General features: G+C 41.9%; 1 protein-coding gene across 4 annotated transcripts; it reads left to right on the top strand.

Annotated features, from left to right (window-relative positions):
- Nucleotides 1-42,560: 42,560 nt before the first annotated feature.
- LOC147452743 (vesicle-associated protein 4-1-like) lies at nt 42,561-55,894 on the top strand. Of its 4 annotated transcripts, none has more exons than XM_086518338.1 (9): nt 42,562-42,783; nt 42,913-42,990; nt 43,080-43,473; nt 53,196-53,266; nt 53,721-53,802; nt 54,254-54,363; nt 54,451-54,528; nt 54,692-54,811; nt 55,576-55,894. In XM_086518338.1, the coding sequence occupies exons 3-9, from the start codon at nt 43,173-43,175 to the stop codon at nt 55,621-55,623; spliced, it is 810 nt and encodes a 269-aa protein (XP_086374464.1). In that variant the 5' UTR covers nt 42,562-42,783; nt 42,913-42,990; nt 43,080-43,172; the 3' UTR covers nt 55,624-55,894. The 4 variants fall into 4 exon arrangements, with proteins under 4 accessions (XP_086374466.1, XP_086374464.1, XP_086374465.1 ...); XM_086518339.1 differs by having other exon boundaries at nt 42,891-42,990; XM_086518340.1 differs by having other exon boundaries at nt 42,561-42,783; nt 42,913-43,473; nt 54,257-54,363.
- The last annotated feature ends 16,195 nt before the right edge of the window (nt 55,895-72,089 follow it).

The following is a 72,089-nucleotide window of genomic DNA, read 5'->3' as shown; positions in this document are numbered from 1 at the left end:
AACTTCAAACTGGGAGATGAGTTTTCTAGTCAACAAGCAACAGCTCTAGCCACCATGATCGCCAAAATGGAATTGGAGCTGATCTCATTAGATAGCTGATTCCAGTGTTAGAAGTTTACAGGTACGGGTGATGTATTATTTCAAGCAGTAGACTGGAAAAGGAAATAGAAACTGAACTGGAATACATCTACTAGAATGAGAAACAGATGAAGTACTGAGAATGATGTTCAGATTCAGACTCAGAGAGAATGAGTACAAAGTATGTATGACTGGAGTATACTGGACTACTGTATTTAGGATTACAGACGAAAGATTACAGATAAGGATGATGTATCTCAAGTACATCTCGGGAACTAAGGATTATGAACCAAAAGTACAACCGACAAATGCCAACCCAAATGCCGACCCGATTACAATGTAATGGGTCCTATTTATATGCCTTGGGAATTATTGTGGTAACTGCCGTGGTAATTACTGACTGATCCACTATTCGTCTCACAAGAGCCGGTTCCCACCCAGTGAGACTATCTCAGTCATCTACATCCTTCCCTCCTTTCTTGAATTTTGGCAAGATTCCAAAATTTCTAAGAAAAAATCCACTGTCTGATTCTTATGGAATTTTGCTCGTCGAGTGCTTGACACCCCTATAGTTGTAGTTCCATGGGCATCTAGCCAAGTCGGACTAAAAAAAAATCCACCGTCTGATTCTTCTAGAATTTTGCTCGTTGAGTGCTTGACGCCCTTATAATTGTAATTCCAAGGGCCGTCAGCCAAGTGACACCAACCCCTGAGTGGAAAAATCAAGCGTCTCCTATGAAAACTGGTGGAAAAATCCACCGTCTGATTCGAAGACTAGCGGAAAAATCCTTGATCAAATTCTGAGATGGGACTACCTAGTATCCTTCCACTGAACCCGCTTCCGTTTACGCTTTGGCCTGGATGGCGTCTGAGAAGTCCCAATGTCAGCATTCTCCTTCTGAATGAGCCTGTAAATGGCCTCTTGCTCAAGTTGATCCCACCTTTCTGTGGTCATCTCAATTTCATAAGGCGTGAGAGGATGATAAGTTTTGGTGTTGGGATCATAGAGCGTGCGTCTGCTTTTGGTGAGCCGAGTTCTGGCTAGTTTGTGGCAATGCGAGGCTGTATGGATCCATCCTTCTGGAAGAGGTTGATTGGTTTTGGTCCAGGCTTCAAAAAGAATCCAGCCATCTCTTTCTACTGTGGTCCTCGGCCTGGTTTAGTCGTAATGTGCTTTTCAGGCAGTTTAGAGGACTCAACATTGAGTTGTAGTAGTTGGTTGGTGATCTTAGTGAGGCCTCTGATCTGAATTTTCCACTGGCCCATACACAGTTTCATCCTCTGCACCTCATCTTTCAGCTCCTGGAGATCATTCAGTTGGAGAGCGTCGTTGAACAGTGTTAGCCAGGTTTTCCATTCCACAGTTGATCGCTCATACCAATCCTGAAGATCATCAATAATCTTGAAATATGTAAGCCGATCGACTGGTTCTAGATGTTGACGGTAAAGTGTTGAAATTCTTGGCAGTTCTGCCTCTCTTGCTGGTAAAGCATACAAGAGAACTGGGCTATTAGGCACAAATTCCAAGAAGTTAAGGACCACCTGGTTCTCTTGCTGCATCATCTTTTTGGTTACTCTAACTAGCTGAAATAGTCGTCGGAGAGCAGTTGCCTGTTCTCCCACTGACATTCGAGTTTGAGGTCCCTTGCTGGTGGCAGTCTGGTCTTTAAGAATGGTCCGCACCCGTTGATCCATAACTCCCCTAGCAATCTGCATTTGCACTAAGACCTCTTTCAATTGATTCCTGACATCCTTCATGCATTTATATGTCGGCTTGTTCCCCAGTAGAAGCTCTAATTCCATGGCCAGAGAGAAAAAATTTGCAATAGACTGCCATTGCCAATGTGGATTGGTTACTCTCTCTTCAGCAGTTAGTATCCATTCAGGCACCCTTTCTAACAGTTGTATTGTACTGGGATGCGCAGGTAATTGGTAGGCCTCTTGATCATGGAAAGCAACTGATTTCCAATGTTCAACCATTTCCCTGGCGCCAACATACAGTGGCTAAAAGCGCTCCAGATCAGGGATAATATCATCATCCTCCAGATACCGCCTGGTTATAAGAGCCTGTTGATGTCTCAATCTCTTGTTTAGCGTGATGAGTTGTAATGAATGTTGCTCATCACCTGCTGGTCCCTCAGTCACAGCTTTGCCTTTCCCTTTAGCATCCCTGTTGTGTTGTGACTGGTGTACTGGTGGATTCCCAGTGTTACTGGGTTGTTGCTCTCCTAGCTGCTGATTACTAGACCACTGTCCTTCATGCTGGTCTGGTTGGTCTATCTGTGACTGATTTCCTCCCGTTGACCTTGTACCACCAGTACCAGGTTCTAGAGATGGAGGTGAAGATGGAGGAGAGGCATCATCATCATCATCATTATGCCCTTCGTCTGGTTCATCCTCCTTCTCTCCTTCTTCTTCCTCCTTATCCTCATCTTCTTCAATGGTAGTCTGTTGTTCAATGTAATCAAGGATAGCTTGATTTGTCCGAGCACTGTTATATTCAGTAACTTTATCCTGCAAATCACTCTGCATTGTCTCCATAAGAGATTTTAAGTTATCCATGTTGAAAACAGCATTGCCCGCTGGATTCAAGATCTCGGTCAGATTATTATAGATATATCTTTCTGTTAATGTGGCCTTCAGAGCATTGTGGTGGATCAGTAAAGAGTTAAAATCAACTCGCTTCATTCTTAGCATGGTTTCAAATTGATCAACAGCTCGTTCAGCTTCTGCCTTTTCTTCTCGTATTGTCTGCATCTCATACTCTACCTTGGCTAGCTTACTTTGTAACTGCTGAATAGTCATATCTGAGTGAGTCTCAAGGATAGTGTGGCACAGAATCTGGGTTGCTCTCCCTTGCTCCAACTTTTCATCTGCTCCTCAGCCTCCCTTAATTCATTCTTCACCTTTATTAGTTCATCTTCTGACCCTGCAGCATCCATCATTTGTCCCATGCAGTTGACAATAGTATTCCATGATGATTGAATGAGTACTGAACAACTATCATTAACTGTTGTTGGGTCAGAATCAGTTGCCTCATAGACTGTGACAGGAGCCAGATAAGGTAATGCAGCATAATCAGATTTCTGCAATACGAGATATCCCTTGAGCGGATGAGTTTGCAGCTATTGTAACCTGTCTTTCTTTGTCATGTGCAGGGATTCTTCACTATATGGGATGGAGACTCGGCCAAGTGGATTTGGAGAGTCTGGGCCTTTGCCCTTTTCAATCTGGTCTGCTGACAGCTCAGGACTGGCCCTTTCTGACTGATCTTGGCCAGTACTGGTGGTTACTAAAATGTGGCCTGCTGACTGGTTGATTCCACCAGTGGTCTAGTCAATACGTTGTTCAATCTGGCTAACTGGACCCCTTTCAGTAGACAAAGTTTTGATTTGACTTTGCAACTGCTTCAAGAGAGTAGTGCTTTTAGTTAGTGTCATCCTCGGCTTCTTTGAACTGCCAACTTCATCTTGTTTAGCCTTCCTTTTCTGTCCAGTGGGGGTTGACTGACTTTCATCCGATGACAAATCTATATTTCTGGATAGTGGAAACGGCTTCTGACTCCAAGCCATTCTCACTTGATCATGGGTGTCTGGAGCAATTGCCTAGTACAGAAAGTGCCAAACATACTAAGCCTTGAATACACTTTGAGATTTCAGCTTGGCAGTCTGCTAAAGCATATTATGTGACAATATCTGGCAGAGGTTGATAGAGACTTTGGAATCCAGTCTTTTTTCTAAAAGCATAGCAAAAAGTTTCTCTGACACATATGTTGGGTTTTTCTTCAGGCTCACAGTTTCAGCCACAAATCGGTGGGCAGCGGGACCTTCCAGTCCTCCGATTGTAATCCCTTGCGCACTCGCTTTCCTTTTCCTCTTAGCAGCATCATCCTCCTTCAGAGCTGCGTTGATGTGTTCTGCAGTTGCCACAAATGGCTTGGGCCCGTTTGGCATACGGAATGAAAAAGCAACACTTTTTGGTGTGATAGACACCTTCTGGCCATAAATCACAACACTGCCATCTTCAGCATTAAAAGAGTCAAGGACTTGCCTTATGATGGCTGTGTCAAACTCAATCCTCATGGCTTGCAAAACCACATGCAAGTCCCACAGTTGGAGTAGAGCCTTAGCTTGGTCAGTAAACACATAGCACTAAATTTTGATGTGCAGGATGAGTGGAAGAGTTGCCTTTGTAGCAGTAATAAGGGCTTGGGTTTTGTCGATAGTCTCCTGCATCTTTTCAAACAGCTCCCTCCTACCCATGCACTGTGAAGATGATGAAGCAGGTGAAGAAGAAGATGACTTAATTGCTTCTTTGAAACCGTATGTAGGTGTGGCTGGCAAAGTGAGACGAAAATCCACAGTCTCCTCAAAGGACGAGGTTTGCGGCTGCAGTGAAGAAACTTCAGAGCTCAGCGATGGTGAGTGGACAACAAAAGGTAGGCATCATGCACGAGATATGTAAGGAAAAATGCCTACTCGCCTTACTGTTGTACGCGTTCGCACCATAAAATCTCCACCACTTACCGTTCCTAGACTTCTGTGCACCACAACTGACGTGGCAAACATGCATTGGACGAGAATTTCACCCATCATTGAAATGATTACCACTGATATTCCATCTGACCGTTGGTCCCCTAAAAACTGATAACTTTGTCTCCACTTTTTTGGTCCTGGTATAAGCCTGGCTTGGTCGTGCTAGTACTGGTCTGAAACTGGTTTTGGAACTGGAACTGGAACTGGTTGCACATGAAAAAGTCCCAAGATAGCTGATTCTAGAATTTTTTGGTCTTCAACGCCCAGATCCTCAATACCCTATTCCTGGCAAGGCTCTCTGGCTTCTAAGTAGTAGAGCTTGATTTTAGCTCCATTATACACCCCTAACAGCAATAATCCAGATAGGTCTTTCAGTCTTATCGTACCGTTGGAGAAAACCCAGTCCACTTCGAATGGTCCTACCCAGGGTATATTTAGATTCAGCTTCTTAGGACCCAATTTGGACTAATATAGGAGTACTAGATCCCCTTTCTGAAACTCCCGGACCTTAATCCTTCGGTCATGCCAGTGTTTCCTTCTTTGCTGAACAATCTCTTGTTCCAGCATAGCCCGTTGTCTCAGTTCATCTAACTGGGTAAGCTCCTCCAGTCACTTCTTAAGATTGTGATTAAAATCTAACCCATATTCTATAGCCATTCTGAGACTTGGAATAACAAACTCCATAAGGATAACAACTTCAATGCAATATACCATTATGAGTGGTGTTAACCTTGTAGTGACATTATAAGTTGTTATGTATGCCCATAAAGCATTCTGAAGCTTCAAATCCCACTGGTTTGGCTTTTTCTGCACCATCTTATTGAGAATAGTCTTAATGGTCTTGTTACTGCTTTCGGCATGTCCATTGCATCTAGGATAATAAGGTGTGGATTTTTTATGCTTGACTTAAAGCATATCCATAAGGATCTCCATAGTGTCATTGATGAAGTGTGTCCCTTGGTCTGACACAATCTCCACAGGACATCCATAGCGACAAACAATATTCTCAAATAAAAATCTTGTAGTGGATTTGGTTGTGTTGTCAGGAAGAGCCTTAGCTTCTGCCCACTTGGTTACATAGCAGGTAGCCATCACTATATACCTATTCTTCCTGGGAGTAACCTTCTTGAAAGGTCCCATAAAATCCAAACCCCATTTCATGAAAACACCTAGTGGTTGTACTGGTGTTAAGGGAGTCATGTCTGCAGCTGTGGCTCTACCCATTTTTTCACATATGTCACAAGTTTTTCAAAAACTTGTGACATCGGATATCAATGTTTTCCACAATAAAATAGCCTGCAAAATCGTTTTGTAACTAACATCAGTAGAAAAGTGTCCACCAGATTCTCCATTATGCGCCTCTGAGATAACTTGCATTCTCCCCTCCATAGGCACACATCGGTGAAGAATACCATCGACACCTAATCTGTAGAGTGAGCCCCCAATGATGGTAAACTTTAAGCTTTTGATAGCTAGAGACTTCTTCTGGTTTTGCTTCCAGTCATCTAGGAAACTACCCTAGGAAAGAAATTGATATACTTCATATAATTCAGGATCAACTGATTCTTTCGCTTCCAGCTGAATGAATACATCATCCACTGGTTCGTCTCTTAAAGACACTTCAGAATTTCCCTCCGTACTCCTAGAGAGGAAATCAGCACCACAGTGGTTCTTGCCAGGTTTATGGAATAATGACTTTATTAATCAAGAATAATAGGGCCTGATGTTCCACATAGAAATGAAACAATTTTCCTACCAAATAATGCCAGAATTTTGTAGCACTGAAAACCATCCCTAGAGCCTCTCATTCAGTGGTTGTATAACCTTGTTCAGCCTGGCTAAATCTACGACTGGCAAAGTAGACAGGATAGTCAGTCCTTCCCTCTGGCTGGGCTAGTATCGCCCCCATCGCCAGCCTCGAAGCATCCACATGTACATGGAAGATAACATCCCAATTTGGTTGCCGAAGGATTGGTTTACTGATAATGGCACTTTTTAAGTTCTGGAAACTTTCCTCACACTCAGCAGTCCAAATGAACTTGCTGGTTTTCTTTGTGAGCTCATACAATGGTAAAGCTTGGGAGGCAAATTTATGCACAAATCTTCTGTAAAAGTTAATATATCCCAAGAAAGAACTTAGCTCAGATGCATTCCTGGGCGCCTTAGCCTGCTGAACGCACTGGATCTTGTCGTTGGCCATTTCTATTCCATTGCAGATTTAGGGGCATCAGCCAATGACCCTAAAGCCTATTGCTAAGGAGCCAAAGATCTGAGATGACTTTAGTAGATCTCACCAAGTCCATTCAAGAGTGTCTTAGAGACAATCGTGCTCCACAAAAAAATCATATGTATTCAGGAAGGGAGCAGCAATGATGCTCAATTTGCTATGGTCCGCATAGTACCAGTGAACGCCCTACTTTTAGAGTAAAATTTGATGGGAATTACAATACCTATGGGAGGTATGGTCATCAAGTTAAGGATTGCATAATATTTAAGCGAGCGATGGCCAATAGACCAACCTTAGCATGGACAAACACACCTCGAGTGCCTACATCGATGACGACCCCACCTCTTGAACAAATGTCACAACACAGGGTCCCTAGGGCCCAAAATGTTATTCAAACAACACACTTACCACCTCTAGTGCTAGGACTGCAACCGCCACATCTGAGAATCACTTTTGTGAATTAAGTGGGTTGTGAGTCTTCTATTGTTAGTTTGGAAGGTTGTGAGGAAGTTATAGACCCTAATAGTGCCTATGGATTGATGCACTTGAAGAAATTCCACAATACTACATGGAGAACTACTGGGGACAAGTCAAACCTGTCTATCAAGTAGTTGCTCTTGTAGCAAGAGGCCAAAATATCAATTACACTGCCAAGAGACCACCTCTTCAATGCTAAGAGTGTGGAGGTCCACATCGTGTAGCCGAGTGTCCTATTAGGCTACAAAAGAATGCTACAATAATGCAAACCAATCAAGCGAGCACGTATACAATGCCAATACTCATTTGTAATCGATGTGGCATAGATCATTTGATTGCCCAATGTCCAAATAATCCAAATGTGTTGAAGATCACGCCCTTAAACTTGATTGAGGTTACCAAGGAGCCATCACAAAGTACACCAGTGGTACTAGTAAATGTACTCACACAATCAATGCTCCAAAAACAAAACTATATTCTTGAAGAAAGAGACACTGCATCAATTGCCCAATCTTAGAAGAAGAAGAAAATACGAAGGAAGAGATCGCAAAAAGTAGCTAAGTCAGACCCCAGTTCAAAGACCAACCTAGGGACTGGTAATGACCCTGTATATATGAACGACACTGAAGAGGATTCTGATTCAGGTGAAACCATGGAGACCAAAACCACCACTAGGAAAAAAACCAACAAGGAAGATTGTCATGAGCCACAATGGCCAGGACCCAAGAAGAAGATAGGAACCTACCCAAACCCTACAGAGGAGATTGAGCAAGTCAAGCAATTAAGAATTTTGGTAGAATAGACCCAAAGGGATCTAGAGCCAGCACCTATGCAGATCCAGATTACAGGCACAGTGTTCCCTAGTAACAACAACCTCACAAAGTCCATAGACCCCTAGCCATACCTAGTGTCATCCAAGAAGAAAGTGACTTAAAGTCATGGGAAATTGGGCGTTCTCACTTCTTGTTGGAAAGAATGTTTGCAGAGGAACTACCTGACCCTATCGAAGAAATGAAGATCCCACTATATTCTTGAAGAAAGAGACACGGCATCAATTGCCCAATCTTAGAAGAAGAATAAAACACAAAGGAAGAGATTGCAAAAAGCAGCGAAGTCAGACCCCAGTTCAAAGACCAACATAGGGACTGGTGACGACCCCATATATATGAACGATGCTGAAGAGGATGTTGATTAGGGTGAAACCATGGAGACCAAAATGGCCACTAGGAAAGAAACCAACAAGGAAGATCGTCATGAGCCACAATGGCCAGGACCCAAGAAGAAGAAAGGAACTTACCCAAACCCTACAGAGGAGATCGAGCGAGTCAAGCAATTAAGGAGTTTGATAGAAGAGACCCAAAGGGATCTATAGCCAGCATCTAGGCAGATCCAGATTACAGACATTGTGTTCCCTATGCAACGACAACCTCACAAAGTCCATAGACCCCTAGCCATACCTAGTGTCATCCAAGAAGAAAGTGACTTAAAGTCATGGGAAATTGGGCGTTCTCACTTCTTGTTGGAAAGAATGTTTACAGAGGGACTAGCTGACCCTATCAAAGAAATGGAGATCCCATCTTCCATACGTCAAGGAATTGAAGCCCAAAATGTACATTAAATATTGCCTGATGGATTTCATGGCTTCAAAAGTTAGAACCACCATCATGTCCAAACTATATGGAGACCCCGAGCTATCCTAGCTCTTCGAGCTTTCCTCAATGGTGAACTGAAAGTCGGGCTACCGCAATTTGCACAGATGGACGGAGCTAGGGAGATGCCAATAGAGGAGGAACACTTAGATCCACAATCCAACCTAGATGAGAACTCTATTGTTGAAGTACCTATTAACAAATTGGGACAATACGTTGAAGGCAATGAATTCAATGCGACCATACCAATCACTACCAAGGGATTAATTGTGAACGGGATCCTTGATGGTGGCATTGGGGTTAGCATTGTGATTAAAAATTGATAGGAAACTATGGGAAGACCTCACCTTGGGACCACAAAAAAATAGTGGTAAAGATGGCAAATGGGACTATTGTTAAGCCTATTGGGATATTAGAAGATCTCAAGATCAAGGTCCTTGGACACAAAATAAGGCGTACCTTCATTGCTATGGATTTCTCCAAGCACACTATGTCATCTGAGATGATCTTAGGACGTCCTTTCATGAGGGAAAACAAATGGTGCATGACTGGTCTAAAAACCATGTCTACTTGCGCAATGAATCCAATGCGACCATACCAATCACTAGCAAGGGATTAACTATGAAGGGGATCCTTGATGGTGGCATTGGGATTAGCATTGTGATTAAACATTGATGGGAAACTACGGGAAGACCTCACCTTGGGACCACAAAAAAATAGTGGTAAAGATGGCAAATGGGACTATTGTTAAGCCTATTGGGATACTAGAGGATCTCAAGATCAAGGTCTTTGGCCACAACATAAGGTGTACCTTCATTGTTATGGATTTCTCCAAGCACACTATGTCATCTGCGATGATCTTAGGACGTCCTTTCATGAGGGAAGAAAAAATGGTGCATGACTGATCTAAAAACCATGTCTACTTGCAGTTTCAAGACTCTGTCATTCAAGTTGATCTTGTAACTGGTTGAGAACACCCTCTAGGAAATAGATTTATAATTGATCATAGATCTGACACCACAATTCACTCCTCCCCATTATAGTATTGTTAGATGTGTAAAATGGACATTGATGTTGGGAGAGATTCTCCTTATATGGATGTTCTATTTGGGATGACTGAGTCTGAAAATGTGGACTGGGTCCACCTAGCAGCAACCATAGATACTTGGGGAAATAGGGAGATGACATGGGTAACACCTGAGGTGGATGACACACAAGACCCATCGCAATATAACAAGGTATACATACAAGTGGGTCCCTAAAGATTCTTTACTGACCATGGTTGGATGCTAAAAAATAGGAGCCTTGTAAGAAACACCCCATTCACTCCTAGAAATGTAAGAAAGTGCTGCATTGGATTCCTAAACGGATGTTGGAAGCCAAAGGCTACTATCAAGGAAATGATCAAATATGGGTGCCAAAACGTAAATTGTGTTCTTACCTGTCACTTGACCCATGTCAGTCAAATCCTGTGACAACGAAGCCGATGGAAGATCGTGGGAAAGGAAAAATCAAAGAACACTATACACCAAATCCAGAGCTAGTATGGGTTCCCATGCAAGAAAGGCTTGTTTTGCTTAGCTCAACCATAGAAAAAAAATGAAGGTTCTTGCTCTTCATGTAGTTCATATACAAAAATAGAATCTTTGACGCAACCTCCACCTACTGTTGTACATATCCATACAAACAAGAAAGAGTTTTCACCTCCCGTTGTAAGTTCACCACCTACGACAACATTCCAAATGAAATCATGGAAGAGTACCTTACCACCCTTGCAACTAGATAAAATGCCTAGGGTGCTCAAAAACTATAGGTCAAAGTCTTCACCCATGACAACTTGGAACAATTGGTTTCAAAAGGTGACAACATCATTCCAAAAGGTATGATCTACCAAAGGAAGGGGGCAAGTGTTTGCTGACATTCATCATTCACTCACTCCCCTCTTAACCTTCCTCCCTGACCTCTCAATCTCCCAATCTTAGGGAATGCACATATAAAGCCTTATACTCACAAGAATAAGATAAAAAAGTAAAAGAGCAAGAGCCACCAAACAGTAATCTGGAATCTTACAAGTTCTATATATGACACAAAATCATAAAAACACATTATGCTTAAGGACACCACCTTTTGACACGACCCTTATAATATTTTCACTCTAACCATCATTTATCTGTGTGTACAGATAGGGCTAGTATGCTAGAGTCATCCACTCCTACCTTGGGTGAGAGGTACCCTCTTTACTTTTCACAAGTGTTTCACATAGTCTTTCTAATGCTTGCCTGTGAATGGGATTTGGTAGGTATGCTAGCATGTGAGAGGAATTTCGAGGAGTTAGAATGGCTGATATGTCTCTTGACCACAACTGATCCATACTTAGTAGAGAGCATCTCTCCCATTGCACAAGCCTACCCTTTTGACCAAGATGACTATAGACATCTAGTGACTTTCTTAGTAAACATTGGTGCCTCTAATGATGAAGAAGGTTTACATGATTACACGGATGGCACGTATGGTCTCACGGATGATGACTTTGTTTTTCTCGATGATGATGAAGATAGGGGTTTAGTCTTAGGGTTACCTCCCCTTCTCTACAATGTCATGTTCCCTTGACTCTCTAGGGGGAGTGCAAATAATTAGGTTAGGGTTCCTTATGTTGTTTGATTGTGTTCAATAAAGGTTGATGCCTCTTTCCACTAATGTTCCTCTTAGAGGTATTCTTTGTGTTTTCTCGTGTGTACAAGAACGTGTTGTTATTGTTAACATTTGGAACTTCATGGAATCTTTCTCTTGTTCACTCTTCAAATCAAACGCAATCATCAACACAAATAGGTGTTTCTTGACCATTAGCATTGCCCCTTGTCTTTGTTTTTGCATCCATGTTTGTCTGCTTTAAATGTGATTGGTAGCACAATATTCTGGACATTTGCTTAGATTAAACATTGAATTCTATATAATTTTCTATCATAATCCCTTGTCTAGGTTTCAGAATCAAGCACTCTGACTAAGCTAGTTTGACCAAGTTAGGAGTTAGAGATCTTCTCTTAATACCGTGGGGAATGCCTTCCTAATAATCAATGGTTACTTTAGGTTCTTAATCTGATTTAGGGAGCATTGTGTGCAATGTACTAGGGCTTTCTAGTGGGCTTAGTCTCTATTGACCTTTAGTTTAAGTATTATAAAGAGAGTTACTAGTTTGATGAGCCTGGGGAGGGTAACAATGCTATATGACCCCCCAAAGTTACAAAATTACCTATGGTACTTCACTCACATGTATTGCCTATGGTACTAGAGCCCTAGAGGTTCCTAGTGCGGGCGCTTTTACCTGAAAAGCAAAAAACCCAAGGCATACAAAATAAGCACACACATCAAAATTGAATCAATGTGAAAAGACTTTGGGGGTCAAAGAAAAGGAAACAAGTGAGGTGATGATTTCATGAGCAATTCCTTTTATCGTAGCTTAACTACAAGGTCTTCTAGGTATAGCCTCTAGTCAGCTCTCGGACATGAAATACTTGGCTCTTGCGATTAAACAACTTATTTCACCAGAGAAAATTGAGAAGCTTTCCCATGGTATTAATAGTCGACCTCTAGTGCCTTTCAAAATGTTAAATTAGCGACCCTAGACTTGTTTAGTTTTTTACCTTTACACTTGTCTATGCGTTTGATTATGTTATAGTTTAATGTCTACTGCTGACAAATTGTTTAATATTCTGTTACCAATCAATTTGTGTGCGTACAACTGCATATGCTTTTTAATTGTATGTGAGAAGGCAGTTATTGTGCCAATTTTGGTTGATTTTGCAGTGATTGAAGAAGGCTAAGGACATTCAATCTCGGATGCTCTTCCACCTCGACGAACGGACTTCATCTCAATAGCTTCCGAGGACGGAATCTACATCAAGAAGTGGGGCATGTTGAGCCTCACGGACACCCTATCACCTTCGACGGATGCATATTATCTATTTGATTGAGTCATGGACCGGGCTTGTCGGTCCAATAGGTGTGTAGGTGATCGCCGATGAGAAGCGTACCACTTATCTTACTTTTACGGTAGTTTTGCAACAACCGTCCACTGTGGCGTCCATGTGTGAACGGTCCATTTGACCTAAAAATCCTTATTCTTGGAGGTGTAAGCTAAGAAGTGCTCTTGCTCCATGTCTATCTCCTTCTCCTTCGTGTGCTCACAAATGTGTGTGTGTGTGTGTGTATGCTTGAGAGAGAGAGAGAGAGAGAGAGAGAGAGAGAGAGAGAGAGAGATTGAGCATTGCACAGCATCAACGATGGTGAGGCGGTTGAGCGCGACATCAATGGTGGCTCCTTCTTCTTCGTAGCACATGATCCTTCATGATGGAAACATTAAGCGGTGAGTGACACACCCCTGCCCCTTTGAGCTTGCTAGGATCTTCTAGTTGCGAGTTGTGTGTTTTTAGCCTTTTGAGGCTCACACATAGTGCACAGGCAAGTTCCCAGCTTTGACACGTACGAAAAAGTGTACATTGAGCAAGAAGCAACCTACTGTGGCCACTTCTAGTTGTGAGGCTAAGTATAGGACAATCTTCACAGCTACGCTTGAGTGTGTATGGTTCAGACACCTTATGGCTGATTTGGGTGTTGGATAAAACATTGCCAACACTATCTACTCTGACAATCAAAGTGCATTGGCAATTGCAAGGAATCTGGTTTTGCATGCTTGCACAAAGCACATTGAGGTGCATAACCACTATATCAGGGAGAGGCTCTCAACAATAGAGATCAGCTTGGCTTGTGTGCCAACATAGGACAACCTTGCAGATCTTTTCACAAAGGCATTGTCTCGTGAGAAGTTTAAAGCTTTGCACAAAGCTCTGGGCTTACTCCCCTTTGTGGACTGATCATGTCCTCAGGGCATGGCACTTCCCTGTACTCTATGTGCCAGCTCTCGTGCACCGTATCACTCCCAAGGGGGATTTGTTACCATATACATGTGGTTATGTGTGCTAAGATACTTAGGACCATCAGGGCATTTTTTTCCCTCACTAGAAGGTTCTTTTTCCCATGCATTGTATATATGCCCATCACTCTAGTTCTATCTTATCTTTCCATTGCATTCTAAGTAATATACTCTCTGTTGTGTGCCTCGAGCTTGCTTTGTCTTCTCCAAGATATGTGTGTTTTCTTGCAACCCTAATTCCAACAATAAGTGGCCTTCCCCTCCCATTTTTGGCTTTGAAGATAGCATCTACCAAGATTTTCTTCGAACAAATCGTCCCAAAATTGTGCCAACATACTCCCTTGCCTAATAATATTTCTAATTCATTATGTCATGGGATGCATCATAACAAATTGAAACTAGCTAGCTCTAGTTTTTTTAAAAGAATACTACATAACTTTCCCTTACACATTCAACTGAAGAAAGCTAAAGAGGAGGGACTGGCCCCAAAAGGGTTGAAAAAGCTTCTTATAGCAGGACACACCTGTTCAAAAACCGTCTTTTCAGAAGCCTCGCCAAGAAAGCATTGGGTAAGCTCAAGAAAGATACGGATCTCAAGAAACCTAATGCTTGGTATCTATTCCTTGAAGCATTTAAAAAGCGATCAAAAGCTCAAGCCCTCAAATTAAAAAAGCCAATGAGGTGCACCTCAAGCTCAGCTAAACTCAAGAAAGGCTGTTGGGCTAGCAACTGAGGATGCGCACAAGCGGTGGCTTGAAGCTAAATCTAACCTTGCTAATGAAAAACTTGAGGAAATCAAGATGGCAAGATTTTTCTCTAGGGTGACTTTTCCTACTTCCGAAAGTCTCTAATCTAGCACATTTTATTAGGGCTTTGAAAGTCAAGAAGAGTCAAGGCCACGTCCACTCACTCTATCATGAGAATGGGAATGCAATTCAGAACCAAGATGAGATGGCTAGTCTAATGTTGAACTATGTAAACCAAATTATTGGCTAGCTAGAGACCCACTCCCAAGAAGTGGATGAAGCCAGAGTGAATTTGTTTGAGAGTGTCGAGAAGAAGGTTCCCCGATTGAAAGACAACCACTTGGAAGTGGAATTCTCCGAAGACAAATGTTCACTCTTTTGCAAGCTCTTGGCAAGGAGAAGTTCCTCGGTTGGGATGGGTTGACAACTGAATTCTTCAGAGAATTATGGAACGATCTAAAGGTCCCATTCATGGTTGCCTAACCAAGCCATTACCAAAGGGTCATTGGATACAAGTGTGAAGAGAGGGTTTATAAAACCCATCCCCAAACAGGTCTTCTACTCTTAACTAAAGCATTGGCACCCTATTGCTATGCAAATTATTGCCAAGGCAGTCTCTCTCAGACTAGTCCCCCCTACTAAACATGATCATCTCTCCCCATCAACATGGGTTCATTAAAGGAAGATCCATTTATGACAACATCTTGGCAGCAATGGTGGGCATCAAATATGCAGCCTCCACCAAGCAAGAGTGCATTCTGCTACAGCTTCACCTTAACAAATTTTATAATAAAATAACATGGTATCATGATACTCAAACGCAGTGCTAAGAGAGGGGAGATACAAGGCTCAATTGACTTTATTAGGCAATGACAAGGTCCTAGCAGAATTGGTCGCAAATGACTCGCTTCTATTCTTGAAGGCGTGCCCCCACGTTGTCAGGAAAGCTTTGGAGATTGTGAAAATGTTTGCCGTGGCCTCGGGTTCCAAGTGTAATATAGAGAAGTTGAGGCTAATCTCCCTATTCAAAAACATCATTTGACCCTTTTGATTGGACAAGGGAGATTTTTCAAAAGGGAATATCTTCAAGCACCTGGGAGCCTACTAGGGGGTGGATGTAGCTCAATCCTTGAAAAAGTCAAAACAAAATTGAGAAGGTGGGAATATGCTCTTCTCCCAATCCGGAGCCGGATTAAAGTGATAAATTCATTTATGCTCCCTTATATTGCTTTCACCATCCCACTTCTTAAGATGGCTAAGTGTCACTGGAAAGAATTCTTATAACAAAATAAATAAATAATGGAAAAACAACACAAACACCTTCAGCCCATGGTAGCAGGCCAAATGGGAGTAAGTCGCTCAACTAGTGGGCCGAGGAGGTCTCAAAGTTCTTAACACAGTTTCCCATGATGAGGCCTTGTGTGCCAAATTTATGATCCCCTTGGCTAAATGACCAAGCTTGGCTATCACGACCAAGGATATGTTAGATACAACTAAACTTGGTTTGAAAGGTGGGAAGTGAAAAGGGGTAGAGTTTCACAACAAAATTTTAGCTCGGACGTACTCTAGCCTAAGTCTAGGTGGCATCTCAAGGCAATCAGTGAGGAAATGCAAAAGAGAAGCTAGGGTATTGGAGTGGGGGGAAGAAACTAGGTACTTCAATAACTCCATCTTGCACTAGTCCCCCATGCTTGCTAAAGTTTTAGGACCACCACAAAGGCCCTATTGGATAGAAAGTGCCAAGAAAGTAAATAATAAGGGTCAGATTTGGCTTGTTCACTTTTGGGACGATAACAGTAAGAGCTGAAAACTAGTGTCTTGGTGGAAACCTAGTAACAACTAAATGTCTATGACATATTGTTAGTTAACAAAGTGATAAAAGAGTTGGACAAGGTTGTAATGTCGATCTGTGAATCCGGGGTTGAGTGGAACGCTTAAAGATGGCCCAAAGGTAGTCTTTTTTGGAAACCCCATTCTAAAGGCATCTATCATGCATTAATGCACGAGAATAATTGGTCTAGCCCCCTCAAAAAAATATGGAAGAGACAATGTCCAGAAGAATGGTGGAAAGAAATCATGGAGAACATATGGAAGCCAAAGTGGCCGCAGTTTTTGAAGAGATTTTTGTGGAAGGTGATGTGGGGTGCTCTATCAATGGGCGTCAAGATCCAAGAAAGAGTATTTGGATCCGTTGGGGTGCAGGATAGCTAGTGAAGATTTGGCCCAACTTTCATGTGATCAGAGGCGTGGTAGGGATAATCTGCAAGTGGATCCAAAGGACATGGAAAATCAGGTTCTTCAAGATTGATCTATTCCTTGTTGGCAAGAAGATGGGAAGCCTTGCTCTTCTTTTACCATGTATGGTAGACACCATGTGTTTCAGGGAGATGTTGTCCGGGGATATGCGTTTGAAACGTGAGCCGGGAAGGCATCGGGCCTCTTGCTGTGAGAGGTGTGAAAGAGAAAGAACAAGAGACACTGACAGCTCTGGCAATCACCGTAATAATCAATCAATTGAATAATGCTTTGAGTACAACTTAATCCTTAGCCAAGGCAGGCTGTTAACAGCACCGTCACTTGGATCATCTGCTAACTATGAGTTTAAGCTCCCAATTTATAGGATTAATCAGGCCATTAACAACATCGGGGCTTAAGACGATGATTAATCAACCTTCCAATTGATGTCGATGAAGAAAATTTTTGCCTGCCGCTTTACCGTAGCTCCGACTACTCATGGATTCTACAAATTTTAATTATGCTCACTGCCAAGATCACCATGCTTCAGTTATTGTCAAATATTCTGCAGCTTCTTACTCTGTGTGCTTTGCATTGCCTCAATTGCCGCTTACAAATTTCAACTTCTCCTCTAATCCACTTGCTCTGATTGCCTGATTCCTCCCCTCTATACTTAAGAGAGAGATATTGAGAGCTTCAGACTCCGAGCTCCTCTCCTTCTCTTTGTGGTCGAGAGCAAGAGAGAGAGAGCTAGATGTTTCCCTCCTTTCCCTTGCTTCATCCCCCACTGCCCTTGCTTTTCATGTTCCTTCACTCCTTTTTCTTCTTGTAGAGTACCTCATGTTGTGCCCGTGCATGCCCTCCTCTTGATTGCGGCGGCCGCGAGAGAGAGAGAGAGAGAGAGAGAGAGAGAGAGAGAGAGAGAGAGAGAGAGAGAGAGAGAGAGAGAGAGAGAGAGAGAGAGAGAGAGAGAGAGAGAGAGAGAGAGAGAGCTATTCCTCTCTTCCTTGGTGGCCTTTCCCCTCCTCCTTGAATCCTTCTCCCCCAAATCCTCCTTTGCTTTTCTCCAAGAACGAGAGAGAGCGAGAGCGTGGTTCTCCTTGATTGTTCACCCTCCCCGTCTTTGCCTTGCGTCCCCAACATGAGAGAGAGAGAGAGAGAGAGAGAGAGAGAGAGAGAGAGAGAGAGAGAGAGAGAGAGAGAGAGAGAGATCCTTTGCTTTGCTAGCTGAAGACGAGAGAGAGAGCGGGAGATCCCTCAAAGCCTTGCTTCCTCCTCCCGTAAAACCTTGCTCCCTCTTGATCCCCTCGTTTTTGCTTCATGCCCCCATCTCTCTTTTAATAGCCATCCCCAATTTAGCACCGACGGTGTCGCCGTTGTCGGAACAGCGCCGGTGACATGGCATGACATTCCCCAGACCAGCGCCAAATTCGACGGCAATGGCCCCAAAAAGATTCACCCTAGCCCGCTCTGTAACTTTTCCTTCTTTACCCACTGTGTCCAGGCCTTGTAGCGGCCGCCTTGATCTTCTCTTCCTCTCGCATGCCTTATTTCTCTTCGCCTACACACTTGCTTACCATATTGGTTGGCCATTGAAATGCTTTTGGGCAGCCGGCTCCCCTTTTGGGGTCACTTGATTTACACTTTGGGCCATTGGGTACCACATTGGGCATACCCTTTAACTTGGGCATTGCATCGGCTCAAGCGCAACATCTTTTCACAGTCCTAGACTAACAATATCAACATGATTTTTAATGCCCGTAAAAAGTCTGGAATAGTGCTACATGCCCACAAGATGCAAGTATAAGTGATTGCATTTTCCGAAAGGCATCCCCTTCAGACTCGGTGAAATTAGCCCAGAGCTCTGTATCGCAACCGAGTTGGGCATTCCTCGCAATCATTGCAATTCAAGAGACGACATTTCACACACGAAGCTCTTCAAAAACCTTATGTGCTTCCATACAGGCACCACATTTAGCATAATTAACTTCCAAAGCGTATCGGTTTTTGGCATTCCCTGACTTAAGCTCAAAATTCCCATATGGCACACCGACCGAGCGGACCAGGCTAGAACGGAATCGGCCCCCGATGAATCTTTGACTGACGATATCTTGGTAATCGTAACTCTGATTGCCGATCTAAAAAGACTGATGCGCTCCACAAAGTGAGCACTTCAGGCCCATGCATTCACTTCATCTCTGTCCCCTCAGCTGCAGTTGCCCAATCCTTCAAATTGCCATAACTTCTTCATCGTAGCTCCAATCGACGAGCCGTAAAGATAGGTCAGTAGAGCACTTCAAGCACTATAGTTTTAGATCATAATCTCCCATCTGTTCTCACTTCAAGCATACTCCTTTTTAGCATCATTGAGGCATTTGTTGGCCCTTTTAAGCCGCATCTGGCATACATTAGTCATAAAACTTGGCATTAACAAGCCTTGATCACTGCTCAATACATGTGTAGGCTTCAAAGAAGCTTAGCTTGAATTTCTTTTTGCTCTTTTTCCCATCATGAAAGTGGAGTTGCACGACATCCACCCCCTCTGAACCTGCACTGCCTCTGGTCTGTGCCAATTGCACTTCAATCTGCATCTGATATAGGTACCTTAAGCTCTTTACCACCATCAGACTCACGTAACTGGTAAACATATGGAAAATAATATAAGGCTTATACCCTATCATCAATGTTCTAGCTTAATCATTAGGTAGCTGCCCATCAGAAATCTTGAATTGTATTTGCCGTATCTCCAAAGCATTCAATTATGGAAAACATGTTTAATGAACCCCTCCAGACTCAAGTGCTCCAGTTAATGATGCACACGGCTTGACCATAAAGCTCTCTTTAGGGAACCTTGTCAAGATCAAGTATGCCTTACTTTGTCTACACATGAAATGGTCGTCAAGTCCTTTACTTTAAGTTCTAGTAGCAGAACCAGCTCAAAAGATGTGAAGATACTTCATCAATTGTCCAAAGAAGTCAATTGGAAGCTAGCCATGTAAGCTTATTGATCGCATAATCAAAACTCTTCTGACTTAGCATAAATCTAAGAAACAAAACCTTGTACCATGCAACCTGCTACAAGAAACGATTAATATCCTTTGAATCTGCAACTTTGCACTTTAGTAGCCCCCAGGATCAAATAGAAAAATAAGGAATTTCCCACACACTGGAGCATCATAATATCCACATGAACATACATTTTCTATATCAATCAACATCAAGAATTTTTGGTGTAAATATGCTACCCCTAATTCAAATAGCACTCAATTACTATGCATACTTAACAATATCCATCCATATTGAATCTGCTTATGAATATCCTTAAAATATCCTGGATCAAACACCAATGAAATCACATAGCATTGATGGGCTCCACAATATACTAGAGCTTCACTTGAAGCTTAGTGCATCACCCACATCTCATAAACTTTTGGCAACTTAAGCTCGTTACCAGAAGGCATTAAAGAAATCTGACCCCCTTTTACTGGCAGCCAAGACTTCACTGACATAAGCATCAATAGGAATAGCATCCAAATCCAGCCATATTTGGCACATTGTCTAAGGAAATGAAAAACCTTGTGCACTTTTTGCAGTATCAAGGATGATTTAGCATCATCACCCCCTCTAGCTTCATAGCCATTACGAAAGACCTTGTGACTCACTCGACCTGTATCATTAGAGGAATTTTTACATGTTGTTTCAGCTTGATCATGAAAAACAACTTTATCATGTAGGTCTTCATCCATAGCATCCTTAAAGAAATCACCCTTGGAAATATGAACATTTATCAAAATTGTAGGATGTATCTCCTCATGCAACCCATGTACAAGCATAGATGTAAAATCCCTGTCAATAATATGTTCACCATCAGCATGATCTAGGCAATATTCATACTCATCAATATCATCCTCTGCTTCCTCATCTGCATCCATGTTACTTAACAATCCATCATAGCACTACAAAGTTTCATCTGGCACCCCCTCTAAAGAGGTACACGCATCAAAAAGCTCTTCTATACCGTCATAATCATCTCCTTTAAGTCTAGACAAAAAATCATCAATTATGGCATCCTCTTCTATGATAGCAGCATTTGCAAACATATTGTTAGTAGCAATCATAGGTTCATTGACATCCTCAGGCTCATACTGTGCTGGGTCCAAATCTTGGTCACTTCATCAGCTAATGTGTATATAATAGCTTTATTTATGCACTCATCTACAGCAAACATGATGTCCTTCTTGGCTATAGTGCTGATAGTTTCAGTAATATCCTGTAGAGGCTCATCTGCTTGATGAACTCCTTCAAAATAACCCATGTCAAGGTCAGTAGTTTGTGAACCACTTGTTGTACAATCTACGTCTTCACTGGGACCATTATTGGAGGTAGCGTCCATGTGAGCAATCTTTGAGAAAAGTTCATCTAATTATGTTTCAGCATTAAATTCATCGTTTACTTTTTCTTCGTTGCTCAAAATATGCTCCTCTGAAACTGAATCCGCTACTTCCAATTCTGCATTTTCTTTGGCTTTGCTTCTTGCAGAAATATGCCCCCAAAATTCATCATAGTTGAGGAACTGTATATGATCCCCTTCACCTTTACTAAAGACAACCTGGCCTCGTTCAATAATCTCTTTTATTTCCAGATCTAGAATCCTCGAGCTTTCGCAAATAAATTTCTCTGCAAAATAGTCCCACCGTGTGGGATATGCTTCTACCAATTCTTGAACCTGCCTTTTAAAATCTGAGTTTACAACCTCTTCAAAAGCTGCAATCATCCGATTTTCTGGAACATTTTGGCTCTTCATCTCAGCTTCATAACATGCAATAAAACCTTCTGGACCATATCCGTGAAAATTATGCAATGCTCCCATACAACATCAAGTGCTAGCTCTACAGCATCATCAATCTGCTTTTTTATCTGCATGGCTTTCGCTTCCTGTAGACATCCCTGAACTAATTCCATCATTTTTGGTAAATCTGCAACCTGCTAGATTTTTATCAAATCCATTAGAATTGAATCGTCAATAAACTACTTCAATTGTTTCGGCATCTCGATCTTTACCTCCCGCCCCGGCTCATTTCGCGCCGGGTTCACCAAAGATGTCGGGGGATATGTGTTCGAAATGTGAGCCGGGAAGGCGCCGGGCCTCTGGCTGTGAAAGGTGTGAAAGAGAAAGAACAAGAGGCACTGAGAGCTCTGGCAATCACCGTAATCATCAATCAATTGAATAATGCTTTGAGTACAACTTAATCCGCACCTGATGGCTCGACCTAAGCTTGAGGCTTTTTTGTAAATTTTAAGTTGTGCTTAATACAATTCACTCACAAATTGGGAGTTTTGCAAAATATAAATAAATACCACATAACTTTAATACACAACTTGACAAAGGGAAAATGTCTACAAGTTTCTAAGTCAAGACTTACCACAAAACCAGCATGTTTGGAGGTGTATTTGTATAAAACCCAACAATTCCTTGGTGTGAAAGTGTAATAGAACATCTGGGGTACTGTAGTGGGGCGAATTGACGAGGTACTTCCATAACTCCATCTGTCACTGGTCACCTTGGTTGTCTAAAGCTACTGATGTTATCCTGAACCCTTAATGGAGAGAAACTGCAAGAAGGATCAACAATAAAGGACTCCAGTAGTTGAGCAGGTTCTGGAATAGAAATAGAAATGGTTGGAAATCCATTGACCAGGTGGCAACCCAGTTTAAATTCAATGACATTGAGAAGCTTCTTGTTAACAGAGTGGTAGAAGGCCTGGTCAGTATAGTGATGCCGATTCTACTTTTGAGTGGAAAGCTTGGAAGTGGCCTCTTAGTAGTCATTTCTTTAAACCTCATACCAAGGGCATTTACAAAGTGTTAATACTCGAGGCGGATTGGTTCGTCCCATTGAACAAGCAGTGGAAGAAGTAATGGACGGAAACTAGATGGGTGGAGGTCACGAAAAACACCTAGATTCCATAGTGTCCTACTTTTATGAAGAAATTTTTGTGGAAGGTTCTTTGGGGGGCCTTGCCGACAGTGTCAAGATACAATTGTGCACACGGCATCGGGTTCGATAGATGTTCAGGGTGCAAATTGGCTAGTGAACACTTCGCCCACATGTTCATAGAATGTTCGGCTGTTAGAGGCCTAGCAGGAAAAGTGTGCAAATGGGTACAAAGAACATGGAACATAGGGTTTTTCAAGAAGGATCTGTGCCTTGGTGGAAAGCAGTTTTGAAGTTCTGCAATGCTTATCTGTATTCAAATTGTCAAATACTATTTCTTCAGCAATATTTGGAAGGCCAGCATTTGCCGCATATTCCATAGTGACCTTTATGTGGCTAGCTTCTCAGAGATTGTACAAGAGATTAAGGAGGTAATATGTGTGGTAAGTAAAAGGTATAACTCAGATGATTGGATTAGGGAAACTCTCACCATCCGGTCGAGTTGTGCCATTTAAGGGCTTGAGAACGGGTATGTCTAAGTTCCGATGTAACCTTATGTCCCTCAAGGCTTGAGGCTGCTTTGTAATCTCTTTGTGACGTTTTAATACAACCACCACTGGCAATTGTTAGTTTTGCACAAAAAAACAAAAACCTAACAATCCCTCCATGAATGCTCAAATTTACTTCTTTCATTTATATTCAGAGGTAATAAAATCTACAAAACTAGAGGTGTCAATTATCTAACCTTAGAAAAAGCCTCTAGAAATTTCCAAATTGAGGTTTCCAAGTTTAAAGGAGAAAGAGAATTCAAAAATGGTGCACAAAACCTGGTTGCGTCCACTTATGCACCTCATCCCCTTAATGGGCACCCCTTAATGCGCAACCCTCCTTGCAGTGGAGATCCCTCACCCTTCCCTTTACACCCTTATACCCTCAGAGTGGGAGAGAGACAAACGTGTGCAACACGTCCAACGGTAAACGAGAGAGAGAGAGAGAGAGAGAGAGAGAGAGAGAGAGAGAGAGAGAGAGAGAGAGACGGCATTGCATGCTAGTAATAAGGGTTGTAATAGAATTTAAGACCATCCCGATTCCCTTGCCAAATAAAAAAATCCATGTCTCTCTCGTGGATCGTGTTGATGCACAAAGCACTCCAAAGAGCCCTAATCTCCTTCAAGCTCTCTCATAGCCATTAGCCCCATAGGCAAAACAAAAAATCTCTCTCCCTCTCTCTCTCCTCCCACCTTTTCAGTTGTCCATAACAACCTCAAATTATCCTTCTCTCTTGCTCTTCCACACCTCTACTTCTCCTTCAAACTGAGGGGGAATCTCTTTGGATTCCCTTTAATGAAGCTCAATAGTAAAAATTGGCACATCTACTCTAAATTTTACTACTCTGTCTACATTTGAAACCCATTTAATTTGTGTCCAAGATTCGATCGAATCTATGAATTTGAAAGCAAAAGAATAGCCCTTGGTATCGTTGTGTTTGTTGTCTCACCTCACTTGCATTGGTCTCCAACATGACACAAGTGCATCCCTTCGTCTACATTGCTTTCGAGTTGCCTTGTGTTCTCCCTGCTCGCACCACTACCTCTAGCCTGCACAGGGCGCTCCCGAGTCCCCATGTCTCTCCCTTGCAATCCACGACACAATTGCCTCTTAATTTACATTAGCTTTTGCCCCTTTCCACTGCGTTGCGCAACACAAAAACTCTCCATATCTCTGTCGCATCGTCGTGACACAGGATGAGATGTCTCCCTCTCTAGCTCTCTCTCTTAGCATGTCATCCTTGCTCGATATGTAGGACGCCCTCCACTCTCTCTCTCTCTCTCTCTCTCTCTCTCTCTCTCTCTCTCTCTCTCACACACACACACACACACACACACACACACACACACACACCCAAGTGTGGTAGATTGGTTATGCCATTTTCCCTCTTGAATAATAGCTCTTGAGTTCAAGTCTCCTCGTCAAATAGATCTTTAAGGTCTCTTGGGATAGTTTCCTACGACATTAAAAAATACTCTTCTCCTCTTCTCTCTCTCTCTCTCTCTCTCTCTCTCTCTCTCTCTCAAGCCTTTAACCGATGATTCTAACCATCCACCCTTGCCCTGGTAAATTCGTAATTTGCATCCCTTTGCCCCTTTCCACTACGCTACCCAATAGAGAAAACCCTCTATATCGCGTCAACCTCACACGAGGACATCTCTTCGTCTCTGGCTCTCTCTCTCCCCCCTCCTCATGGCGTGTGTCACTTTTTCCTCCTCATAGCCATCCCAACATTTCCTTTTGTTTTCCATTTCAAGGAGGGTATCTGCAAAGATACTCTCTAATGAGCCCAATAGCAAAATCTGGCATGCCTATCTGGCACGCCTACTTCACGTGCTTAAGTGTGTTCTTGATGTTCCTATAGCAAGACTCCACATGTTTATCCTACAAAAACTCTATGGTTGACTTTGTAACAATAAAATCTTTAGCAAAAGTAACTTTAACTTTTATGTTTTGTATCATCAACAAGCACTAACATGTTTCCATTCATGCCATCACATGGAAGCACATGCTAGAGGTAGTTGACAAGGGGAGTAGTGTATGCTTGCTAGTCTTACCACCCAAAAGAGCCTTTTTTTTTTTTTCTTTTTTAATAAGAATTACCTACAACTTTGAAATCACAACACACACACCCAACCCCCCTCGGTGGAGGCAACCCAAGCTCATTGATTGGTACCCTTTATGCTAAAGCAAGCCGCCAACTCTCGCTGTTCCTTTGGTCTTTCTTGGTATATCTTGAGCACTTTTGGAAGCCATGATTTTCAGCGTCCATCTATATGAACTCATGAAAGCACAAAAAAAATTCCTCTCCTTTTTAAGCCTTGCATGGTTTTGCAAACCTTCAAAAACTAGGCTTTGCTTGGAAAGTTGATAATTTTCTTGAATTTTCATTATTAAATTAAAATTGCACACATGACCTTTTATTTAATCAACCACGTGAATTGCAAGACACATAATGGTTTCTCTAGACTTTCTTGTCAAGGATAATGATCAGAGTATTATTGATGTTGGTAATTATGTAATATTTTGAAAGAAAAGGTACACAACTCTCAGCACTAAGTAACACCTATATTTAAGAGAGGGAAGCAATGGGATCAAAGACGGAGAAGCTCATCGCAAAAGCAAAGGAGATCGCAGTCGTAGCAATCAAATCAAAAACTAAATTTGGACGGGCACTAAACCTGGACAGCCTGGGAAATGCATATCACCTCACAATATAAGGTCAAAAAAATGATTAGACATACATGATACACGCGTTGGTGAGGTAGTTAGCTTATGCGACCCTCAACCTGGATTGCAAAGCCACCGATTCAAAACCCAACAACGCACTTCATTTTTTCGCTAACCGAGTTTACTACGCCTCGCTTTTTGTACGATCGTGTTTAATACATTTCGAGATCCTACCCCTCGACCCGATCCCATTTGGCATTACTCCACCCCACATTTAATATGGGTGTTACTTAGTGCCAAAGGTACACAACTACCTTAATAGTGCATGTAGATTTAGTTTGTACCTTCCATGAAATGCATGCCACTGCATTCATTGAACTTTTACTTGGGAGCATGTGATGTTGCTGAAAACAAAACATGTTATGCAAAGAAGTAATTGTTTTCTTCATATCCTCCTTAAAGGCAACCGTCAAGAGATAATGCACAAACTCACATGGTGTTTGGCTCTTTGGGCTTGATTGGGCCTTTGTTTTGGTTTCTAATACAAGCCTTAGTGACAAAAAGGAGTTAGGTGTGACTTTGAATTTGTAATTGTTTTCTTTAATATTTATACTTATGGACCTGTCTTTGCATGTGAAGAATTGAAACCTCCTTGTTTTTATGGTTTGTAAATTGATCCCTTTATTCTTTATTCTTGAGCCTCACACGACTCTTTTTCATTTTTTGCTTTTTAATATTATAAAAATGCCAACTTCAACCTTTGTTTTGCCATACTTACAATTGCAAGTGGGAACCTTATATTAATTCAACAAAGAATGCACAATGACCCTCAAGCATTATATGTGCCTTCACAGAACAAACTTTTCAAAAAGGGGCTCTATAGTTCATAAGCAAGAGGCTGTTTTTTTTAATCTAGCGATTCTTGTTGTATATCAAAGGTTTACTTTCTCCAAGAGGGCACCATCCGAGCAATTAATGCAACTTAGTGCATGTGTCCATTCTTTGGCTTGTGCAGGTGATCCTACTATACATATGAGCTGAACGTTTTCACTCACAATATAATTGATTGAGCTACTGCAAAGATCCAAAGGTTTCTGATTTTTCAACTCTGCTTGGATAGAAGTAATTGATGATTTGAGTACACATCAAAATTTCTTGGTGTTAAAATCTTCCCCCTCCCATAACCAAGTCATTCCTCAAACATGTGCAGGGGATCCTCCGAAGCTTCATTGCACCAAGAGCAAGTGTCAGTGCCAATGTCTCTAGCAAGAATCTCGTTCTCCCCTTAAACAACTTCCAAGTAAATTTCTTGATTGAGCTCGGCCACTTTGGCTCCCATATGTTGTTTATACTCTTCATCACTTCTCTTCTAGCCAATTCACCCTCCACAATTTGATGAGCTGAATGAACCAGTATACTTTATGTATTAGCTTGTTGTATGCTTCCAATGTTTTGGGAAGCGAAAAAATTCTGTCTTTGGACCAAGGCCAAGCTTTCCATTCAAGCTCCAACCTGGCAACAAGCATTGGACCATTACACATAGCTTATAAGACCCTAATGATCTATAGCCTTTTGTTTAAATTCAATTTATGTTGCACCACCAAGTGATCCATTTCCTTCCGTTAAAAGTTGTTATTGTCCCAGAGATGCGTTAACTTGGAGATCCCTTTGCTATTCATCTTTTTGGTAAATTCCATTCAAAAGGTATTCAAGGATCCTCCTCCAAGCTTGGAGCGCCAAAGAGACTATTGTAATATGGAGCACCTAAAGTATCTCAAGGTCTCCCTTCATTCCACTATGCGCATGAGAGCATCCACCATTTTAAGTAAAAATTTAGTTACTGTATGGCCTCGATATTTATAGTACTACCACCTTTTACAAGCTAGCCTACAAAAGTCAAAAGACCCCACATAGAAAACCCCACCAATGCTTACAAGGTCGTGTCATCAAAATCATAATCCTTTGTGTCACTTTTCTATTTATTGAAGGAAAATGTTATGTTAGCATCATTATGTAAAACCAACTAAGTCTCATAGGCATTGGATGTTGTTAGTGTTTGCTGGGTTTAGGACTACAAGAATAAGCACAAAGAAGGATTAGCTATTGTTGTTCCTTTTTAATGCTTCCCAAAACAGGCAGGCTACAGGCTTAGCTTTTCTTGTCCCTCCAATAAAGTCTCATAGCCCTCGTAGCTTGTCTTAGTGGTCTCAAATTGTGCCATGTGCCACATTGGGTTTATTGCTACCAACAACATTCGCGAGATTTATGGTCCATATGATACATTAATAATTAAGAAAACTTGAAGCAATACTTGTAGACAACATACGTATTTCAATAGGTTACATGTCTAGTGATTGATTTTTTGCACACACACTCTTTATTAGAAAATGTAATTCATCTTGGTATACCGGGGTTTTCTCTAGCATTTGTTGTGCTCTGTATGGCTGACATGGGCTCGATTTGCTTAGCCTGCAAGGGACTTGGAGCCGGAGAGCTCAAAGAGGTCGCCTGCAATAGGGAGTAGGCGTTGTTCATGTGCAAAAAGGGTTGCGATGCGGCTTTGCCATGGGCGGTAGGGGATTGCCTCGGGAGAGGGGCACTTGGTTGCCTCCTCCTTCAATGTTTGCACAAGAGCAATGGACCTTTTTTTTTGTGCATCGAGAGTGTCTCTCCCTCCCACCTCCTCTTGGGGAGGGAAAGGAGACCATGAATTTTCAAACCCGGTGCGTCTCCAAGATCGTGGGATGGTGCGGTGTGTGGCAATCACGACCGGTCTTGTGGCAGCAGCTTGGATTCAGTGATGGGGTATGTCTCCCCATACTAGCTTGCATATTTCTTCTTCAGACGTTCAGATGGCTATGGGTTTGCAGTTGAAGTCATGGTGGCTGCATTTTTGGTGAAGGATCCTCAGTAGCCAGTGATGGAGTAGTTGGACTCCCCTTGTTTGTGGCCTATTTATCGATCTGGTGCTTTCTAGTTTCGGTGTTGGGTCTTGTTTGGGAGGGTATGGTAGCGGATCTTATCCCTGTGGCACTCATGTAGGGTCTCTTCTATGGATTTAAGGTTCTTAGTTTGGGGGTGGCTCCCCTAAATGTCGATATACTCATTTGTTGGTTGTTTTCTGTATCTGATATGTTGATGTACCCAAGAGTTGGTGGCTATGGTTATGTTCTCCATTGTGGGTTGTGTGGGGTTTCATGGCTCAATCTAAGCATATGACCTATTATGTAATTTTTTTTGGTTTTGTTCAATACAGGGTTTTGTTCAATATACTTCACTCACCATTGTGAGTTTGGGAAAAACAAAGAGAATGTAATTCACACTAGGATTGTATAAAACAACCAAAGGAGTTGTCATATCGGTAAAGGCAAGGGGCTTTAAGCATGTGACATGCAAATGTGGGTGTGTGGACGCAATCCTGTAAAACTAGCTGATGATTGCCCCAAAAAAAAAAAAAAAAAGACCAAAAGAATAGCTTTTTTTTTTTGTAGTGGTAGATAGGTTGATTATGATTCTCATATCCTTGCTAGAATGCTAGAAGGATGTGAAAACACCTAAGCTAGTTAATTGTTTTTATTAAGCATATTTGCAAACTATATAGCATGCTTACAGCTATGGTGTCATTTCTTTTTGAAATTTTAATAGCTAGTTTCCAAATATGCTAGGTACTACTATGAGTAGTAGGATTCCAATTGAACATTTTGTCATTCAATGGTCAAATCAAGAGATTCCTAGATTTTGGAGGACGCATTTGCACTTGAGGGATTGCCAAACCTTTTTTCCTAGCCAAAGAGAAAAAGGAAACTCTCAAAATTCTCTTGGTTTTTAGGTCAGAACTTGAAGGATTTGTTAGCTTTTACACAAACTTGTAAAGTTGTATTGGTTTTCTTAAAGGCAAGCTCAGAATCTACCAAGGGATTTTGCAATTTTAGCTAGTTATAAATACACTAAGCCCCCCTTCTTTTTGCTCGTTACAAATACACTAAGCTCCCTTTTTTTTGCTCGTTACAAATACACTAAACACCAATCCCCCCCCCCCCCCTTTTTTTTTTGGCAAATTGATTGCTCTTGTATGTGAGAAAACAACAAGCCAAAAGGGATGATTATTTACTTCAACTTGTATATGATTAAAATAGCCCAAACATTGGAAAATTTTACTATACATTCTATGGTAGTCTTAAGGAAGAAATTGATGCTCTTTTCTCCGTCTTTGATTTTTTTTCAATGGATTTGCTCGTCTATATCCTCACTTTCATGTGCCTTCGGCAACAAGACGATCTCAATAAGAGGATTCATCTTTTGAGGTTCTTTTTTGGAAAACATGATCAAAATAGTGTCTGGCTTCTTTGTCTTTGATAAGACCTCCATAGTCACTTGAAGAGGACTTTCAATTGAGACTTTGTCTTTTGCACTTTGTGGTGCATGAGTTGGGTAATCCTATACCTCAAACCTAATTCTCCTTCATGTGGGATATTTTCATAGCATTTATTTACATCTTCTAAAAAAATAGAGGTGGCCCTCTATGGGAGGTTGATGACAACATCATACAAGGATGCATGCAAGAAAAAGGGACAAGTCAAAAAAATAGTAGCAGGCCACACTGGTGATCCATCTAAAAGCTTATTTATGGGCTTTATACATGGCCATTACCTCCTTGGTATCTTGCCTCCTTTGTGATCATTTCTAGCAAGTAGTACTACCTTTGCTAAGAACAGTTCCAACTCTCCACCAACAGAATTGGATGGTGGTTGGTGAAAGAGGCCAACATGTTTAACATAGCCTATTAGCGCCTCTCTATACAAGGCGTGTATCAATACTAAATAGATCTTTGAGTGCCTCTTGTCCTTCGGTAGAGACCCACTTCAAGAATTTTAAGTGTTGATTTGTAACATTTAATGGCCTAATAACTTGTGTGTAGCGGAAATTAGCATGAACATAGTGGGCATTTCATTAGAATAGATTCCTAATGAGAATTACAAGAGTGCTTGGGTGGAGAGAGCAACAAAAAGCATAACACCTAGTTAGATAGCATCAACAATACTTTCAAAAGAGAGAGAAATTAAGCTATTGACAACAGTTGAGGACCGGATTTGCATGGAGCCGGTCCCCCCTCCAAAAGGCTTTGTATTATGGTTTCTCCCATCAAGAGAGACATTGTACAATACAATTCTTTGTGTTCCTTCAAGACTAGCTAGTGCAATGAAGATGAAAGCTTCATGCACCCAGCAAAACACTTAGCAAACACAAATTTAATTATCCCCGTTCTCAGACCCAAGACCTCACACACCTTCGAAGATGGTGAGAGCTAGCAGGGTATGAGAGTAGATTGAGAGGAAGAAGTAGTATCTTACGAGAAAGATGTACATCTCCTCACATAATCACTCATATTAGCATAGCTTAGCTTAGTAATTAGCTTGGTAGAGGAGATGAGCATGCATTGAAGCTTGGCTCTTGGTTGGATTTGCATCCACATGCCAAGAGAGTGTTGATGTAGGCTTCTATCTCACAAGCTTGGAGTAGGTGATGAGCTCTCCATTAAAGCTTGGGAAGAGATATTCTTCTCTTTCTTCACACATGAGATTGTGTGAGTGTGTGTGTGATAATGCCTTGCAAAAATCAGCCCCCTCTCTCTCTTGGGCGAGCCCTCTTGCTATTTGCTCTTGCAGGCTCCCCATTGGACCTCCCCAAGTCAAGCCAATGGCTATTAAGCAGCATAAGTGATAGCCTTCTGACATGTGTCCCCCTTTCCCCTTTTGTGAGAGTCTTAGGTAATTTAATAATTAAACTAAACTCTCATTGGACCCCTTTGCCTCCTGGCCAATAGGAATCAGGCAAGCCATTGGGCTCCTGAATGCTTATTGGACCCCTTGGGAGACTATCCAATAGTCTTCTAGGAGACTTAATTCTCATTGGTTCTTTTATTAAGTGTTTTTTAAATTAATTAAACTAGATTTACTCTAGCCTAATTCTCATTGGTCCACCTCCAAGGCCATCCAATAGGAATTGGGCACACCTTGTGGGCATCTGGGCTAGGGAGCTGACATGTGTCCCTAATTCCCTTTGTGTAAAGGGAGCGTGTGTGTGTGTGTGTGTGTGTGTGTGACTTTCTCTCTCATCCCCTAGAAGAAGGGCTCGCCCCCTCCCATGTAGGGATTGCAAAGACTTTTTTGGTACACACAAAGCATCCAATTTCCCCTAGGGTTGACCTTTGGACACAACCTTTGAATTTTGGAACCTTAGCATTTTGGAAGTCTTAATGGGTTGAACCTTAGGGTCTTTTTAGCCCATTGTTACACATGGCTCTTTTGCAGATGCCCCCCCCCTTTGGATCCCTATTTTCCCTCCTTTGGATCCCTACTGTGGCAGGTCTGCTAGCTTAACCAATATTCTAGCTTTTTCTCCCCAGGCACTTCCCCACATTAAATGATCAGTTTAATATGAGAAAATCATTAGCCACAAGCCAAGAGATCAAACCACAATACATTGCCATCCCTTTTGCAAGCTTTTCCCATAGAGTCTCACTCACATCTAATAAAAGGCCTATGGGGATGCTCCATAGCTCATTGGTGAAGTATTGGTCTCTCTTAGCGAGGGAGATGACTCCTTTGGCACCAAGTACACATCCCAAGTCCTAGGAACACCTTTGTGTCTCAAGCTGGGACATAGTGAAGGGGCAACCCATTGAAAAAGGCTTCAAAATGTTAGATGAATTAGTCATCAAGATCTGGTTCATCCCTATCCTTGTTGTAGATTTTTCCTTATCATTTAGTAAGTAAGAAGAAACCCTTATTTGATTGGTGCTAGCAAGGCAAAATTCCCAAAAACCCCATACTTTTGCTAGATGTCTTGCAACAACGATTCCAAAAGTTTGTTCGAGATGAAGGGGTCGGTGTGAGTGTCCTTGGGAGGTGTTGCTTTACCCACAATGGTGCCATTGATTGAGAATTGTTTCTTGATGACCTCACCCTCATTTTCATCCAGCTCCTCAAGGATTAGGTTACTTGTTGGGTTCATTGGAGGAGATAATGGGTTTTCAGGAGCCCCTTGCAACATGCTTCGTATTTTTTGCCTCATCATAGGGTCATTCTTGAGCTTCCTTCCATGTAACTCCATGAATCTCCTCATGACTAAAGTCTTGCCACTCCTTTTGATCTTTTGTATCTACCTCAAATATTAGTGTTTATGTTTGCTCTTAAATCATGTAGCGTAGCAATTGCACGATTCTTTTTGGCTAGTGCATACATTCTCAACCATGCAAGCATATCTAATCTCGAAAGTAGCATCAATTCATAGTTTTCATCGTTAATAATTTTCTTTATTTCATGTTGAAAGATGGTGCCGTGAAAAGCAAGGTGTTTGATGAAGAGTAGTAGCGCTTGGATCAATCTTGTGATAGTTGGTAATTTATCAGCATACCCTACAGGATGTAGGGTTGCATCCCAACTAGTGACTATTTCTTGCATGCATGCAAAAATTATTATTGATATAAGGTCAAAGGATCATATATAGAGGAAAAAAACACTAGGACCATGAGTGTGTGTAAGCAATAGATAACACTAAGAACAACATTAATAGGACAATGTAGATCATGCAAAGAGAAAAGGAGGGGGGGGAAGGGGGGAAGGGGGGGGGGGGGGGGGGGGGGGGGGGTATCACTGATTGATTGATACAATATTTTGGAGAACCATGGCTTGGTCATAGGTTTTAGGTGCCTTCCTACTACATAGGCCAAACTATACATAATTGTTACTTGCATCCATCATAAACCAAAAGCCCAAATAGAAGTTGATTTATGGACTGTAGGTGTCAACAAAATAATGCACTTGTCATCGATGTACACATAGATTAGTCTATAGGTTAGCAGGAACCTAGTTAGCCATGTTGGGTTACTCAAGTTGATGAAGTATGGACCAAACAATAGGTTTTCCAACTGCATGCTCTGTGTGAACCATATTGTAACATTTAATGGCCTAAAATCTTATTTGTAGCGGAAATTAGCATGAACATAGTGGGCATTTCATTGGAATAGATTCCTAATGAGAATTACAAGAGTGCTTGGGTGGAGAGAGCAACAAAAAGCATAACACCTAGTTAGATAGCATCGACAATACTTTCAAAAGAGAGAGCAATTAAACTATTGACAACAATTGAGGACCGGATTTGCATGGAGCCGGTCCCCCCTCCAAAAGGCTTTGTATTATGGTTTCTCCCATCAAGAGAGACATTGTACAATACAATTCTTTGTGTTCCTTCAAGACTAGCTAGTGCAATGAAGATGGAAGCTTCATACACCAAGCAAAACACTTAATCAAACACAACTTGAATTATCCCCGTTCTCAGACCCAAGACCTCACACACCTTCGAAGATGGTGAGAGCTAGCAGGGTATGAGAGTAGATTGAGAGGAAAAAGAAGTATCTTACGAGAAAGAAGTACATCTCCTCACATAATCACTCATATTAGCATAGCTTAGCTTAGTAATTAGCTTGGTAGAGAAGATGAGCATGCATTGAAGCTTGGCTCTTGGTTGGATTTGCATCCACATGCCAAGAGAGTGTTGATGTAGGCTTCTATCTCACAAGCTTGGAGTAGGTGATGAGCTCTCCATTAAAGCTTGGGAGGAGATAGAGTGTTTTCCCTTCACACATGGTCAAGTGTGAGAGTGAATGCCCAGCAAAAATCAGCCCCCCCTCTCTCTTGGGCGAGCCCTAGCTGCTAAGTTAGGCTGGCTTTTTCCTCATTGGACCTCCCCAGGTCAAGCCAATAGGAATTAAGCAGCATAAGTGATAGCCTTCTGACATGTGTCCCCCTTTCCCCTTTTGTGAGAGCTTTAGATAATTAAATAATTAAACTAAACTCTCATTGGACCCCTTTGCCTCCTGGCCAATAGGAATCAGGCAAGCCATGGGGCTTCTGAATGCTCATTGGACCCCTTGGGAGACTGCCCAATAGTCTTCTAGGACACTTAATTCTTATTGGTTTCTTTTATTAAATGTTTTTAAATTAATTAAACTAGATTTACTCTAGCTTAATTCTCATTGGTCCACTTCAAGGGTCTTCCAATAGGAATTGGGCACACCTTGTGGGCATCTAGCCTAGGGAGCTGACATGTGTCCCTCATTCCCTTTGTGTAAAGGGAGCCTGTGTGTGTGTGTGTGGTTTTCTCTCTCATCCCCTAGCTTTGGGGCTCGCCCCCTCCCATGTAGGGATGCAGAAAGACTTTTTGGGCACACACACTAAGCATCCAATTTTCCCTAAGGTTGACCTTTGGACACAACCTTTGAATTTTGGAACCTTAGCATTTTGGAAGTCTTAATGGGCTGAACCTTAGGGTCTTTTTAGCCCGTTGTTTCACATGGCTCTTTTGCAGATGGCCCCCCCTTTGGATCCCTATTTTCCCTCCTTTGGATCCCTACTGTGGCCGGTCTGCTAACTTAACCAATATTCTAGCTTTTTCTCCCTTGGCACTTCCCCACATTAAATGATCAGTTTAATATGAGAAAATCATTTAGGAGAATTAGATATTGATTATTATGACATTACCTCTGATAGCCATCTTGTAAAGTAAATGGTTCTTCTTTCTTCCCTAAGGCAAGGGCTGAAATCACATCTCTAAAATCGGGATCAATAGCATACTCATCTATCATTAAAGATAGATCATTGTGAGTTGCTATGGAAACCGCATTCACTCTCGGTCGTCTTGAGAGTGCATCGGCTACTTGATTATGCTTGCCAGCAATGTGAGCAATATGAAAATGAAATTGGGAAAGGAAATTTGCCCACCTCATTTGTTTGTCGGAGAGCTTGGTCTGCGTCATGAAGTACTTAAGACTTTGGTGATCCGTTCGCAGAATAAAAGGAGTCCCCAATAAATAGTGCTTCCATGAGTCTAAGGCATGTAGAACTGCAAGGAGTTCTTTTTCGTATATGCCTAGAGCTTGCTCAACAGGGTCGAGCCTTCGACTCTCATAGCCTATGGCGTGCCCTTCTTGGAGCAAAACAGCCCCAAGGCAATCACCACAAGCATCACATTGGACCTCAAATGGTTTTGAGAGATCCGGTAGTGTAAGCACAGGTTGAGAGATAAGCTTTTCTTTAAGCTTTTCGAAAGCATTGTTCTCCTTAGCAGACCACGTATACCTAACATTTTTCTTTGTTAGGTCATGTAATGGTCCCGCAATTTGTGAGAACTTTTCTATGAAGCGTCTATAGTATGCACACATACCTATAAAGCTTCTTAGTTCATGAAGATTCCTTGGTTTAGGCCATCCTTTTATTACCTCTAACTTGGATGGATCCATTTGGATTCCATCTTGAGAGATAATGTGACCTAAATATTGAATCTCTTGCAAGAAAAATTCACTTTTCTTTCGATTAACATAAAGTTTATTCTCTCTTAAAACTTGAAATATTACCTGGAGGTGTTGCTTGTGTTCCTCTAATGAATTAGAGTAGATGATAATATCATCGAAGAACACTCCATTGAAGGTTCGATGAGGTCTGAACAGCTTCTCCATCAAGCGGTTAAATGTGGCTGGTGCATTAGTCAAGCCAAAAGGCATGACAATGTATTCGTAAAGACCAAATGTAGTACGAAATGCGGTCTTTACAATATCTTGATCAACTATCCTTATTTGATGATAGCCACTTTTTAGGTCAATCCTACTGAAGTAGGTCGATCCTTGTAGCTTATCAAATAGGTCTTCTACCCGTGGAACGGGAAACCTATTCTTGATAGTGATCCTATTTAGTGCTCTATAGTCGACACACATACGATATGTGCCGTCTTTCTTTTGCACTAATAGCACAGGTGAGCAAAATGGAGATGAGCTAGGCCTAACCATGCCCTTCTCAATTAACTCATGCACTTGCCGCATAATCTCCTCTTTGTTGAGCTTGAGAAACTCTATAAGGAGGTTTGTTAGGCGGTGAACTTCCTGGAAGAAGTTCAATTGCATGGTCGTCATTACCTCGTTTAGGAGGTAGCTCACAAGGGATGTCGTCAATAAAGACATCTTGAAACCCCTTGAGAAAATTGGATAACTCTAATTCCTTTTGGTTGCTTTTATTTTCTTTTGCTAAAGCATTAGGTTCATTTTGAGAATCTTTAACAAAAATCATGTACACGGAAATAGAGCTCTTTATTGACTTGTTGAAAGCTGGTGTATGTACAATGGGGATGGTGTTACCCATCTCCCTAGCATCTATATACATGTCCTTTTCCCTGAACTTAAAGGAGATTCTCCTTTCAGGAAATTTAACATGGGCAGCCAAACGGTCAAACCATGGTGCCCCTAGGATTACATCCTCATGCTTGAGAGGAGAGATAAAGAAATCCTCTTTGTCCACATAGCCTTGGACATGAAGCCTCAATTTCCCGATTAAGGGAGTGACTGAAGCTTCTTGCCCCTTGAAGGCACTGTCTGCGGGTATGATATCTCCCATCTCGTAGGATTGTATGCCTAGCTTGGTGGCTAACTCCATAGATATGAAATTGTGAGTAGAACCAGGGTCAAAGAGAATAAAAGCATCATGTTCTCTTACCTTTCCCCAAGCATGGCATAGAGGAGATCCTTTGTGGTGAGTTTGGTGAATCTCCTCCTCTTGGATTTCAACCAAAGAAGCTCTAGGAGGATCTTGGCGGTTGTTCTTTTGGGGACAAGCGCGGTACGCATGCCCTTGTTCGCCGCACTTGAAACACCGGTTATCTTTACGATAACGCTCAAGCTCTTCAGGAGAGAGTTTATTCTTTCCTTTGTAAACTCCCTTCTCTTTAGCTTTGTTGGAATTGCCCTTAGGAGACTTTTGGACATTGTCCTTCCCCTTAGGCTCATTGGTACCTTTGTTTTCCGGGGGCTTATTATTTCTTTTACCCCCCGTTTGGAAATTGATTCGCGAGGCCACCATAGTATGGTGTATTACCGCCGATATGGTACGTGGCCTTTGGGAGTTAACATACTCCGCCATTTCTTCGGTTAAGCCCGCACAAAATTGTTGCTTTTGCTCTCCAAAATCCAACTTTTTGAAGACAGTGGCTTTGAGTTGTAGGTCCCAAAACTTGTCTACATATTTGTGGATGGATTCATTGGGAGAGAGCTTTAAGCTTCGCCATTCGGTGAGTACTTTGTCTTTGGCATCGGTGGCCAAAAACTGCTTCATAATGGAAGCTCTTAAAGCCTTCCATGTTCGTGGAGCTTCACCGTTGGCTCGTAGGCTAGACCACCATTGTCTGGCGGACTTTTGAAAGTGCATAGCTACATGGCGTAGCTTAGAGGACTCCGTGAAGCCCTCATCTCCAAACGCCGCATCGAATTGCTGGATAAAGGCCAAAACTTTGTCTGTAGCACCGAAGGTGCCATCATAGGTAAGGAAAGAGATGCTCTTCCCTCCCTCTTTGAATTTCTTCAGCTTGGATGACCTCTTCCATGCGGCATAGGATTTCCTATGGCCTCTTCTTTTTGATGGTTCAAAAGTTGCACCATCACTTTCTTCAGAAGATGAAGAATTTGAAGAAGGTGGAGAAGAGGGTGACCTCTTTCTCGCCTTTTTCTTGTCTTGATCTTTGTCGTCTTCACCATAGCTTTCATAAGAGGAAGAGGATAAAGAAGATGGAGAAGAGGGTGTCCTCTTTCTCGCCTTTTTCTTCTCTTGCTTTTTATCATCCCTCTTTGAATTATGGCGTGGAGAAGAGTGTGATGGTCTTCTCCGCTTTGGTGGTGATGGAGAGCGTTTAGCCCGCCGTCTTCGTGGAGCCATCTCCGCCGAGGTGGCGGGAGACTCGCTTCTTTCTCGTTCCTTCGGTGGAGGCTCTTGAGTTCTCCTTTGGGAAGGAGATGCATCATCAAGAAGTAAGTTCTTGAGCCCTTCATATGGATTCTCTTCTTCTTCCCGAATCGGAGAGAGACCTCTTTTGGTAGTCTCACAAGGAGGCTTCCTAGGTGTTCTCTCGTCATGGTGATGAGCTTGGAGAATCCCGTGAGCACGGAGCTGTCGTTGCACTTCACTTTGGAGAGATGGATTGCCCATGGCTTGTTGAAGCCTAGAAACAAGATAATTAACAAGCATTGAAGCATCATTAGTAGCTTGCTCATGAGCAAAATCAAAGTTATCAACATTAATTTCACTCTCTTTAATATTGTCAGCCATTCTAACAATTTTTAGGTGTAAACTTTTTAGGTGTACTTTGGCACTTCAAGCCCTAGTTGCTACTCCTCTTTACCCCTTTAGAAAAAGCACTCAAGCTACTGTACCCGCGGCTCGAATACCATTAATTGCAAGGAATAGAAGAGAGGGTCTTTCGACACCAAAACAGCACCGGCTCCTGTCAAGCTTCTAATAGCTCAATAGTGGTTAAGCCGTAGGCAAGCCCCGTAGGACTCCACTATTAAGACCATAGCTCTCGACGGTGATGCCCCGTTAACTGCACAAAGGCAGGCGCACTGCAAGGCTGAAAAATCCCTATTCTACTTACTCACAGGCAATTAATAATACCAACCATTTGTAGCTAGCTTGAGGACCTCCCTTCTTGAGCAAGAAAAGAGAAACCTTGAGCTCTGATACCAATGTAACATTTAATGGCCTAAAATCTTATTTGTAGCGGAAATTAGCATGAACATAGTGGGCATTTCATTGGAATAGATTCCTAATGAGAATTACAAGAGTGCTTGGGTGGAGAGAGCAACAAAAAGCATAACACCTAGTTAGATAGCATCGACAATACTTTCAAAAGAGAGAGCAATTAAACTATTGACAACAATTGAGGACCGGATTTGCATGGAGCCGGTCCCCCCTCCAAAAGGCTTTGTATTATGGTTTCTCCCATCAAGAGAGACATTGTACAATACAATTCTTTGTGTTCCTTCAAGACTAGCTAGTGCAATGAAGATGGAAGCTTCATACACCAAGCAAAACACTTAATCAAACACAACTTGAATTATCCCCGTTCTCAGACCCAAGACCTCACACACCTTCGAAGATGGTGAGAGCTAGCAGGGTATGAGAGTAGATTGAGAGGAAAAAGAAGTATCTTACGAGAAAGAAGTACATCTCCTCACATAATCACTCATATTAGCATAGCTTAGCTTAGTAATTAGCTTGGTAGAGAAGATGAGCATGCATTGAAGCTTGGCTCTTGGTTGGATTTGCATCCACATGCCAAGAGAGTGTTGATGTAGGCTTCTATCTCACAAGCTTGGAGTAGGTGATGAGCTCTCCATTAAAGCTTGGGAGGAGATAGAGTGTTTTCCCTTCACACATGGTCAAGTGTGAGAGTGAATGCCCAGCAAAAATCAGCCCCCCCTCTCTCTTGGGCGAGCCCTAGCTGCTAAGTTAGGCTGGCTTTTTCCTCATTGGACCTCCCCAGGTCAAGCCAATAGGAATTAAGCAGCATAAGTGATAGCCTTCTGACATGTGTCCCCCTTTCCCCTTTTGTGAGAGCTTTAGATAATTAAATAATTAAACTAAACTCTCATTGGACCCCTTTGCCTCCTGGCCAATAGGAATCAGGCAAGCCATGGGGCTTCTGAATGCTCATTGGACCCCTTGGGAGACTGCCCAATAGTCTTCTAGGACACTTAATTCTTATTGGTTTCTTTTATTAAATGTTTTTAAATTAATTAAACTAGATTTACTCTAGCTTAATTCTCATTGGTCCACTTCAAGGGTCTTCCAATAGGAATTGGGCACACCTTGTGGGCATCTAGCCTAGGGAGCTGACATGTGTCCCTCATTCCCTTTGTGTAAAGGGAGCCTGTGTGTGTGTGTGTGGTTTTCTCTCTCATCCCCTAGATTTGGGGCTCGCCCCCTCCCATGTAGGGATGCAGAAAGACTTTTTGGGCACACACACTAAGCATCCAATTTTCCCTAAGGTTGACCTTTGGACACAACCTTTGAATTTTGGAACCTTAGCATTTTGGAAGTCTTAATGGGCTGAACCTTAGGGTCTTTTTAGCCCGTTGTTTCACATGGCTCTTTTGCAGATGGCCCCCCCTTTGGATCCCTATTTTCCCTCCTTTGGATCCCTACTGTGGCCGGTCTGCTAACTTAACCAATATTCTAGCTTTTTCTCCCTTGGCACTTCCCCACATTAAATGATCAGTTTAATATGAGAAAATCATTTAGGAGAATTAGATATTGATTATTATGACAATATACACACTTTTATTTAGTAGACTAAAGGTGTGGCCATGACTGCAAGAAGCAACTCAGGGAGAAGGCGGAAATTTTACCAAGTAGTGGGTGTTGTGGAGATGCCCCATTGATGGTAATGGTAACTAGCAAAAACAGTTTGCAGAGATTCGTTATGCAAGTGGTGGTGCATTCATCCAATGTGACATGTGTAAGATTTCAACATAAATTTGGTTACGCGTTTGACCATGCATAATCTGCCAGTTCATTGTAATTCATGAGAAAACAATATCTTAATCCAAACTTACAATAGGCCAATTCTTGATGTTTATCTTATGTGATAGAGGCTAGTCTACTTGAGGCCTTAGGGAATGGTCACATGGACCCATTTTTTGATGGATCTCTCTATTGCCTTTGTGTGTGATATGTGTGGTGGGGTGTGGGGTGCGCTTAAGTTGGAGCTCTACTCTCTATACTAAGTTTTCTGTTGATGGATCTCTACTATCTTCTTGGAGTTAGCCTCGATCATAGGAATAAGCAGATTTTCATTCCCTTCAATAGATCTCTTGGCAATTCCGGTTGCTTCTTCCCTCACGTAATCTTTGAGAGCGATTGTTACCTGAGAACTCTTCTTTGTGCCTCCTCAACTCCATGGCTTCAGATGGTACTAGTTGGTGGGCTTTCATCCCCAACCTTAAGTAGCTGCCTTGGTAAGCAGCAAGTTCCTTACTCAATGATACTACTTCAATTGGCTTTTTGGTTATTCTGGGCTTTTGGAGTGCAGTTGTAGAGGATACTTTTGGTGGGGAGTGCCTATCTTTTAGAGGTAATTGTCATCCTCTCCCTTTTTTAGTTGGCCAAGGCACTTTTTATTCTCTTTAGAAGAGGTTTTTTCCCTAGTCTTTTTTTGCTTCGTTACTTTTTCAGTTTTTTCCCATGTGGCTTTGGGCATGCCTTGTATTTCAATCATGTACTTGCCCTCAAAATGAACACCATTTGGGCATGCTGAGGAGTTTTTTCAAGTGATAGAACTCAACCGCCCGAGAAGAGGAAGAAGAAGAGAATTTCAACTTCGTAGGCAGCTATCCCAAGAGACCTCAAAGATCTATCCGACGAGAGTTGGTTGAGAGAGAGAGAGAGAGAGAGAGAGAGAGAGAGAGAGAGAGAGAGAGAGAGAGAGAGAGAGAGATTCCTGGTTCTAATTGGACTTTGCGATCATCGGGTATTTTTGACATCCAATGATCAAGGAGGTGAACTGGTTGATCCTCTGCCAATATTGTGCCTTGATTTGTGAGGCCTAAAACCTCACTTGAGACCCACCCACCCACCCACCCCCCCCCCCCGGGGCAAAAAAATTCAACATTGTCTTTGCAAATGGCACAGCTCAAAAGCCACTTTAATCGAGCACATTCCTCAGTCGTCCGACTACTTACCTCACGCTCGCGAACATGCAAAACTTCTCGCGTCACCCTCCTCAAAACCTCTCCCTCTCCCTCTCTCTCTCTCTCTCTCTCAGGAGTCAGAGTGTTGCGAGCTTTACTTCGCTGTTGTCTCGATTTAAGCATTGCAATTTATTCCGCAGGTGCTGTGAAGAAGTCAAGAGTGCCAACGGAGCGAAACGAGCTGGGTGAGTGTGTGTGTGTGTGTGTGTGTGTGTGTGAGAGAGAGAGAGAGAGAGAGAGAGAGAGAGAGATGCGGCAATTGAGTGTCCAGCTGGTCTTAATTGGAACTTAGTGTGTGTGAGAGTTTTCGACAGGATAACGGTCATCAATGCTGAGAGTTCAATAAGTGGTGAAGCGCGTTTGCTCGTACATCGCCCCTAATGGATGCACTGGTTAGCCTCGATGGGCCATCACTTCTGTGAGATTTCCATGCTCAGCAGGATCTGCATTTTCCAGAACTAAGCTTGGAGAAGCCCTGCAGGTTTCGATAGGACTTGAGAGCTTGATAGATCATATCGAGTGTGTGCTCTTTGACTTTATTGATTGCCAGCAGGCTTAAGCCAAGAATTATAAAATGACTGTAATGGAGAGCAAGTTGATTGAGCATGGTGGCGGAAAAGGGTGGAATATTTGTAGGAGATTGTGGGGAGAGCAGGTAAATGCACATATTAACAGTAATCTGCATATGGGTGCTTCATCCTCAGAAGAAAGCCCTCGGGATCAGTATGATTATATGCACCCGAATCACTATCATCAACATCATGCTCATCACCTGCATGATACAAGAGATAGCCTCTTCTCCAGAGCGTTCACAAATTCTTTTCTACACCGACGACGACTAAGCTTTGAGCCTGACAAGAAGCTCTTCTTTCCATGTAAGTAATCTGGCCTCATATTTATTTCCACAAGTATGTTTTTGCATGCAATGTAAATCATTAGACCATGTGGAAGGCCAAAAATCACTACAGGATTGCTTTGAAGAGAAAGCTGAAGCTAGACTCCTGATAGGAGAAGAAGATCCTCACAAACAAGTCAAAGAGTTCTTGTGGATTCACCTTACCAATGTCCATATCCTGTTATATAAGATGTTTATGACTTATAATTGAGTCATAAATTGTATGCTACAAAAACCATCACTAGCAGCACTGCTGCCTACAGTATGCAAGGAGATCTGCCATATGTGCATACTTAGCAAGAGTGCCAACAGACCTTAGTCATGGTTTAGTCATAATTTAAGCTCAACCTTGAGCTTGAAGGTTGGATGCCATTATTGTTGTTGAACTCTTAGTTGGGATGAACATTAATGTTGGGACTGGGTTCTTTGCATTCAAATGTATCACACAGTCTTTCAATTTATTTTGGTGTATGAGATTTTTGTCAACATGTGATTATGGATGTGAACCGATAAGCTTTAAAAGATGCACTCATTAGCTGTGTCAAAGCGCTCTCTCTCTCTCTCTCTCTCTCTCTCTCTCTCTCTCCCCCCCCCCCCCCCCCCAACCCACAAATTTCCAGTGGGAAGAGGCATGCTGCATCCACCAACCTAGAGTAGGCCAGGGGAGCATGGAATTGGAAGAAGGATGATTGGCAAGCTGGACACTCTAGTGTAAGCATAGGTGAGTGACGGATCATATTGAGGCATCTCATCATCTTACGATTAAACGTACAGGCGCACCCATCAGACCAAACGGCATAACAATGAACTCGTGATGCCCTCGCTCAGTAGTCTTGTACATGTCTCGCTTTGCGATTCTTACTTGGTGGTAGCCACTCTTCAAGTCGATCTTCGAAAACACTATAAGCCCCATTGAGACGCTCCAAAATGTACTCGATGCGAGGCGGAGGGAACTTGTTCTTGACTGTCATCTTTCTGAGGGTCCTGTAATCCACACATAACCATCTTTCTTTCGAACAAACAAAATTGGAGCAAAAAAAGGACTCACACTGGGGTGTATTAAAACCCCCATCCAACAACTCAACTAGTTGGTGCTCTAGCTCCTCTTCATTAGCCTTGTTTAAATGATATGAAAATTTACTTATAGGTTGTGCTCTGACCACTAGGTCGATGACATGATCCTGAGGTCGCTGAGGAGAGAGTGTAGGAGGAAGATCATTTTGGAGAAACAAGGACCCAAACTTGGCAAACAACTCACCATATCTTTTAAGAATACCCAACGTGGGGTTGACACAGAAGACCGCCACTGGGGCTCCTTGACGTAGCTCTCTTTTTGCCTGGACATGAGAGAGAGAGAGAGAGAGAGAGAGAGAGAGAGAGAGAGAGAGAGAGAGAGAGAGAGAGAGAGAGAGAGAGAGAGAGAGAGAGAGAGAGAGAGAGAGAGAGAGAGAGAGAAATGAAACGAAATGTTATATTAACGTCTTCAAAAGGCTAGAATGACCTATGAGACCAAACTGATACAAAAGTGGTGAATCTGTTACAATGTCTGGGTACCTTAGTACTAAAGTACTAAGTGTGAAAGTAAATGTGAAAAAACTAAATACAAAGTATTAAAGAAACTTCTTAGGAGCATTCTGGGTGTCTGGCTAGAATGCTTCGAATCTTTTGTTGTAGTCTCCTCCAGTGAAGTGTGCTTCTGCATCTTGGTCGTGGTCGTCTCGATTTCCTAAGCTCAATCGCTCTGTCAATTAGGGTGCCTTCGGTATGAATGTGGGTACTCCTTTGTGTTGGCTGCTGGCCTCTTGCTTCCCCTTCCACTCCTGCTTCTCTTGATCCGAAGAAGTCTGTGATCTGCCTCTGAGGCCGTAGTGCTCTTTGTCTTCTCATTAGATTATCCCTGTGCCGATGTAGTTCCAGTAGGTACAAGCCTAAGCATCTTTGATCTTGGTATTGCATGATTCTATCTAGAGGTCCAAAACCTTCTTTAAAGAGGCAATGAAAACGCCCACGTATCTCATAGTATACTGTGCAGTGGCATATATAGTGTAATTCTGTCTCCGGCTCCATTCCGCATAACTTGCAAATTCTGCTCTCAGCTGGGATTCCCCTAAATCTGCCAAATTCAATTTCCAACTGGTGTGAGGATGTACGAATCTGACCAATAGCACATCTCAAACCATGAGACAGGTGGGTATCCATGTAACTCGGGCGAATCACAAATCCATCTTCAGATAGTTGTAGGAAGTTTTCTTTGTAGTCGGCCATCTTCGTGCCCAATTCTTGTGTAGGGTCTACCCATGTCCTCTTAGTATCCAACTGTATAAGATCCTGTCGGATGATTTTATTAATCTCCGTTCGTGTAATTGCCAATGATGGAGCCTCAAGAGAGTATTGGAAGGGGGGTAATCTTTCCATATTGAACCCGTGTCTCTAAAACCACGAGGACAGTTGCGCATACCAGCATGATGTATCCCCTTTCATTGCCAATTGGCGAGAGGATTCGAGCGCCAGTCTAGTATATCGGCCATTATTTGTATCCCACAAACCATGTATAAAGGACACTGATCTGGTAAGAGCTTCAATTTCTATCGGAGGGGCCGCTAGTTCCGCTCGGGTAATCGCGTGTGGTACGGAGGCCTTGGCTCTAATCATTCAGGAAATCATAGATACCAAAGGTCTCTCCATTGACTTCCAATTATCTTGATCCACAGATGGTCCCCAAATCTGGACCCCATAAAGCATAGCCGAAGCCACCATAGTATCAAAGAGCCAAAGTTTTGTTCGTGGTTCCTGAAACTGCACTTGTGAACACATCCTCTCCAACCCTCCCAGGGCTGCAGAGGCTCTGGATAATCTAGCATCCGCTGCTTTCTTAAGAGTAAACTTCAGTCCTGCAAATACCACCCCAAGGTATGTGTATGCATCTGTGTACTCTACTGTATCCTGGCCATATGCAAATGTAGGTGCCGATCTCCTAACCCACTGCGGTGTGGTGTTAAACACCATAACTTTGGTTTTACCCAAGTTTACCGACAGTCCACTGTCCTCCGCGAATTTATGTAATGCATCTAGCTGCCTCTGCATTCCATCTGGTGATTCTGCTATCAATACAATATCATCTGCATACAACAACAAAGGGATCCATGACCCTGCAAGTTGAGCACCTTTGTCACCTTCTCTATCAATGTAATGTGATACCTCATCTATGTACATACCAAATAAAGTAGGGGACAGTGGGCATCCCTGCTTTACTCCAACGGTGGAGTGAACAATGTCGGAATCCCCTTCTGGAGTACGTACATAACCAGTAACTGACCCGTATAAGGCCATGATCCCCCAAATAATCTCTTTGGGGACCCCTAACTCTTGCATCTTGCGCATCAATCTGGCCCTTGGTACTGTATCAAAAGCTTTCCGAAAATCCACAAAGCAGCAATACATCCTTCTCCCGTTTGCTCTTCCTTCCTCAATAATGGCTCTGAGCGTAAGAATATGATCTAAAGTGGAATAACCCCTTCTGAATCCAGCTTGTCCTGTTGCCCTTATGCCCTCATTCTCTGCCCATCTACTCAATTTTTGTTCAAGAATGGATGCGTACAGGCGGGTCACAGTGTGACCTACCATAATGGTACGGTAGTTCCCGGGTATCATAGGATCCCCTGACTTGAAAATAGGTACGATAGTAGATAATTTCCAAGATTCAGGTAATCCTTCACACATGACCGGATTAAACAGACGAGCAAGGACTTCTAAAAGTAGATCCCTGGCATGGATCAGATGTTCTGCTACTAAACCATCATGATCATATGCTCTTCTTGTCTTCATCTTATCAATGGCTTTTTCCACCATTTCCGTAGTAAAGAAAGTACTAGTAGCAGGGCATGGCTCTAGCGGATCTGGTAATGGAGGCTGTCCAGATACCATATATAATGATGTTACATATTGACCCCAGACCTCAGGAGAAGTAATCGTCGGAGGCGGTGAGTGCTCGTTAAATAAGCGCCAGGCCTCATGTGAGTCCTGACTCAAGAAGAGCTGATATAAATCCTTCTCCAGTTTGGCTAAAAATGCCCTTTTCTTGCGACGTACTATACGCCGAAGAGCAATCCGAGACTGCTTATATGTGATGATCCCAAGTGTAAGCTCTTTCTGGACTTGGGTTCTCGTCTCTCTGCATTCCTCGTCATACCAACTGTTTTGAGGCATGTTCCCAGATCCTCTCTTCTGATCAGGTTGAGTATGTGGGTATGCCTCTTGTGCTGCTCCATGTAGTATCTCTGTTAATTGAGAAGTAATCTCCTCTACAGTATATACTGGCTCGGCTGTCCACATCCTATTATAGATCTTTTCCACATAGACTGAATCAGTTTCTGGCGTGAAAGTATATCTTGTGTGTGTCTTCTTCCTTTGTACTTGAGGGGCATTGTATTGGAAGGAGATTGATAAGGTCAATAGAGCATGATCCACTGCAATCCCAACCGGTCTGGGTCCCACCTTAAATTCCTTGATACTAGAAATAAAGCTTGGTGAAGTCATGACATAATCCACTGTACTGGCCCCATGCCTGTGCGGGAAGCATGTGAATCCCCCAGATAACGGGAAATTCTCTAGAACATTAAGTATGGCCAAACCATGTATAGTTGCCATCTCCATGAGATGTCTCCCATATTCAGTGTGTTCTTTATCCTGTGAGTTTCTAGTAAGCCCCCTCTGTGATAAATCCACTTCTGTGAGCATTTCCTCAGAAGTATCATAGAATACTGCTTGAGTGCTGGCCGTTCTAGCATTAAAGTCTCCTAAGAGAATGATGTCTCCATCTCTAGAGAACTCCCATATATCATTACTCAATATGGAGAAAGGGGATTGTCCTTTAGGTGAGGAGTAGACTGAGGTACTCGGAGGGAAGTAGCATATAGCGATATATAGAAATCTACCTATCTCGGCTCTCATTCTCACCCACATATACCTTGCTTGCTCATCTTTCCTGATAATTTGTAGTAGTGGTTTCCTTAAATAAGATTGCTACTCCTCCTGAACCCCGGCTACCCTGTAGAGATCTCTTGTCTAGTCGACTAGCTGTTTCCCATAAATAACCCTTCACATGTGGCATACGCTGTCCCGGTATCTGGTGTGTCTCTGAGTAGAAAACTATGTCTCTGTCCCTAAAGCTGTCTTCAAAGGCACCTACATCTAGTCTATATGATCCATTACAATTCCACGCCGCTATCCGGAGCGTCGCCCCATAGGTCTCGCACCGTCATGCTGAGCGCTTTTCTAGAACCACTACTTTCCCTCCTCTATAAAAGGCGATTTTCCCCTTTTCTCTTGCTGCCCTGATCTCTGGCATCAACTCTTGCATGTGTGTCACTTGTGCCAATGTAAGGTCATCTCCCAGGAAAATACCGGTTTTCTTAAGAGTTGGCCTCTTTTTTAGAAATTCTTTCCTTATTTCTATATTCGGGAACCGGAGAATAAGTGCCCTATCCTTTACGTTTCCCTTCTCATCGATTCCTTTCTTGCCCACTCTCCATGCACTTGTGTGAGTAGGCTCTGTGATGCCCATGCGTTGTAGCAGTTCCTTCACTTCTTCATCTACATTCTCTTTGTCTTTGACTCCTGTGACCCGCACATGCAGAGCCCGAGTCTTCCTTTTCTGCTCTTCCTCAATGGTCATATTAATAATGGTAGAAGTAGGTGTGGTCTCGAGCATTTGGGCCTTCCCTTTCTTCGCATCCTCAATCCATTTCTCTGCTTCCTCAACCTTTTCTTGTGTCTTCACAAGACGTTCCGCCCATGAAGATGCCGTTTTCAATTTTTGTTCATCTCCTTCCCGTAGAGTTTTCATCTGATCCTTCATGTCCTCGAGCTCCTTCAGCACCGAAGGTTGGTCGTCTCCCTTCTCCTTAGTTGCAGATTTGCAAGCCGCAAGTTCTCCTTTTAGCTCCTCGATTATTGCATCCTTTTCCCCCATGTGTTTTTCCATATTCGTTCTCCATGCTTCAAAACTTGCTACTGCCTCATCAAGTTTCTTTTGCATAACGCATTCTGCTACATTTACTTCGGCCTTGATTAGGTTTCGTAATTCCGTTTTCAAGCTCTGAATCTCCTCATTCTGTATCCCCCGGATCTCTCTCCTTAGTTCTCTCATCATGTCTCCATACATGGAGTTCCTGTAGCTCTCAGCGCTCGCGTGCATTTCCTTCCTGATGTCATCTCTCATGTAGTTTAGCTCTGATTTGAGCATCACTTGGACCTTCTCCATCATTAGTTCATCATGTATCTTGGACGTTTTCCCCACTTGTAATGATCCTGGTGATAGTACAGTATCTCTGTTTCTCCGCTTAAATGTAGCTGTTGTCTTTTTTGGGGTGGTGTAGCTATCTACACCCGGCCCTTCCCCTTCGGTAGGCGGATCCATCGAACCCGACCCGCAAATGTGGCGACCCCTGCTACAAGCTGATGGAGAATGGAGATCGTATTAAGACTTTTCAGACTGACGCGCGCGTGAAGGAGCAGCAATTGACGTGCGCGTGAAACCACTCTCGCCTCGAACGAGGTTGGGTTGCGACACATTATCTTTGATGAAAAGCGTGAGCTTATCCCAATCTATAATGGGCTTAAACGCGTAAAACCACTTAATGCCCAAGATGATATCACACCGCGAGATTAGAGACCACAAAACGACGAGTGAATTGTGTTTGTTGAATGACCAAGTCGACATCATTACATCTTGAAAGATCGAAGCATCCATGTTTCTAGAGAACCCCTGCATCAGAACGGTGGGAATAGGAGATGTGTGAAGACGTGCACGTTTCACAAGAGACTCACGAATGCCATCTTGAGAACTTCCAGAATCAAACAACACAATGACCCTTTGACTATTAACATGTCCATAGCATTTTATTAGTTCCTCATCATCAAAATTCTCCTCCTGCGTAGCTTCTTGCTCTACCTCGCTCATAGCATTCACTGGAGGGACAGGGTTAAAAGTTGAAGCAGTAGCGGGTTCATTTTTAGATTCTTTCTTAGGACAATCCTCTTTCATGTGACCTGTTGTGTGACAACGAAATTACCTACGTTCCTTTGCATACAGTGCCTATTCTTTTTACTTGATCGACCACCTATAATTTGTTGAGCAATTTTCTCATCAGATGTGAGTTTAGGTTTATCAGATTTTTCTTTATCTTTTTTTTTTAAACTCTTAGATTGAGATGTAGATGGAGAATTAGTTTGAGAAGAACAGTTTGGAGAGGAGGCAAGAAGCGAGTCTTTAGATCCTCCTCGAACTCCCAACTAAGCTCGAGAGGGGGAATGAGGAGAGACTCGGAATGGGCTACCTTGTGGGCGTCCTCCTTTGCCATCCACTCATCCTTCCAAGTGATAGCATCACCCGTGAGATGCATGAAAGCCAAGAGAACTTTGTTATATCAGACTTTCTAACAACCGCGAAATGAGATGTAAATAGATGCAACCAAGAATAGATGACAATCGCATCCATCTTACCATCATACTTACTTAATGTAATCTTCTTGGGAATTCATTCGTTGATGGTTTGTGTAGCATTGGCCGCCTTTGCAATTACCTTGGCAAGCTTGTCATAATCCAGCTCCGATGATGAGGAATCTTATCAAACTACGAGAGAGGTGATGAGATCATGCTTGACTGCCCTCTCTTGCCATCAAGCCTCAGCTTTTGGCCGCCAATCGACGTTCCTCTCGCTCCGCCGTGTCAATATGCTCTTGTTGCCGTGTCTCATCTTGCCACATCATCATCCGCATCATGGAATCCATGGGATTGGGTGGCAAGGGTGGAGGGGTAGGTGAACGATTTGGTGGAGTATGGGCAAGGTTCCTTGGAGGATCCAAAGGAGGAACTTGCTCGCCTTCTGGATTGTGAGAGGTTTGCATACCGCTACGAGTCTTGACCATGCAAGGATTTCCGCCCTTGTGCTTAAGGAAGGTCGTAGACTTATCTTTGGGGGACAGCTATCTACCCCCTCATCGGCACATCCCGCATGTAACACCCGGTATATGATTGGTTTCAATTTTCTGACACTCAAGGAGCACGATCCTATGTGCAATGGCAAGCTTGGTGTTCCAAAAGTAGGAGTGTCTAGAAACACTGCAAAACACAACCTCAAACATGAGAGAAAAAAAACTTTTTGGGGATTAGCGGATTAGTGCAATATCTTTAAAGCTCTGATATCAATGTCAGGTGTAGCGGAATTGAAATGGTTGACAAGATCTAGACTTTACAATTCCTCAAATCTTCACTTCTTTCCTTGCTTGAATATGTGCTACTTAACACGAATGATGGTTCCTTTTAGAGAGAGAGAGAGAGAGAGAGAGAGAGAGAGAGAGAGACCCAATGGGGTCCCAACCAACCCTCTCAAGAAACCCCAACACCGTTGCCGATTTGGTATTTTCTTTTGATTGTGTAAATGGAATGTACACAAGTGCAATACCTCAAATGCAAACTCTATTAAATAGAGAATGTCGTTGCTTAACTCTTCAAAATGAAGCACCTATGGGGCTGATTTGATGCACCTTTGGATCCGTCTCGATGAGGGGTATCTGATGGCCACCAAGAGGTAGATCTTTGGCTGATTTGTGCTCCCGATGTGAGAGGAATGAATGGCTAAAGGTGGGCTGCAAAAACGCAGATCTGTTGCGTTTTAGATCTGGCCGCAGAAACGCAGCGCGTTAAGCAGGTCTGTAAACGCAGCTGATGATGGACAGTGACTGGAGCACTCGATGTGGCAAGGGAATGGCCAAGAAGAGGCTCGATGGGCTACTGAAGGTCCGGATGGAGATTAGCGTTAGCGGATCCGAAACGTTTCCGCCGGTGAGGGAAAGGGCTGAAAAGTGAAAATGCTGGGGCTGCTGGGCTGATCCGGTGCAGTGTTTACAAATGCCAAGGCTACTACTGAAGACAGGAAAGGCTGGGCTGAAGTGGCCCTCCACAAATCTGATGAAAAAACTCTAAGGTAGCTGCTTCTTTTATACTGACTTTTGAGGTACCAAGTCGGGAAAATTGTGCTAGGTCGATAATTTGTGCAAATGTGCACACATGTGAGTTTTAGGCGATAACTCATTGATCTATGAACCATTGGACAAAAGAACTGGACGGACACGTCTGCCTAGCCTGCCCACCAAAGTGTAAGAACGTCTGTCAAAGTGTGTACAAACAATTTATGCAAGCGTGTTCCAAAATTGGAAAACCTTATCTAATGGACTCGTCTGGACATGTAGGTCCTGCAAGGAGGCTCACAAAATTGCTGGTAATAATTTTCTTAGGATTCTAGACACTCCTATCTAGAGATATGTATAGAATTGGCTCTAGAGGTCAAAAATGAGATCGGTGAAATCTATAACATAGTGGTTTTAGTACTGGCCATTTACTATGTCCATAAAGAAAGAGAAAATGTGGTTCTCAAGGTTTCATTTCATTGCATTTGGAAGTTCAGCGATGGGGTATTTAAAAATGTGCAAATTCTCTTGTGGCTTGCTCATCATGTATCTCTTGGCAGCCTCCTGGTTTCATCACTTGTTGTATCTGGACCAATCCACTGCTATAGTTAGTTATTGTACATCTATATTATATTATGCGTTGAGCAATGTGCATTTGAGGTGCTTTCATTGTAAGACTTTTGAGAGAGAGAGAGAGAGAGAGAGAGAGAGAGGTTTCTCAATTTTGTATCAGATGAGCCTGGAAAGCAAGCAACCAGTGCGGTCAGGATAAAGAATGTATGCCGCTCAAACATTGCATTCAAGGTATAACTTTTTGGCCTTGTGAGCACCCTAATATGATGTCTTCGATAGAGTTTCCTTTTTGTCATATGTAATTGTAGTATATATTTGATGTGCAGTGCCTCATTTTAATATAAAAGTAATAATTTTCTCCATATTCCAGATGAATTTCTTGCAAGATGCCAGTGGATGACTATTTTAATTTAAAACATTTTCTTGTTTCATTTTAGCACCTGTCTCTCTGTAACTTATTTATAAACCTTTTTCTCATGGTAATTAAAAATATGTTGTAGGTGATATTGCACTTTTTTTCTCCTCTGAATCTTCTTTCTTCCTTAGTAATTGCACTATTACCTATCTTTGAAGGCAATCATGAGTTCCTTCCTCTTTTGGTTTTTTGGAGATTATCATCACTGAGCTTTTGGGCTGGCAGTTTATATTTGTAGCAGCTAATCATTGAAGTTACTTTTTTTTGTAGTTTCTGACAACAGCTCCCAAGAGCTGTTTTATGCGGCCTCCCTGTGGAGTGTTGCTGCCAGGAGAGTCCATTGTAGCCACTGGTAACTTTCAAAGTTCACATGCTGAGTGTGTGGGATGGTCGAGTTTGTTTTGTGTGCTTGGTAGCTTCTGTATGGTGTGATCCACATGCATAAGAAAGAGGACCAGCTAGCCAGTTTTTGGCTTTCTAAAACAAGCCTTAGTTAAAAAGGGAGATATGCGTACATTGGCGTACTCAGAGGAAGTGTCTAGAGAAAGTAGCTGCACCATGTGTACTTCCCTAGAACTACCTTTGCATGTGGACCATTGAAATCTTCTAGTTTGTAGATGTGTCTCTTCATTTAAGAGCCTCATAAGACTTTTTTTTTTTTTTTGTGGTTTTACAATGCCAACGTCACCCTTCACCTTGTTAGGCTTGGCATGGCTCATGATTGTTACCTGCACGGAAAGGAGATTTTGAGAGTCCCTGGTTGATTTCTGTAAACATGGCAACAATTGACCTTCTTTTTGCAGTAGTAAAACGAATACATCGGCCTCAGCGAGCTCGCACAAAACAGACCAAAGACAAGTTCAAGATCATTAGCTTGAAGATGATTGCAGGGGTTGAGTTTACCCCGGAACTGGTATGCATCTATCCACTGCGTTTTTCTTCACTGCGATTTTCTGTCGCCTATGCTTTAGCCAATTCTGACCTTATCCATTGGTAATAGTTTGATGAGCAGAGAGATCGTGTCGTCGTGGAGCAAGTACTTCGTGTTCACTTCCTAGATCCTGATGATCCAACATCTGTAAGCTAATTACCTTGGCCACTGTTTCTGTAGTCCATGTGTAGGGCTTGTGGGGCAAGCCTAGTCTTAGTCCTAGTTGGCTTATAAACCTACCCCATATCTACCTTTCTTTTTTTTCTTTAAAGAATCAATGATGTAACAAGCTTTTGTTGTGTACATTCAGGAACTGGAGAAGCTCAAATTACGCATAGCAGAAGCAGATGCTGCAAATGAGGCGTGTAGAAAATCTGTAGAGAATGTGCCAACACGAATAATAGGACCAGGGAATGTTTTAGAGGAATGGGTAAGAGCTCTTTACTTTTCATTTTATCAGTTCAATCTAGTATCTGAAATGGAATGGATCCCGACGACCAAACAGCTATGAGGGATGGGCCGGGGGAATTCACTTAGGGTTATTGTATGGTAACATATGAGTGTAAGGGAGGGGGTTTATACAAGGGACAAATGGTGCATTTACTAAAATGGTCCCTTATCGAGGGCTAAAATGGGGAATTTCATGCACACAGGTGACAACCCTTTATATTACTAGTGAGTTTCATAGGGAGATTTTTGTGAGGGATTCACTTAGGTTTATTGTATGGTAACACATGAGTGTAAGGAAGGGGGGTTATATAAGGGAGAAATGGTGCTTTCTACAAAGAACGGTCCCTCATATAGGGGTAAAAAAGGGGCATTTCAAGCACCCCAGTGCGGTCAGGATAAAGAATGTATCCTTATTATTAATTGTGAATCCCCTAGAAGGATGTGTGGCTACATGCACACAAATGAAAATCCTTTATATTACTAGTGAGTTTCATAGGGAGATTTTTGTGGGGGATTCACTTGGGTTTATTGTATGATAACACATGAGTGTAAGGGAGGGGGGTTATATAAGGGAGAAATGGTGCATTCTACAAAGAACGGTCCCTCATATAGGGGTAAAAAAGGGGCATTTCAAGTACCCTGGTGACTACCCCTTATTATTACTAGTGAATCCCCTAGAAGGATGTGTGGCTATTGTATCGTTGAGAAAGCATATGTGACACTCTTTTTTGTTTTTGATTGCAGAATAAAATGAAGCTGGCAAGACAAATGGGTAAAGAAGATCTCAAATAAGGGTGAATATATTTAGCTGAAGGCAGGCTGCCCCCACCATTCCCTTCAAAAAGTTGTACATACATATGTGTGTTTAACCAAGGGGTGCATGTGAGCAGCTTAATAATCTTCTTGGTGTATGCTTGAAGTTAGTGCCCTATTCATGTATCAATTCTGTGTAATCAGTGCATATAGTCAACACACATCTGGCTGTTGGCAAAGCCACAAAGCTTGGTGAACACTCCATTCTTTGCTTTATATTGTGTAATAAAAAGCCAATAAGTTCTCTCTCTCTCTCTCTCTCTCTCTCTCTCTCTCTCTCTCTCTCTCTTCCGGTCTTGGGTTCAAGACTCGTTAGATAGATCTTTGAGGTCTCTTGGGTTTGTTCCTGCCATGGCAAAAATTTTCCTCTCCTTCTTTTCTTTATTCTCAACCCCAAATAATTGGCTCCCAAACAAACTTTTTGGGTCCAAATCCCAACCACACTTGGAAGTCCTTACCTATGTTTGAGGTGACAAGGTTGTAGTCAAATTTATGACTCTTATCCTTTGAGTTGACATCCAATTAGCGTGCACACCTCGATCATTGTAGTAATGGCATAAAATTCTATATAAAACATTTAGAGGGCTCCCCTAGAGGCCCTATAAGCTAAAGACCCTCTAAATTACAAGCAGTACCTTTTTTCTATTGAAAAAAGGTGTGGCCCCATAGAAAGGTATAGTTAAATTCAAGTTTCAAATGAAGAGAGAGGGGAATCCTTTATAAGAAGTCAAAAGGTATATTGAATTGCAATAATAATCAATGGAGGGTCTTTTTTTTTTTGTACAAGCCGGTCAAAGCACCTTCTAGAGATGGTATTTTAGTTTATGGGCACAATTCTATGAAATGCTTTAAGTGTGCGAGCGAGAGTGTGTGTTTGTGTGTATACCAATGGAGAAGAGAGAAGAAGAGGAGACAACTCACTATAAATATGTGAGCCCCCTTATTCAATTTTGTGCATAAAAGAACAAGTGTAGTGAATGGGCGCTTGGCCTAACCGACCACATTGGGCTTTACCTCAACAACCTCCCACGTAAAGGCCAATGTGGTCGTGGGGGAGAAAACAAAAGGAAACGGTATAGAACTTGTATAAGGTAATCATCAAGTATGACTTAAGCCAACGTCACTGGCTCATTGAATCCATGTGCAGCCAACTCAAACTGTAGAGGAAGTATAGAGCGATCAACCACATACTTCTCACTAAAGCCGCACACATCTCGTAGATATCTCACCATGCATTGCAAAGTGCCCCTACGCTTAAGGCTAATATCAGCCATTGCATGGTTGATGGTTCCCATTGCAAATGCACTTGCCGTTAATGCAATCTCGGGTCTCGAGATCAATATCTCATACATAAGATTCTCGAATGTTGATGCAATCCTTGGCAATCATACCATCTCAGTCAAATCTGGCTCAGAACTCCACTCATGGAAATCATCCTGAAACTTATACTCCAATCCTTGGAATCCATCCTCGTGTCTCTCACATATCACATGCGTACCAAAAGCATATGTCTATCATGAACCCTGTGTGTCAAGAGTAATGTCCAGCTTCAACTCACACACATCAATCTCTGTCCTAAGCATATCCATGAATGACTGAATCGCGACTGAATTATCAGTACTCAAGTCATCCATATCCGTCATCGTATCCACGAATGTCAAACCCTGTTGCACAAGTGTTTGCACAACTAGCTCAACATGTGCACTAACTAGAGCATCATGCAGCCTATCCGCAAAGGAGATACGCATCATCTCTCTGCATGGTTGTGTACTCACAAAGATTATGCCTTTTCAAACGTGACATACTCGCATCGCATGAATCGTGCCAACACTAACACCTCTCGCTATGACTAGTTGTTCATGATGCAATCTGAAAGAGTGCTCGTCCAACACTACCTAACATCAGTTGTCTCGTAACTAGCTCACAGAGATCAATCTCTGTGTCAAACCTAGCATATGGCATACATCTCGCAGCAGATATGATACAACACTTTGCCACGATAAGTCTAACATCTCTAGTGGAGTTTCAACAAGTTCAGTTCACTTACCCTTTGAGGCCGGACACTGTTATATTCAGCAATCTAAGCTTCACTCGTCATGCTGGGAAGGTTCTTTATACTCCTCTCTCTTGTTCATTTCAAATGACATGGGCTATTTATATGTCTCAAGATGGATTTTTTAGGGTGGGCCAGTCATGTTCATGGTTTTCTCCTTAGGGACTGGATGCGTTACCATGTAGAGCTGCAGGGATGTATTTGTTGGGGTGTCATTTTTTTGATGCATCGGGTTCATGTGTGCATGCATCCAACCAGTCAAGACACATGGGCACGTGCTTACATATGTGCGGTGTGCATGAATGCATGCTTGTCCCAATGCATGTGTGCATGTGCGTGCACACACACACACAGGCATATAAACTCAATTCCTTGTGCCATATACACACCTCCATACACATTTCTTAAAGCATTCTTCTGCTAGACACACACGTCCAAGCATACCACTAGCGTATGTGCTAAACCACTTAGGATTCAATGTGACGTGAAACCTAGCACTCGCATCTAGTATCCAATGTGAAGGTAATGTGTCGTCAAAAACTGACATAAGAAATTCAGGAGTAAACAATGAAGCAAACTCAAAATCTTTGTCATGTGTAGCCGCATACGCTACATCCACTCCCACATCAGTCAAAGTGATAGCATCTCTCATGCGCTATCTCCTGCGCTCTCTCATCCGTCGAAAGCAATGCATGCGTACATGCCATGTATGACCACAATGCCAACAGACAATATATATGTGTCTGTGAGATTGTCCTCTGATTGTAGACATCCCTCTAGACTCATTTGTGTCAAAAGCATTCCACAATCTCTACCATAAATCTCTAGTTGTACATGCATCCAAACTAATGCGGTAGATAGACTCACCAAGGTGTAATATGATCGTCGAACGTGCAAGCTCATTCAAATCCTCCCACTCATCATCACTCATAGACTCTGGCTTAGCATCCATGCCCTATAGTGGCAACACTTCGCCCAACTGAGTCAATGCATTATGCATACCTATTCTCCAATGCTTGAAGTTTGAACCATCAAACTTTGTATGGAAAATTGTAAACTTTGACAATGATATACTAGCCAAATCCATGGCGATAGCCGGTGAACAAGATGAAGCACAGACCGTCAATTGCATTGTTATCAAGATTAAGGAATGAAATTGAGAGCCTTGAAATCAGGAAACATGTATCTTTGATCTTGTGGATATAAGAGAGTGTTGAATGCATTGGCTACATCAAAATTCTTATTTGTAAAAGTTGTAATCAAAACTGCCAAGGTGCTTCTCTAAGTGCATTTGAGTGTTGTTGCTAAAAAACATGTAATCACTTATACACACAAAAACTTTTATGATTGTTTAACATACAAGGCACCTGTGAATGAAAGTCTTTTGGATCATTTTCCCTTTCTTGGAACCTTGGTCTTTTCTTCTGAAGATTCACATCAGCTGCAAGGTGCCAAGAAACTGCTTATCACCTACCCAACTCTATTTAAAAATGCTCTCTTCAAGATTCTGGTCTCTTGGGCTACGAAAGAACTAAACCAAGGCATCATCAAGAAAGGGATTGACTCTGGAAAAGATTTAGCAAAAAAATCCAAACTCCAATCAAGATAGTGGGTCCAATGCTCAAAAAGGCTAACAACCATTCAATCTCAGACTACAAATCTAGATTTTAAGAGCTAGGCTAGAAGAAATGCAAGGTAAGGCCTCAAAACAAGATCACACTGAGTGGCTAATGATCAAACAGACCTTGCACAAAAGGGAAATGGAGAGGACTAATCTCCTTAGGATTCAAATCCAAGGAGAGGTGCATCAAGATTGAGGAAGATAGCAAAAACACGCTACTCAAAGTGATCAAATTAAGAAAACGAAAGACTACCATCTCTTTCCTGATTGATAACCAAGGAGTTTTGATCAACAATCTTGATCATATGGGCAAAGTCATGCTAGGTCATCTTAGCCAGATTATTGGTAGAAAAGACTCCCCCTCTTCCTTAATCAGAGAAGCCAGGAGGAAAATTTTCACGACTACCCCAACACTAGTTGACTCAGCCCGAGCGAACTACTTGGAAAGGCCCTTTACCTTGGAAGAATGCTTGACAACTCTCAAAAAGTCGGCCAAGAATAATTTGCCAGGTTGGGATGGGATCATAGCCAAATTTTGTCAAAAGTTTTGGGAGGTTCTGGGCCTGTCTTTCTTGCAAATGGTTAACAACGCCTTTACTAAAGGTACACTTGAATCTCGGGTGAAGAAAGAAATAATTAAACTCATCCCCAAGCAATTGACTCGCTCCTAGCTCAAACACTGGAGATCAATACCCATGATGACAGTGGTTTACAAGGTACTGGCTAATCTCATTGCTGAAAGAATTTCCCCAGTGTTGGTTGATGTGATCTCTCCTCACCAACATGGGTTTATTAAAGGTAGGTCAAATTATGACAACACATTGGCGGCCATGATAGGTATGGAATATGCCAAGTTCAGGAAGCAAGATTGTATCCTGCTATAACTGGACCTTGATAAGGCATATGATAGGACTACATTGTCATTTGTGCAAGAAACGTTGTAGGCTCTAGGGTTTGGACCATGAATCTATCAAGCTGTCAGTACTCTTGGGGAAGGGAGCTCCTCCGAGCTTCTTTTCAACTCCAAAATAGCTGGTTGCTTTTATGTCAAGAGATCAATTTGTACAGGGTTCCCTTTAGATCTGCTTTGGTTTGCCGTCTGCACCAACCCTCTTATTACAATGTTTAAACAAGCTGTTGCTAAAGAAGAGATTCAAGGGTTGCAATTCCAAAATGGCAAGCAACTGCTTATCAAGATGTTCTCGCAGACGACTCGCTTCTTTTCCTTCAATCGGATGGACACAATGTTTGTGTGCGTCTGTCGCACGTGTCAATGCAAGGTACTTGCCGATACACTGTGTGCGAGCCACAAATGGCTCCAAGCACACAACTAGACTAATCTAGCAAGCTCAAGAGAGAAAGGGTGTGTCACTCACCGTCCTACACTCGCCTTCGTGGAGGATTCCTCGCCTCGAAGAAGAAGGAGTCGTCATTGCGCCGTGCTCAACTGCTTCACCGCCGTCGCGTGCCGTCATCGCAATGGTCTCTCTCTCTCTCTCTCTCTCTCTCTCTCTCTCTCTCTCTCTCTCTCTCTCTCTCTCTCTCTCTCTCTCTGAGACACACACACACAAGGAGATGAAAAAGAAGAAGATGGAGATGGAGCAAGAGCACTCTTCAATTACGCAAATGAAAGACTGAATGATTTTTAGGTTTAGGTGACTTTTATATGAGCTCGCCCCATTCACACTTGGGCGCCCATCCTTAGACAACTAACCCTTGAATGTTCCTGTTAGAGTGCGCCTCTCATCGGCGATCACTCTTACCCTTTTCCTATTGGACTGACAAACCCAGCCCATGACTACTAGAAGTGGATGCCAGTGGTTAACATGCCTCCCTTCCTGATGTAGATTCTGTCCTCGAAATATAACAGTGCAGCATCGGGATCCACGATAGAAGTACCTGTGTCAGAAGAAAAACAACATTATGAAAGCTCAAAGGCAGCATGTACATGTGTGCAATGAGTGAGATGCATACATGATATTCTAGGAAATGCAAAAACAAATTCATAAATTGTAACGTTGCCAACTAGAACAAGCGTAGTACCTAAATAAAATGCAATTGAGTGAGGGTCTATTAGGTCGACTCTAAGAGAAGTACACAAGATCTAGGGCTAAAGTAAGTACTAGATTGACCAACGTTAATTAAAAAATGTTGACTAAAGAGTAGTTAACTTTAGGAATGCTCGTCGGGGTCTAAGGACTAGTGGTCTTGTCACTTATACCACTTAAGTGTGATCCACATAAAATACAAAAAAGTTTGTGCTATTTACTTTCTCTTTTTTTTTCTTTTTGTTTGTTTTCTTTTTTGTTGTTGTCATAGTTGCTACAAGTAGCTGAGGGACTCGAGGTCTCAAATACCAGCAGCTGGGTCTCAAATACTAGCTTGAGCATAAACTAGCCGGGAGACTCGAGGTCTCAAATACCAGCTTAACACATGGGCTTCCATAACACAAGTCACACTTAGGTGGAATAAAGTAGATAGAACTATATCCTCATAGCCTAAAACATTACTAAAGTTACTACAATTAATAGACTATTTAGGAATTAAAGTCAGCAATTAAGTGGCCTAGTTTAGCTTAAGGTCCTGATACCTACTTAACGCCAGCTAATAGACCAAACTCAAAGAGAATAACAAGGTACTAGAAGTTTGAAAAAATTATAGCATTTAAATTGACAATGTCACAACTTCAATAATTTTATGCATTTTTAGAATTCAAATGACAAAATGCAAACATGTAAATGTGGAAGCATAGATAAAAGAAAGTAGTACACTTGATATAATGGAGAACATCCATTGTAACATGTAAACATCCATTGTTGTTGTCTTTCAAAGGCATTCTTATGTAGTCACAAATTGCATAATAGTCACGACCAAACATCCACCTTCCAGAGGCACATCAGTGGGAAAAGTACCAACACTTATTGAACACAATTAAAAAACATAAGGAACCCTAACCTAATTATTTACACCCCCCCTAAAGATTCAAGAGAATAGGATATTGTAGAGATTGGGGGAAAACCCTAAGGCTAAATCCCTATCCTTGTCGTCGACAAAAACAAAGTCATCATCCGTGAGACCATATGTGTCATCCGTGTAATCATGTATATCTTCTTCTTCATCAAAGGCACCAATGTTTATTAAGAAGGTCACTAGATGCCTATAGTCATCTTGGTCAAAAGGGTAGGTTTGTGCAATGGGAGAAACACTCTCTACTAAGTATGGATCAGTCGTGGTCAAGAGACGTATCAGCCATTCTAACTCCTCGAAATTCCTCTCACATGCTAGCATACCTACCAAATCCCATTCATAGGCAAGCACCGGAAAGACCATGTGAAACACTTTTGAAAAGCTTGGGTGTTGTGGTTGTGGAGCATAGGTAGTTGAAACAATGGGAGGGGTAGGGACTACATGAGTACGAGGACCTATAGGTATATACGATTGGTACACACTTGTAGGTACTGTTGCAGGCATTGAGCTACCATGTAGGGGTGCTTTACTAACAAATGAGGTCCATGGCGTGTTTCTTGTCATGTCCATCATTGGGGTAGGCATGGTAGCCATGGCGTCATCAAGGGAAAGATGAGCTAGATTTGGAAAAGTAAAGCTATCACTGGTGGGCTCAGATTGCACTAAGACCCCTGGCGAAACAACATATGGGGGATCCATCGGACTTACCGAGGGAGTCTCCATTTGCGATAAGACAGGTTGTTTAGCCTTCCCTGTATCCAAGAATCTAATGAGACCTGTTGAAGGCATGTGGATCCCCTTGTTCTGTCTCTCTAGCTCAATAACCCTATGGATGACCTCACAAACTCTTTGTTGTTGATCCTCCACACTAGTAGCACCCGTTGTGGATTGTAGGACATCTAACCAACCCACGTGATAGGTGTGACTGTGTATAGGTCGGCTAGAGTTTCCATTTGTAGTTCGTACTCCCAGATCTCATTTAGGAACGCTCCATCTAGGCTTGAGGTGCTAGGGGTGTCCTTTGAACTAGATGCAATGTGGCTCTCTATGGGTTGACCCTTAGTGGTTTCTAAGTCAGGAGCACGCGATTTCTCTCCTAGCAAAGATATTTACATAAGAGCTTTTGCTTTTAACTCTCTTTGTTGCCCCACCTTGCGTAAGCTCTCAATTTCCTTTTCCCTAGCCGCAATGCTATATCACTCAACCTCTTGCACTTTGGCAAGGCTTCTACCATCAGGTAATATAACCTCGGAGGAAAATAGCTCTAAAGAGTCAGGGGGTGTAGTGAATGGAGTATTCGCGTGCACACTCTCTAAGAGCATAGGGTCTACGTTGGTCATGAATGGCAAATTTACTTTCCCACCCCCTCATTTACATCGTTGTTCGGAGCGAGTGGCTCTACTAAAGGTTTCCTTCAAGCGGCTAAGCACGCTCGGTCCGGACCGTGGACCCATGGCATGCATGTCTTGGCTTGAGATATTGAGGTTAGGCATTGGGAAACCCTCCATGATGTCGTAGTCAAAGGAAGTCACTAGCCGCTATGTTTGGGTCTTGGTTTGTACTACCTTGGGTCCCCGCCGAGGGCCCGGAACCTAAGATAGGTTGATATTGAGAGCTCGCGTGAGTCAAAATTCTCTCTAGTTGCTCAGCCTCTAGCACACGACCAAAGCGCAGATGCATGTGCCTTTGGTACCCTACAAGGATCGGTGAATAACCTCAAGGGTTAACCGCTTACTTTTTTACGCGTCAGTTTTCACTCGTTTTTTTATGTTTTTTAATGATCGGTTTTTGGATTAGAGTGTGTGATAGCTTGAAACGAGCATATTGCTTAGGGAATCGTGGTGTGATTTACAACATAGCGTTCGGTTACCCGAAGCTCCGTTGGTCCTCAAAAAGGTCGATTTTTACCTACGCATGAGGCTTAAATACGTAATTTTAAAGGGGGACTGAGGCCTGAGCTTGAGCGTGGGCTTGGGCTTGGGTTTGGGGGATATTACCGATCCCGGTCCTACCTTTAAAATTTTTAATATATATATATATATATATGGATAAGGTCGCCACGGCCGCGCTGTGCGCGCGAGCACACACACCTCTAACCTACCTACTTACAACTAATAGAGCTATTGTTACACACTAACACACTACTACAGTAACTCATTAGCTAACAGAACTACTTACTGTACTTTGCACATAACTAACATTATGGATCTACTACCTTAATCCTAACACTTTATCACAGAGAAAACACCTTATGAATAGAAAAAACACAGTACCTTTCAATACCTTATTAAAAAACCAATACACAGCAGCAAAACAAACTTCTTCTCAACACACACACCTTCCTTTTCTACCTTTCCTACATTTCAAAATGCACCACAAAGTAAGATAGAGTGCTACTCGAGCTTAATGCAGGGCATTCCCCAGTAAAGGCGCCAAAAACATGCGTGTCTGTCACACGTGTCAATGCGAGGGACTTACCGATACACTGTGTGCGAGCCACAAATGGCTCTAAGCACACAACTAGATTAATCTAGAAAGCTCAAGAGAGCAAGGGTGTGTCAATCACTGTCCTACGCTCGTCTTCGTGGAGGATTCCTCGTCGCGAAGAAGGAGCCGCCAATGCGCCGTGCTCAACCGCTTCACCACCGCCGTGCCATCGTTGCAATGCTCTCTCTCTCTCTCTCTCTCTCTCTCTCTCTCTCTCTCTCTCTCTCTCTCTCACGCATACACACACACAAGGAGATGAAGAAGAATAAGATGGAGATGGAGCAAGATCACCCTTCAATTGCACAAATGAAAGAATGAATGATTTTTAGGTTTAGGTAACTTTTATATGAGCTCATCCCATTCACACTTGGGCGCCCATACTTAGCCAACTAATCCTTGAATGCTGTTAGAGTGCGCCTCTCATTGGCGATCACTCTTACCCTTTTCCTATTGGACCGACAAGCTCGGCCCATGACTACTAGAAGTGGACACCAGTGGTTAACAATGTTAGGAAAGCCTTGGAGATTGTCTAGGTGTTTTGCATAGCTTCAGGGTCTCAATGCAGCATAGAAATTTCAAGACTTATCTCTTTGTCAAAAGATGATAATTTTGATTTTGCAGGGTGGACTAGAGAGGTTGTGAAGAGAGGCAACATCTTCCATCACCTGGGGTGCCCGTTGGGGAAGGTATTACTCACAAGACTGCTTTTGACTAGGTCCAAGAAAAATTTAAAAAGAATATGAAGTTGTGGGAACTCATACTAATTCATTCCACTATAGAGCTACAATAATTAATACCTTCTTCATCCCGTATATAAGCTTCACCTCAACTTTTCTACAACTGTCCTGGAAAAATTAGAATTCCTTCTTGATACCAATCAAGGAGTTTTTGTGGAGAAATAAATTAATTGATGGAATATTGTGGCAATGGAGTAAGTAGCCAAGTATTCGAAACCAAAAGCTCAAGGAGGGCTGGGCATCCTTAACCCTATCACTCATGACTTGGCTTTATGTTCAAATTTTTTATGCATCCTTGCCATTGCATATGAGAGTTGGATGTCATGGCTAGGGAAATGATAATGGAAGCCCACATGAGGTCTAAAGGTGGTTTGTGGTCAAACCTCAACATTGAAAACAAGCTTCTTCCCCCCTTCGGGTGTGAAGGCTCAAGTAGGTGGATTTACTGGGAAATGTATTGAAAGATGTAGTAAAGTTGCAGAGGCTCTCAAGTGGAAGGAGGAGATTAGGTATTAGAAAAGCACAGCAAAACACTAGTCTCCTTGGGGGCCTGGGCCTTAATGATCATTAGATTGAAATAGCCAAGAATCTTAACAATAAGAGTTTTGACACCCTAGATTCTCTTCGGAATTATCAAAGAGGTGATTGGTATCCCTTGGAGTACGTGAAAGCATACGGCAATCTCTCGCTCCAAGAGGAGATCCTCATTAGAAGGCTCCTAGAAAAAATATGTAACCTAACCTTGCCCCTTTGCTCCACGTCGCTTGATTGGAAAGCTTGGAAGTGGCCTGGTGAAAGGCTATTCCGCTCGCTTAAGACGAAAGCCATCTAGGAAGATCTCTGCTATTCGGAGGAGTGGATTGAGCACCTCAATAGGATCTGGTCATAAAAGTGGACTGCAGGCAAATGGAGTCAAACAGTTGGAAACATCTGGAAGGCCAAATGTGAAGAGAGAGACAAATTCTTCCTATGGAGAATACTTTTTGGTCTCATCCCAACCAGAGATAAAGCCAAAGTGCTTTCTGTCAGATGCAATCACTCAGTTGAGTCCCTCATGCACCTATTATGGGGATGTCCAAAATCAAAGTTTTCATGGGCTCATTCTCTGCAAGAGGGTCTTCACTCATTTGGGAACCCCATTCTTTAGACTTGACCTTACTATGGGTCCAAGATGCATTTACAATCTTGACCTTCTAGCTAACATATGCATAGTAAGAGCTACTATATTAAGAGCTATGTGGCATTCCAGGAACGCGTTACTTTTTCAAAAGAAAGAAGGTCCTCTTTATTCAAATGTTATTCTAGATACATGTTGGTGGAAACTTCAATGTAAAATGCAAGTTGCGTAAGTAAGTCTAGTCAGAGAAATTTACCCTCCTTCGATGTATTCTTTTTCGGGCTAACCCTATGCAAGGGATATACTTGGGCTCTGTGTATCATTTTGTGATTAATGCATGCTCAATTGATAATTTTTCTTTTCAAAAAGCATACAAGGCACCTATATAGCTTCTCCTCATTCAAAAACTCAAATCCTATCCAAAATTTCATTCAAACACATACATGTTTCTCCTTTATCTCAATTCAAGTTCCAATGTTTCAAAATGATATGTACATGCTAACCCAAAGGCCCCATGAAGACTCGTAAATTTCTAGGGTTGGAATTAAAGCACATGCAAACCAAGCAACGTGGGAGACTTTTAAGCACACCTTTTATTATCCAAGCATGCTTAGCTCTTTTCTTTTTTTTGCAATGCTCACATTATGCTGGCTATTTCATATTAAAAGGGAAGATTAACAACTCTGTTCAAGGATTATGCACAAGAAGTGTCACAAGCATAAAAAAAAACTCAAGGCTTTGGCTTTATAGGGAGCCTTGTCTGATAATGATACATGTATAAAAACCAAATAAAAGCGTGCACGACATGTCTAACAGCCACGGGCTCTAAGAGAGTTGTCATCTCTTATCAATGTGCACATGAATGACGACCTCCAATCACGCATCAGGAAAATCCCTTGACATCATCCACCACCGATCCAGACACAACAAAAGTTGCAGGCTAAAAGGGGAGTCATGCCCCGTCCAAGACCTGCCATCACTACCATCGAGAGGGTTTTCATCTACTACATGAAGGACCAACCTTCCATGAGAGGGAAAGCACCAGCTTGGCCACCAGTACTCCTCTTCGAGAAGAGGTGGGAGGGATGGTCGGCCAATGGAAGAGCAAAGTCTGCATAATCGGAGCCACGTAGTTCCCCTCTCTTGAGTCGCTCGCAACTGCACACTGGGTTTCCCCACCATGAGACACTGCCGATCCTAACTCTTACACCCACACTAAACTCAAAGCTCAACTACCTGCTTTTGTCTTTCACAAAATGAACTCCAAACTCAAGTATTTCTTCCTTTTCTCTTTCATGCAGCTCCAAATATGTAGTGTCAAACTTTTTCTCTCTATAATCTTAACGCTAATCCATATAGGTCACTAATCATCACCAAGCAAATCAAATCACATTACATTTAGAGAATCCATACTAAATACTATGACCATGCCACAAATTTCTACGTTGCTGCTACCAATTGTATTGTGTGTATGAAAGTGTTTAATACAAAATATCAAAGCATTGAATGAATATATATATATATATATATATATATATATATATATATATATATATATATATATATATATATATATATATATATATATATATATATATATATATATATAGAGAGAGAGAGAGAGAGAGAGAGAGAGCAATGGGAGGAAGAGGTTATTGAGCACAATAATAATCCTGAAATGATAATCAAGCGACCAACAATTTGAGAGGGAAGTGAATATTGGGATCGACTGTTAGTTTGTTAGTTTAGATTTTATGGTGTGCTTTAAGAAACTAGTATTGCTAATATTATTCAAGGTGTAAGTAAGTTGTACCCGGATTTTCTTATGGTTTTAAACTTAGTGATGTAAAGCTTTCCTAACAAGTGTGAAATGAAAATGTGTACAAGAGTCAATGATTTCAAAGTAAAGTCATTATGAATGGTGTGTAATCAAGTGACTAACAAATTGTGAGAAACATGAATATTGGGATTGATTGTTTTTGTAAATGGGGTGGTATGTTTAGATTTTATGGTGTGCTTTAAGGAACTAGTATTGCTAACATTATTCAAGGTGACCTCTTAGGAAGTTGTACCCGGCTTTTCTTGTGGTTTTAAACTTAGTGATGTAAAGCTTTCCTAACACATGTGAGATAAAAATGTGTGCAAGAGTCAATTATTTCATAAGTAAAGTCATTATGAATGGCGTGTAAAGGCTAGTGTAGACTCGCATCCGTGAGGGTGGTAATTGATGTGAAACACTTTTTGCTTCATGTATGTACATTGCCAGTCGGCAACTAGTAATGTTGTTGATTGGTGTGTCTTCTTAACACGATTATGAGTTGGATTTGAATAGACCAAAGAGTTTCTGAGTGTAGTGAACAAATTAGAGGGAGAGATAACAACATACTTGAAAGATGACAAAAGTGTTTGAATGTTACCTTGTTCGTTTCCTTTGTGGGCTTACGAGTGGAGTCCTATAAGAGTAAGTGTACACTACAATGAATGTAAGTTTCATTGAGATGGACAAGAAGCATGAATAACTAGTGACCATGTGCTTGATTATATTGAATTAGCTTTGAATGCAAAAATTGTGAAAATTCAAAGGATCTTTAGATGAAAGGAAATGTTTGGTTGAAACAAAGTGATGACATAAAGAAGTAGAGAGTAAAAAAGGTGAGTGCATGAATTAAGGTTAAGAAGCTTACATGAATTCCAAAGTATAGTTTTAGATGATATAGAAGGTTAAGATTATATAGTGTATCTGTTATGTGAGAGAGGTTCTTTGGAATTGATTGAAACATATCAAGAGATAGGAGTCCAATTGTCTTAAGCTTCTGCCGAGCTGCAATTCTTGAAAACATGACATAAGTAAAGCCAATTGCAAAATCTTCTTTGAAGACCATTAAAACCTTTTTTTATATTGTTCCTCCTTGGGATTTGTGGCATCTCATGGCATATGCTGATGTCAAAGGAAATGTAGACTTGTGGTACCATCTTCCATTGACTGATATCCGCTTATGTTTAGTTCTTTGAAGGATTCTTGGATTATTGATACAGTAAATCAATACAACAATATAAGTTACTTTTACATCCATTGTGTTTGTTGTGTTTACTACCATGCATGTTGTTTAGTTAGCAGCACCAATCGTGAAGTCAATATTTTTAGTGATCATACATTTTGCACCAATTTAAATATTGTCTAGTACATGGGATTTGGAGTTATGTAACCAATGTTGCACAACACAGTTGTCTTCTACATTGAATCTTATGGAAATGATAATGATTTGATCAATCAAAAAGTGCTTCTTCATGGCGAGTTGATTGAAATGTTGGAACATTTGTTCGATGTTTGCAAATAACTATCCTAGATGTGTCGATGTATTTGTGTACATCATTTTCATCCAATATACAACCATTTAATGTTGTTAGTATCTTGTTAGTCATAGGTTTACATTCTTGGATGATAGAGAAGAGCTTTAGTAGCCCTTGCAAATAACAATCCTAGATGTGTTGATGTATTTGTGTACATCATTTTCATCCAATATACAACCATTTAATGTTGTTAGTATCTTGTTATTTGCAGGTTTACATTCTTGGATGATAGAGAATAACTTTAGTAGCCCTATATCTGTAGCATGATGACTGGAATAGGACCGCTGATGAAATTTTGCATGAAGCCAGCAAAGGGATGTAGTTATGTGGAAACCATAGCAAAGCTTGGACGAGATCTCCAAGCAAAGTGAAAATTTTTTATTGAATGGATTGAGAGGAATGTACCAATTCTCACGTTGACGAGCTAGCGTATGGCGAAGTTAAATGTGGTTTGTGTGATAATGGAGATCTCATCGATAATGATGACATTAAACTATTTAATGTCCAAGTAGTTGTAAGATATTGGGGACTAGCACACATAACTCAACCCCAATCATGTCTAATATAGGCCCTTTTCTTGCTAAATATAGGCCCCTTGTACCGCATGTGTGTCCTGGACCATCTTACCCTTGGCCTGACATTGATCCCCCCTTGGAGAAGTGTTTTCATCCTTGAAAACAAAAGTGGTAATAGCTTCGTAAGAACACTAATGTCCATCTGTCCATGTGACCGATACATGGTTCACTAGGAGGTTCCATGAAATCAAGAAAACATCTTGATTTTCCACATTTGTCATCCTTTGCAATTGTTTTGTGTATCTGGTCTATAACCAGCATATTGTGTAGACTCTATTTATAACTCACTAGAGTATTTTAAATGAATTACCATAGCTAAGAGGGGTCTAAAGAATACCTCTTCTCAACTTTCCATGAAAGTGACATGCTAACATAACTTACTAGCAAAAGTTCAACCCTTGACTTGCTATCAATCTATAAACAACCCCACCATAACTTGCGATTGAGGTTGAGAACCTGACCCAAACATGAAATAAAACTCCAAGTAGAGAGATAACCTTTCCAATTGGGTTGATTTGTACTAATGTACTTGATTAACATATCCTTTACAACAAGATTAAGACTTGTAAACTACCTATCCACCTCTGGATGATACCAACACCCAAACTGAGCCATAACCTCTAATGGTGATTGGTAAACCAACAATTAATCTCATAGATATAGTGTTGAATGCTTTATAAGATATTAATTTCATAAATTTGCATGCCATTCCAAATTAGCATTTTCTAAACACTAGGTCCCATAACACATAGTGTACATGCATTTAGCAAAAACGGATCCAAACCTACATTTCCATAGCTATCCTTGTCAATGCTTATGGTAGATGTGATGCTCATAGCACACATAGAAGAGGAGGGTAAAACTACTTCTATGAAAAAAAACTAAATACTTCCTATTGTAATCACTTGAAAACCTTGCTAGAATGTTTGAGTCATAATAGAATGTGAACAATAAATCACATCTAGGCACAAACAATGAAATATTTTCATTTACAATACATAACTCTCCTATATGTGTAAACAACCATCTATTAATGTTGTTTGGAAACACTTATAGCCTTAACAAGTCTTTCTTAAGCACCTCACAATTTTTGGCCGATGAAATTGTTCCTGATACTATGTGCTCAAAATAGTCTGCAAAATGGATTTGACTAGCACCTAGGGACTCTGTTGCGACATATAATTAAATAAAGAGGCACCAGTGTTATGCCCAAAGACTCATATTATCCACATGTGGAAAATGTCTTGTATAATGATGTCAAGAAGTATGACATCCATCAAGTATGAGATGTACTCATATGTGGAGATAGCTTTAAATACTTACCAACATGAGCAAGAGAGGCCCTCATAAACCTTGCTCCACACTAGCTAAATAAACATCCATGAGTTCTTAGACCATGTATTCTTGTGACTAACAACATGTGCCAAACAAAACCCTACTATGTAGGTCTATACTACCGCAGATGCATAAATGTATCCGGTACATGACTGTCCCAAAATTCTTTGCTCCAACATGACCTTGTCATGTGTCTAAAGAG

Source organism: Adiantum capillus-veneris, chromosome 8 (assembly GCF_014529385.1).
Source record: "Adiantum capillus-veneris isolate H3 chromosome 8, ASM1452938v2, whole genome shotgun sequence".
NCBI lineage: Eukaryota > Viridiplantae > Streptophyta > Polypodiopsida > Polypodiales > Pteridaceae > Adiantum > Adiantum capillus-veneris.
This window is presented reverse-complemented; position numbering and strand designations above follow the sequence as displayed.

Bases quoted from the DNA above. Each gene is read 5' to 3' on its own strand.
- LOC147452743 (XM_086518338.1), top strand. From the start codon at position 43,173: ATGACTGTAATGGAGAGCAAGTTGATTGAGCATGGTGGCGGAAAAGGG. The intron at 43,474-53,195 runs GTAAGTAATCTG...ATTTTGTATCAG, and splicing joins CAAGAAGCTCTTCTTTCCAT to ATGAGCCTGGAAAGCAAGCA. The intron at 54,529-54,691 runs GTAAGCTAATTA...GTGTACATTCAG, and splicing joins ATCCTGATGATCCAACATCT to GAACTGGAGAAGCTCAAATT.